The sequence below is a fragment of the Sturnus vulgaris genome, chromosome 24 (genome assembly GCF_052056855.1).
Source record: "Sturnus vulgaris isolate bStuVul1 chromosome 24, bStuVul1.hap1, whole genome shotgun sequence".
Taxonomy (NCBI): Eukaryota; Metazoa; Chordata; class Aves; order Passeriformes; family Sturnidae; genus Sturnus; species Sturnus vulgaris.
This window is the reverse complement of record NC_142266.1, coordinates 3,396,862-3,468,950: the sequence shown is the minus strand read 5'-3', so window position 1 is coordinate 3,468,950 and position 72,089 is coordinate 3,396,862. Positions and strand designations below refer to the sequence as shown.

General features: G+C 39.2%; 3 protein-coding genes across 4 annotated transcripts; all 3 read right to left on the bottom strand.

Annotated features, from left to right (window-relative positions):
- Window positions 1-47,871: 47,871 nt before the first annotated feature.
- On the bottom strand, window positions 47,872-59,006 carry RRAGC (Ras related GTP binding C). The gene is made up of 7 exons (XM_014881312.2): window positions 58,724-59,006; window positions 55,009-55,212; window positions 54,125-54,324; window positions 53,140-53,254; window positions 51,590-51,732; window positions 50,310-50,458; window positions 47,872-49,799 (listed from the first exon to the last, which is right to left on the bottom strand). Exons 1-7 carry the CDS (start codon window positions 58,988-58,990, stop codon window positions 49,648-49,650), a joined length of 1,230 nt encoding a protein of 409 aa, XP_014736798.1. The 5' UTR covers window positions 58,991-59,006; the 3' UTR covers window positions 47,872-49,647.
- A 2,626-nt stretch (window positions 59,007-61,632) lies between these two features.
- MYCBP (MYC binding protein) lies at window positions 61,633-67,270 on the bottom strand. Of its 2 annotated transcripts, XM_088178486.1 has the most exons (6): window positions 67,138-67,270; window positions 66,866-66,938; window positions 65,126-65,174; window positions 64,301-64,430; window positions 62,052-62,088; window positions 61,633-61,719 (listed from the first exon to the last, which is right to left on the bottom strand). In XM_088178486.1, exons 1-6 carry the CDS (start codon window positions 67,150-67,152, stop codon window positions 61,709-61,711), a joined length of 315 nt encoding a protein of 104 aa, XP_088034612.1. In that variant the 5' UTR covers window positions 67,153-67,270; the 3' UTR covers window positions 61,633-61,708. The 2 variants fall into 2 exon arrangements, with proteins under 2 accessions (XP_088034612.1, XP_014736817.1); XM_014881331.2 differs by lacking the exon at window positions 61,633-61,719 and having other exon boundaries at window positions 61,994-62,088; window positions 67,138-67,265.
- Window positions 67,271-68,659: 1,389 nt separating this feature from the next.
- Window positions 68,660-71,482, bottom strand: GJA9 (gap junction protein alpha 9). Its single transcript, XM_014881330.2, has one exon. The coding sequence runs from the start codon at window positions 71,480-71,482 to the stop codon at window positions 69,950-69,952; it is 1,533 nt and encodes a 510-aa protein (XP_014736816.2). The 3' UTR covers window positions 68,660-69,949.
- Window positions 71,483-72,089: the final 607 nt, after the last annotated feature.

The following is a 72,089-nucleotide window of genomic DNA, read 5'->3' as shown; positions in this document are numbered from 1 at the left end:
CATGAGTACATGCAGCCAATGTGTTCAGCTCTGATTCACATTCAAAGTGTCTAACAGTTACACATCTCCAGCTTCAATAAATTCAGCTGTGACAGTTCAGAAAAATTCAAAAGGCTGTGAAAAGCCAATGGCTGTCAGGAAGGAGGAACTCGAGACAGTGTTGCTTCAGCCAAGCCTTGTTTTGAAATACACAACATCAGCAGATAAGGATGGTTTAGCAGGGAAACCAGGTGACAATCTGGGATGGAGTTCAGTGTTTATATGTACAACCACATCCTATGTTCTCATCTGCACATCTAAGGATTTATTCTGTGTCTGAGTAGGCTGGCATGCCTTGGGAGACAATGAGAAACAATCATGGGAACAGTGGGGTATGGCAATAAATAACTTTTAGACATCTTGCCAAACAGTGAAATCCAGAACCCTGTTGAATTTTGTAAGCAAACAAAGTAGGGATTATTTATCTGTTAGATAAATAGTTTCCTCAAAGGGAGTAAAACCTCATAAAACCTTTATGTTTCATGTTCTTATTAGTGAAGAGGTAACAGTGAAGCAGATACTAAACCTTAAACCTAAAACAGCTCTGATGGACTTGGAAAAAACCCTGAAATTAGCTGATTCCACGTACTAAGCCTCTTTCCTCTCTACTGTACACAACAGCCCTGCTGCCAGTTGCCATTCCAACAAACGAAAGTTTCTCCAAAGAAGAGTAAAAATAATAAAACCTGGAGTTCAGGCGACTGCCTTGGTGCAGGCATAGGCAAATTAAACTGCACCAACATGACAGGGCTTATGTCAGCCTTGGCCTACATTGCACAGTTCCCCTGCTGAGACCTTGTGGCTGTCAAGTGCTCCTGATCATGCCCCAGTGATCCCAAAACTCTTCAGCTCAGTGGGTGAAACATCTGAGCTGCAGTCAGCAGATGTCTAGCACACAGTCAGCACAACGAGACAGCACCACATTGTTAGCAACAGCAACAGAACAATGGCAGCACAGAAGGCAGGGAGCACAACTCTGGGTTAGCACAACATTTTGTGCACAAAAAAAAAAACAAAAAACAAACCAGCAGGATCCTATGAAGACGTTTGACATTTTTACTATAGGCAGAAATGCTCATAACCAAGGAGCATTCCTAATGCAGGCTGCAGCAGGAACCCAAAATATTTTTGTACTCCAGAAAGAAAAAAAAAACAACAAAAAACCAAAATTTATCCCCAGTTGCATTATCAAGTAGATTAGTGTAGAGTTCTTGAGCTCACAGAACAAGAGACATTTTAGGGATTCATTATATGACTCTATTTCCAAGAAGAAAGCAAACAAGATCTTGCAATCCACACAAATTTCAGAGCAAACAAATAGTCCATCAGCCAAAAGCTAATTAACATCATTACCTCCAGCCTTCACTTAGTGTTCCCAATTTCTCCAGTATCTCCCCTGCTCTGCTTCTAGCCTGGTCTATCAGCAAATTAAAGAAAGGAAAAAGATCTGTCTGGTGGCTAAGGGGAGATTGGGATGGCCCAGAACACATCCTTTACAAATCACTTTGCTGATCCATAGGGCCACACAATAAGAAAGACTCACATGCTGCTGTGGCTCACCCTGATGCTTTGGGATCTTCTGTTCTGCCACTCAAAACCTCCCTTCAAAAAGTCCTTTTTGATTTTGGATGCACGTGGTGGATGACTTCTAAAATTTGCTTAATTCATGTACCACATCCCTGCAGTCAATACACTTTGAACTAAGGGGAAAATGTTTTACGGATTAAACACTGAAAATCACAAAGATCACAAGTTGTAAGGCAGCTTCCAGATCTCACTACATTTGCCAGGTCTATGGAATATTCTAAAATCTTCACACATCACACAGTAGAACACTCAGCAGTGTCCACTTTTTGGAACTTAAGCCATCATCTGTCTCAATCATCTCATTTTCTAAATGAACACCTTCACAGACAGCCACTATATTCTTTCTGATACTCCTGTGGTTTTCTTCTTGTTACTCTCCCCTAGTACTGCAATTCTATCTTTCATCTGTGTGCTCTAAATTACTCTGGCCTTCTCTCAGGGCATGTGCAGAAAAAAAAAACCTGTTGGAATTGGAGTTCTGCCAGATCTAAATTCATTGACACTTAAAGGAATTCACACTAACCTCAAATCACACTGAAAACAATCTCCAATGATGTCTTATTTTTCATTCTTTCTAAGAAGATGAATTTTTCTGGTTTATTGGGGGAATAAGGCAGACCTAGTTTTTTTTACAGATTGCTTCATGAATATTTCTTACTACATACTCCATGTCATTATTCTCCTGAGAATCAATTAGCCCAAATGTTATGACAGTTACAGAAAAAATTGCATTCTTAACTACAATCGATAGTGGTGTTTCTTTTCCCAAGAAATCTTCACAGAAATGCTGAAAACTTCAGACCTTAGGAAGAAGTGAAAGAAAATCTCTTTTATGAGAAAGAAATATTTGTGATGGGGAGAGTTTTCTAGAAGAAAACATAAGCCCTTTGCTTCTAGATGTACCCTTGAAAGTATTTTAAAGGAGTCCAGTTGAAAGCATAAGCAAGCAAAAAAAAGCAGAAAAAGAAGACACTGAGCAATCATTTTCCACGGAATGCAGCATCACAAATTCACCATGTCTCATACATTTCCAATGTGGAATTCCCTCTCAAGTCACAGGAAAAAGGCTGCCCAGGTTTAGCAGCAAAGTCACAGAGCACCAACAACACCTGATGTCAATGCTACTGACTATAGAAAAATACCTCTCAGGGAAAAAAAAAAAAATAGCTGTCAAGAAAAATTATTAGAGGTCAGTCCTGCAGCATATTTTGGACTGGAGTGAAATCAGATCTATCAGTTCCTGTGACCAGCACTATTTGTGTGTGTGTGAGGTTTGCATCACTTCCCATTCCTCTCCTTACACAACTTCACACTCTCCACTGCTGACAGGTGCTCTAAAAACCAGAGTAAACTGTTTGTTTTCCCAAAAACATTTGAGGGTTTTGCTCTGTTCATCTGCTGCTTTCTAAACTCTCAAATGAAAAATCTGGACAATGGAAGAGAGGGAAGTAGTGATTCAGAGGAAACTTCTGTTTCCAAGAATTATGAAAAGACAATGGATTTCACACTAAAGACAATTCCATAAAAGAAGATTGCCTGTCCCTTGCCACATTCCTTTTTTATCACTTGATTTTGATTGACTCTATGGTCACACTTAGAACCTTCATTTCATTTAACTTTAGTACTCAAAATTCACAGTAAAAATCTTTTTTTTTACTGTTTTACTGGACTTGCTTGCTTTTCTATCATGGCCTATGATGACTTCTGTCCCAGCAGCAATGAAAGAGTTACATTTTAAAAATGTGCAGCCCTATCACTATTCAGTGAACAAAACCAAAGAGCACCAACTTAGCTTGCACAACAGCAATGAAATCACTGTGCAGTTATAAAAAAAAAAATAGAGGTGATACAGTGTCTGTTATCTGTCTCTAATGCACAGTGACAAGCAAACACAAACATATTTTCAAGGATATTTTAAGCACTGCAAGGAAAATCTGTGTCTCCAGACAGATACAACTGCTCAACAACTAACATTTTATTAACCTCACCCACTGTAGCAATTAAGAGTTTCACAGCATTTATCACTTGTTAGTCTGGTATCACACAGGCCAGGAGACAAAGCACAAACCTAAAAATGAGGGGGAAAATTGTCCAAAGAATTGTTAAAAAAAAAACAAAACAAAAAAACACAGTTGGCAACAAGGTTAGGAAATTACTACAAGAGTGATTCACCTTCCCTTCACATCTGGATGATTTGGGTGCTCACTCACCCATTTTGGACACCCTTGCTACAACGTTTTTGCTCTACCATAATCATCAAAATCTCTTAATGCACCCCTGTTAACAATTTATAGAGCAAGAAACACACACAGACTTGTTTCATCCTCTTCCTCAGTTGGACAAGTGCTTAAAACACTGGCTGTGAGATACCTACCTGTTCCTTTTATTGCTTAAATATAACATTGAAGGTTATGCCCAAGTAAAATATTGAAGCAGAATAAAATTAGAACGGTAGAACAAAAAGTTATCTGTTGTTAAAAAGAGAAAGAACCTTCTCTGTTTTTTTCCCAGGCTTTTTCAGAGCTATGACAGCAACTGGTAGCCTGAAATTTTGTATTTCAGTCCATACACAATAATCAGATTTCCTTCCTAGGAAGAAATTTCACAAAGCAAAACTTCTGCCTTGTGGATGGTATCAGGGGCTGTTGTAAAGCCATTTTTTATGACACACAGCTGCATGCACAACGTGCAAAGCCCTGCCCTGTGCCATCACTGACTGCTGCAGCACAGTGCCAAAAGCAGCAGCATGAGAATGTGCAGGGCAGAATTCATGCCTGGAGACAAATTCAGCTGCCAAAAAAGCCAGAGTAATCAATCCCGTGCTGAATCAGACAAAAGGGTTCCATCACTGCTCACTGGAAAGAGAGAGGATAGAAATTCATCCATGAAAGGAAAGCATAAAAAGATTTGAAAATACTCTGGAAAAATCCAGTAACCAAGATTTCCATTTCCATTCATTTTCTGGAAATATAATTATATATCATGTACAATTTTAGTAAAATGAAGTCCCACTGAAGGTGCTACAAACCAAACTTTCATCACCATGAGCAAAAAGAATCTCCCAGCTCTGCTTTACTAATGTTATGACAAAATAAAAGTGCAAACAGATTTGTTGAAAAACAATTCAAGGGGTTCTCTAGAAGAACAGCAAAACCAAAAGTCCAGTTTAATTTCAAGTCTAGTGTCTTAAGAAATATCAATTTTTTTTTTGAGTCCTATTTGTAGAAGAAATAGTAAGGATATTTAACTAGATATTAAAAAAACCTTAGAAATATACCCCCAAACACTTTAGAATTCTGATGCCTAGTTTTCCTTAAAGCAATATCAGGCAGTACAATCCAACTCACCATAAAAATTTAGATGATTATAGATGATCTGGAAAGTGGAAACTAAGTATGAGGACTTCTCACTCTGATAGATGTCTCTCTACAAGTGGCAAAATACGAAAAAAAATTGTCAAGTTGTTCATTAGGTACCTTCAGGGAGCTGAAATTCCTTGGAAAAAGGAATGACAACTGAGTGGAAATGACAAAGTTACTGTTTCTTGTTGAAATTGAAGGGCAGTGAAGAAAGGAAATTCATGTAAGAGAATGAAAAATGCAAAAGGAAGCAAAACACCTACTACTGCCAGCTGATCTAAAAACCAAAACTGCAGAATTGGTCAATATTCTGGAAAAAAACCTTCAAATAATTTATTAAAATGATAAAAACAACATGAAACAGGAGCAGGCAATGAAGCTGATTTAGGAGGAGTTTAGGCTGGATTTCAGGAGATTTTCAGCCAACAGGGGTTTGGGCACTGGAACAGGCTCATCCCCAGGCACAGCTGAATTCAAGGAGCATTTGGACAATGCTCTCCTGGTGTGATATTTGGGTGTTCTGTGAAGGGCCACGAGTGGAACATGATGATCCTGATGGGTCTCTTCCTATTCAGTATAAACCATTCAATATGCCAAATCATTAAATACCAACATGTGTATAATATTTATTAAAAAGTGTGGAGAAATAGAATAAACACCTGAAGGAAAGAAACAGGCATAGCCAGAAAATTGAGAAAAAACCTCCTGAAATTATTTCTAATTTGGAAAAATTCCTGCATAAAATCAGTCTGGAAATGGCAACTAAGAAAATACAATATATACTCACAGTTTATCTAACCTGACCATTGAGTTCTGGGCTGCAAGGTGCAATTTTTTAAAACTTTTTTTTTCCCCCTGTTAAATATACCAAACCTAGCTCGTGTGACAGTGATACATTAGAACTGATAAATAAAAAGGAGAATGTAATGATCCATTCTTATCAGTGGCACCACAAATATCCTACCCAGATCAGAAAAGAAATGCATGGAAGTCACTGCAGTGGTGATGGCCACAGCCACTGCCAGACTTCAGGAAGTGTCTGTCACAACTCATCTATTTTGATGTCCATTATGAAACCCTCCTGGGGTTAAATAATACACAGATACAAGACAGTTTCACCTCCACTGGAAGGGTTTTAAAAATGAAATTAGACATGTTTTTGAGGCAAAATATTTTGCAGTTAACTCCCCAGGTCTGCACATATTCCTCCAGAATCTGTGGCCAAAGGAAGCTCCTCTAAACCATTTCCCATCACCTCCTCTGATCTGTCAGTTCCAATTGGGCTTTTCTTGCAGCACTACTTGTCCTGTACTGAGAGGATAACAAACAAACAACTTAACTCGTCCTCCTATGCTTATAACTGCACTCTAAAAACCAATATCTAGTGTTTAATCTACTTGCTTAAAAGTCAGAACTGTTTCAATGTTCATTATTCACATTTCAGACTACTGTACCTTACCTATTTCCAGCATTTGTTTAATACATACAATTATTTGGGCTAGAATTCATTTGTTTTATTTTTAAATAACCTTGCAGTTGACAGTGAAACAAATTGAATTCTTCTGAATGGAATTGTCCAATAACCTTTTCTCATCTGAGGGCATTTTTAGGAAGAAAACTGTATTCCAAATCAAATTAACCAAAAGCCTGGAAAAGCATCTTGGCTAGTTTGACATAAAAAGCAGAAAAGAAACCAAACAAAAAGTCCATGAGACCATGCAACCACTTTGCAAAAGTCTTGTCTAAAAAAGTCTCTATTGAATTCCCAGGACAAATTGTCCATAAACACTGGTGCAGGAAATTGTGAGGAAGAAATTATGATTTTGATCGTAATGATCACAAACTATGGATCCTTCTTTCAGACACTTTCTCTCCTATGGAATGCCAGGAAATGAGCAGACAGAAAATGACATAAGCATGAACAAAAGAATGGACAAGTTTCAGAAGAGCAAACCCATTAGCCTTTCACCCCAGCACTCACAAAGACCTTTAACATGAAGTGGATTTTTGAGTGGTCTCAGTTGCTTAAATCACAATTGAAAAATTCCTGGTCATGCCTTTTTTATTTTTCTATTTGATAAACACAGAAGTACATGATTTCAATGTTTTCCTTTCTATGCTGCCTCATATTTCTCCTCTACTGAAAATTCTTGGACACTGAGTTAGGGTTTACCAGAGATGAGCAATGCTAACCTGCTGCCAATAACAGCTCAGCACTATGAATTTCTGCAGCACTAACTGATAACAGAGTTACTTATTTTCAAAACCAAACAAGCATCAATTCCAAGAATCTACATATTTATTTTGGCAGTTGTTACTGCTCCTTACACTTCTCTAGCTCAACATGTTTCAGCTGGACCTAAAATCACTTTAAAGTGCTTATAGCATGGTGCTGGTTATATTGCACCCCAGCCACCTAACATGAATGAAAGAAAAGTATTTGATATTTCAGTGAAATGAGGGAAAATCTGATTTAAAAACCCCTCAGCTCTGGCAGTATGAAGAGGTAACACAGTTGAAACTACTCCAGTTTTACTCAATTATAGTATGATGCTCTACTCTCACTAGTAGCTGTGCCAGTGTATTTTGGAAGCATTGTAAATAATGCCCAGCTTTAGCCACGAAGAGGGGCAGCAGCCCAAATTTACAGCTCTGAGGAGCAGATCTGGGACCCCTAAATGGCACTGCCAAGTCCTTGCCTTGGCCACAAACAGGAGAGCAGGAGCTGTGGCTGCACTGAGGGATGCTCACAGGAACACTGGGAGTCACCCTGCTGCTCCTTGCCTGCCTGTCCTGGGAACCAGAATGAAACGGGCACCTAAATGTGTCCATTTCTAAATGAAACGGGCACCCAAAAGTTTCCATTTCTAAATGAAACGTTCTCCTAAATGTTTCCATTTCTAAATGAAACTTGCACCTAAATGTTTCCATTTCTGCAGCTATGCACAAACAGGTTTCAGCTTCTACTCCACTCTACCCAACTGGGAAATGTGTTTGATTAAAACCCTAAAGACTGGCTCCCTCTAGTGCAGATTGCCAGGAATCTGATTCTGTAAAATACAACACCAGGCTTCAATCGGTTTTCTTAAATTACACCTCCTCAGACACCAGACCTCTTGTTTGATATTTCAGTCGTTAACAATCCTGCACTGAAAGAAACACCTGTGGTCAGCTTCAGTGTTTAATGTAATAAACACAGATTATGTTCAATTAAAGCATTTTTATTTCTCAGTAGGGATTTGACGTCTAGAGTTCACTTGCAGCTAGAAAGCACATGACATTAAAATCGCAATAATACACAAAACTGCAGCAGCTAATGACTGTTAGCAGGCCACAGATACTCTTTGGTGCTCTTTTACATGACACAATCTGTGCCCCCAGGGGTTTTTCTGATCCTGTTCCAGCACTGGCAGCTCTGCATCCTGGAGAACCTTTGCCAGCTCAGCTGTCAAGAACTGAAGTTTGAGTGCTCTGCAAGAGATCTGAGCACAGCAGCTGGATTTTACCTGCACAAACTTCAACCAAGAGTTCAACAGGAACCACTCCTGTGCTTGCAGAGAGAGAGAAAAGCTTCGTTCAGACAGTTCTAGAACAGTACCACAAGAATTAACAGGAAACTGCTTTTCTCCAGGTATTGACAAGGTCAAATATCTATTTCTTCCACCCACAAAAGGCCTTGCCCTATATTCCCTTCCCTTACATTAGCTGCTGGTTTGAGTGGGTTTAGGTTTTGTTTTACATGCTTACCCTCCTCATCACCTGTGTCTTCCAAGGTAAAAAGCTTCAAGAATGAGAGTTTCTAGGCAGTCTGTGCTTTTTGCTCTGTCTCTATAGAAATTATACCCTGTAACAGATAACAAAGTGAAATATTTCTTCTTTCAGAAGAACTTTAATGTCATCAACACAAATTCTTCACAGAATAGTAAAGACTAACAGGAAATCTTATTTGCAATAAAATAAAAGTGTAATTTAGAGGGAAAAAAAGCTCAGAAGTGCCAATCCCAGCTGGGGAACTCTAACACACCATCCCCCAAGTTCTTTGCAGTAGGGGCAATGTTTGAAACACCCATCTCTCAGTTGTACTGTTAGACACAGGGCTTTTATTTTAGATTTCCAGTAACAGATCTGTCAGACTCTGCAAGATCTCCCTCTCCAGATTATCTTCAAACATATCTGAGTGAAAGGGCAAACAGAAATTTGAAAGAGATGATTGATTCCTTTGTGGGGGATAGAGTTACCCACTGAGACAGGAACATATATGAATTCTGATTTGCAATCATTTCCACTATTTATGAGGTCACAGGACATGCTCCTGCTGAGCTCAATTTAGCAAAAGCTTTAGCAAGATCTATGCAGAGGGTATTACAATCACACTGACTTGGTGATATCCAAACTGCAACAAATTCCTGACTCAAAACTATAAATAGACTGAAAGCTAAACATATTTCAGTCCATAGCCAGATTAAAAAGTTAAGATACAAATAGAAATTAAATAATGTCCTTAAAGGCATCATTAATTAGGAGTGAAAATAATGAAAGGATGCAGCTCATGCACTTAGGCAGGCATAATGAAGCCAACAAGAACTTCAGGTGGTCAGGAAATGCCTCAGCTTAAAGCAAACAAACAAAAATTCCACCAAACTGCAACAAAAAAACTTCACTCTCCTTTCTGTCACAGAAAAAAACTGAGGGCACTGAGGGCCATCCCACTGAATGACTGGCATGGGATTTGAATTTCAGACTCCTTTCTTCCTACCAGGATTGTCCAATGATCACTGCAATCAGGAGGAAGTCGATGGCTAAGAATACAGAATTTTCTGTAAGATGGTTTTCTCTTTAGATTATGCCTATCTAAACAAGCTAAAGCAAATATACACAAATATTTCATCCCCTTTTAATTCATCTTTTATTATCCTTTAACTGATGTTTTACGTAAATTAATAAATTATATGTTCTTCTTTCACCTTTACAGGTATTTCGAATTTGCTACTTCCTAACTTTAACAATGTAGTGTTTGGAATGAAAGATCTTTAATATGTTGTACATTCCTCTTTTTTCTTGTCTGGAAAACTTCCTTAGCTCTTCATATCCCAGACTTTGGCAGGAACTTGTCCATAGAAACAGCAACAGCAGTGGAAATGGAATCACAATAATTCACCCAGTTATATTGGCTTATTCTTTTCTTAAGTGTAGTCTTTGGTTTCACTACACCTCAGTGTATTTTATTGGTGTTTGCAATGTGCATTTTAACAGAACAGTGCAGGGTGCTGCAGACAAAGTTGAGAACAATATTCTTTTTCCTTCCTGGAAAACCAGCCTATAGGAAAAAATCAGATCCAGTAATTTAGTTTAGCCCTATGTATAAAATAACAGAAGTCGAGGTGCCTGCTCTGTTATTGTTTTTTTCTGATGTTTTTGACACCGATGTGCTGAGCTTTATGGCATTCACCATTTCAGCAGTGGTGAGTTCCCACTAGGTATAGTCACAGTACTCCTTAATATTTTCATTTTGATGTAATTTGCAGCCCCAGCTTTTTAAATATCCGCTCTGTAATAATGTTTAATTTCAGGGGTCACTCCGCTAAGGAGAATATTAAAGCCCATAAAACTCATTTCCAAAGCTCAAATATCAAACTGTGATCAGGTTAGGAGGGCAGCATCTGTGAATATTTCATCTTTTATCATGCTGATAATAAGGAGATGACAGAGGCACATTATTACAATGAGAGAATTGCTCATTTCAGCCCTGGCTGCTGGAAGCTGGGGTCTGCAGTGTGCATTACTCAATAAAATCAATTCTTATATGAAAAGCAAGTTTACTGAGCCACCACTGTGTATTATTTGATTGTAATGAATAATATATGGACCCAAGAGCTTGCTCATCTGGTAGGGAGAGGGAAAGGAAAAGGCTGGAGTTTGAAGGGGCATTTCAGTGTAGGCAATAATTTATCAAAATTGTACTTGATTGTTCAGAAACAATGTTATGGGACTGCAGTCTGTTAGACTCATAATTTTGAAAACAAATCTTAAAGTTCCACTAACACAATGAAGGATATTAGCCACCATTGAACAGTGTAAAACAATTTCTATCTTGCATTTGATTATTTATGCTCAGCAGATAATGACCAACTAAAATGACAGTTTAAGGTTTACACAATTTCTGCTGCAATTTCTTGTACTTTTCACTTTTTTTTTTTTTTTGGCTACATTTCACTTTAGTCTCTACTTAAAGAAGAAAAATTGGAAAAAAATCTATTTTATTTAATCCTTTGTAAGGTTGTAAACATCTCTATGTAAAAGTAATAACATCATACCTGTTTGGAGAGGGACACAGGAAAAAACGCTGACATTCTCTTATCTCATGGATCATATTATATTACTATTTTTGCTTAAACATTGATACCATTTGAAAACAGCTTACTAAGAACAGAAACATGGGTAATTTCACAGACCAGCATATATGTTTTGTCCAAATTTGGTAACTTTAGCTGCTGGTACTGTCTATCTCTCCTGAACCTGTTTTATTCAAACATTTGTTTCATGACTAAATGTCAGATTGGATCAGCTTCCTATTTTTTCAGCTCTGAATGTAAAATGAAATAAATAACTTCCCCCAAATATAGAAATACTGCAAAGAAATTTTTTTACAAATTATTAAATTATCAAATCCCAAGAAGTTTTATAGATATTTAAACATAAAACCCTCTATATATTCTCCATAATATTAAATACACATTTTCTGTTATTATGGGCATTTCCTGTTAGTTCTTCTTTCAACATAAAATATTACATTTAAAAACTACTTTACAGGTAATTTTTTTGTCTTACACACTTAAATTTTCCCATCATAGAAACCAAACCAACCTTTTACACCAGCGAGTGTCAGAAGTGCAGTATCTAATCTAGATTTACTAAAGCTGATAATTTATTTGGAAGCTTTTTTAGCAAAATATTCACAAGCTTCCTATTTAATCAACCCTTTTCCAGCTATTTTAAGTAAGACAAGATTTAAGTAAGATTTAAGTAAGATTTAAGTAAGATTTAAGTAATCTCCTGGATTCCCAGTTTGCAGAGTCTGCAGATATGACAGAGTTGGCTCTGCCCCAGTCACACATCGATCTCTGTGTCATGAAGTGCCAGTTAAGGATTGGATCTATGGAGAAAGGATTTTTCAGGAAATTTCATGTTCTCAGCAAATGTTAAAAGGCATTTTGTTACTGACTTCTTTCTTTTTTTAAAAAAACATCTCAGAACTAAACTTTTATATTCCCACTACAGGTGAGAATTGTTTTGAACTGCAGCTTTCAATCAGAGCCTTAGAGGAAAATAAATCTCAGTATAACCACTTATTTATTATTAGCAACAGTATTAAACAGTGCCATTTCTTTTAAGAATTCTGAGAACAAATGGCCACCATTATAAAAATAGGACTTAAAATTGTCATTATTACCATGCTGTGATAATGACCTATCATTTTGGCACTTGTAATCCAAGTTGTGTTCCCTCCAATCCCTTGCTGTAAAGCATATTTAACACATTTACATATAAATATTTATTCTGCCTGCCTTCATTTCTTTCCCTTTGTTTACACACTACCAAGTTCAGTAGCATTTAATGGGGGAGGTTCATTCAATTATTTATTTTTTTTTTTAATTCTAAGCTTTTAAAACTCTCTCCCTCTATTTTAATTTAGGGGTGCAGTTGAGGCAAACTGCAACAACATTCCCAAGTTCTCAGGAAGAGAATTAAGGAAATGATTGAATATGAGCATCAGGAATATCAGGAGGGTTACCAAAGTTCACACATAGACACTCCAATTCAATAAATGCAGACTAATAATCCTTGCAGAAACACAAAAAAAAACCCACTAAGGTTGCAGGGAACTCCAGGAGGACATCTCTCAAAACTTCTGCTTTGTGCAGAGTTAACTTGAAAGTTAAATTACACGGTCAAGCATTTTCCAGGATGATTTTGATGGAAATGCCACAGGTTCTCTGAGTGCTTAGCCACCAACTCTGCTAAAAGATTTCCCTCAGGTAAAATCAGAGCTTTTCCTTGCTGCAACTTCTGACCCTTGAACTTTTCCTATCAAGGATTCTCTGAGAAGAGCAGGGCTGAGGTGTTTTAAATTCTGCTCTCTTAGACTCTGTCATTTTATTTCAAAATAGAATGAACCAAGATCTGTAGCACCTCTTATCATCCCCCTATTACAAAGCAGCTCCAGCATAGACAATTTGTACGAAGGTTTCTGAAAGTTTGCTTTAATTAAATTTGTTTATTAAACTGACATTGAGTGCAGTTGATGATGGAACCTCATGCAAACTCACTCTGTGGTTGAGCCATGTGTGTGCACTGCCAATAAATTTCATTATTTTGGTCTCTTAGTTGTCAAGGAATTCTTAAACTTCTATAAAGGGATAAATTTTTCCTAACAGATGAGATTGAGGTAAACAGGAATAAACCTACATGATAATTCTTGTGGTTTACCTGAGAATGTATTTGATATCCTACAATTAAAATACAGGAAATACAGATCCCAACATACAATAAAAATATAGTAGGTATGCAGATTTCACTGAAAACTGTCAGCAGAAAAATAAGAAACATTTCCTTAAGGGAAAAAAAAAGTGGTTAAAAAATCACTTCATTCATATAGAAGATAAAAACAGTAACCTGATTTCTGTAATATAAAATCAAACCATTATAATAACCACCAGCTGCTTAGTGGATGTCCCAGATAAAAGAAAATTATTAGAAGGAATTGGAAAATACTTTTTCTTATAAGTGAGATGCTTGAATACTAATTTTTTTTAAGGGAAGCCATAGAGAGAACTACATGTCAAACATATCAGAAGGGATTAAAGCAGGCTTGTCACATTTCCAGCAATAGCACAGAAAACAACCACTAATCTGAATTTCTGTGACATTATTTGTCTGTTGATAGCACTAACAAGTGAAGATGAAAGAATAAAACTTATCCATGATATACAATCAGGGGAGCAAAACATTTTGTGAGTTAAACCAACACAGAGAGTAGGATCAAAACACTGTCCCCAAGGTGACAAGGCTTTTGAACATTGGAACAGAAACATTGCTCAGAGAGATGCATGTGCAAAGCAACTGAAAATAAACACCAAGGTACAACTTTAAAAGTAAATAAATAAACAAACCACATACATCCTGCACTGGCAGCAGCCCCCAACGAGCAGATTTCAGAGTTGAGAGTCTGGAATTTGTTGTTTGTTTTTAAAAGATCACAATATCCTAGAGGGGCTCTCCCTCTACCTTAAAACTCTTTAAAATGACATCATTTTATATTAGAATTTTGCATACATGACATTAAATCAATTATTAAGAAGGTCATTTCATAGCAATTAAATGTCCACCAGCAGGGAGAGTTATTTTTATCCAAACACATGTTAGAACAGCAATGTTTTCTTCCTATGCTGAAAACTTCCCTCAAAGTGCAGGTCCTGTAAACAAGGCATGAAAATAATTCCCAGAATTGCAGAGCCACAGGATCAGCCAGGTGGGAAGGGCCCACAGTGGCCCAGGCTCCCTGTTCAAGCAGGCTCGTCCTGGAGCACATTCCTTACATTTTACTCCTTTTCTTTGAATTCTCCCCTAAAACTGTGTGACCATAGTGACCCCTATTTATGATCAAAATGAAAAAACATTAAAAGTTTTAAAAAGGTAGCGTGACATTGGTTCAATTTCAAAAAACTTGACCTGCAAAATAGCTTAATTAGCCATTTGGAATTATATTCTGATTTTTACCTTTTATTACATTACAGAAGATTCATTATTAATACTCAAAGCAGCACTTACTAGAGAGTATATAACCTTAAATACTCCATTTAAAAGTTCTATTTCCATTTACAGAAGATATTAGTGTAGTCAGTAACTTTTAAAGGGCTTGTTAATGGGTCACTCTTTTCATTCATCATCAAAATAAAGTAATACTAAGAAGATGTTTTATTAATTTAAGTGAAGAAATGCACTTATTCAGCTGTAACAGCCCACTTGCAAGTGATATCTGCTCCTTAAAGTAAATTTCTGATATTCAATGGTTATAATGGTCTTACTAATGGAATAATAACTAGGTGAGTGTCATTAGCACAATTTGGATGACAGGATGCCCATCTGTCAAGGTTTAGGAATGGAATTCTCCAGTGTCATGCTCCCCATGCTCTGCTCACTCAGATCTCCCTCCCTCTCCTTGATGCCTTCGGATTTTAGATTTTATATTTCTCAAATCCTGTACTGCATTAGGGCATAGCTCTAAACTCCATATAAAGTGTAGTTAACTGTCCTCACATTGTGGTCAGACAAAACAATTCCTCCAAGAGATCCAAGGACACCCTACAGCCTCACACCCCAAAAAAGTATAAACCAAAGTGGAATGTGAGGGAGCAAACTGGGGGTATCTGACTTCATTACCTGAAGCTGTAATTGGAGAATTAACTCCTGATATGCAAATTGACCAAAATTACATCTGTCTGAAAAACTCATGGCCATTGTCCATCCTGGCTGTAGCCTCTGGAAAGCTTTTGGCTGCCCAGGGTGGATCTATTGAAGGCCTTTAATAAATCCCCACTTTATTCTCCTAACTCTGTCTGGCCTCTGCTCCAGGGAGCCACTCCAAGGCATCATCATCCTCCCTGCTGTGGTGGATTGGAGGCACCAAAGGCAGAGATCACAGGTTGAGAGAAGAACAATTTACTGGAAACAGCAATGAGATAAGAAAACAAACAGTAACAGCCACAGCATTGATAACAAAAGGGTGCAAGGGAGAGAGAGGGATCCATATGCACAATCCTCACCATGGAGCTCTGTGGGACACACATTGAGAAAGTAAGAAAATTACAGCCTGAAAAATATTCCAGGCTGGAGCTTCTCAGCTCTGTTCCCAGCCCATGAGCTGGTCCAGCTCAAGGCTAGGGAGAATTTCTCCCAGGGTGATAATTTGGTCGAAATAAAAAGGAATTAATAACAAAATCAAACACCTGTTGTGGTGTGTGCCCAGGCCCTGGCAATGGGGTGTGTTCTTTTTTGAACTAATCACTTTTTCTTTATTTTTGTAGTTGTGAGTCGTGCTATAAAACCAAGTGTGTTTCTGAATAAACTTGTTTCTATTTTCCTGTTATGAAAAACGACCACGTGGCTGTGCATCTTATTTCTGCTGCACTTAAAGGGTTAAAACCCCTTTCCAGGGCTACATTGCTCCACCAACCACTGCCATGCCAGCCCGAGTCAGAAGCCAGCCCTTCCCTCACTCCCAGGAAAGGACACGATGTGGTGCAGAAAAACCTGCAGGTCATGGCCATGCCTGCTCCTGGCTACTGCAAAAATGAGCCCTGTCCTGGACAGAACAACACCCACGACAAGGCACGAGTCACAACCTTTTAAAAAGTTCATGGCAAGTTACAGAGTGTGAATTCTTAAGTAAATCAAGAATCCCTTAAAAACCTGCTTGCAAGTACTCTTTAATTTAGATTGAAACACACAGAATTCATCTTACAGATGTGTGTGTGTGTGTGCACTTCCAATTGTGAAAATCTCAGTCTTTGACTTTTATACCAATTAGTCTTCATAGTATAAAATCACATTAATTTCTTAAAATGCATATATACTTTGCACTGTACTAAATAACCATACTTAAGTATCAAACCAAAGGAGCTCAGCTCGTTGCAGAGAGAAGGGCATGTCAGCCCTGGGTGGAAATAAAGACTTCACTTCTTAGACTCTGCAAAGAATAAAAGAGATCCGTGGACAGCCAAGGGAATTTCAGCATCCCAGCCCCTGCCTGTTTCCCACACGCTCCCACTGTGTGGAGTCCCAGGTGAGGAGCTGCAGTGACATCGACTCCAGGGTCCTCTGTACCCACCCGGGAGCACAGATGTGGGGTTTGGTCTCTGGTACAAAAGGTGAAGAGGGGCAAGAGTGATGGCTGCTAGAGAGCACTGAAAATTGGCTATCAGCATTAAGGGGAGTAGCAACTGTAAAACCTTGTTCAGAGCCCTAGAAAATTTGTTGTTGCAATTTTGCATTCTCACACATTTGCTAAAGCATGGGCCAAACCTTACCAATCCTTACAGAATAACAGTTTTCTTTCTGTTCACTTTCCTGTTCATTAATTTCACCTACACTGGCATTAGATAGTACAGTACAGAGAAAAGAGATGCAGATTAGAGTTACAGAGAGATAGCTTTTACCTCTGAAACAAAAATCTTCTGGGCCAGAAGAATTCATTCTGCACACATTAGAGACATGTCATTTTTGAAAGGGTGGGGACAGGTAAAGGATAAAAACAGAAACCCCAACCCAAACCAAATCAACAAAGAAAAAAAAAAACCCAGAACACCACAATGCTCACCTTGGATGCATTATTTGCATTTTTCCTAAGACATGGAAGCTGCTGTAGAATAGCTAAGTGCTATTATTCATTACAATTTTCTATTACACTGTGATAAATGGCACCCCCAGAGCTGCTCAGAGGATGCTCATTTTGGTCATTTAAGTAAGAGGTAATTGACCTTAAACAGGTTGTTTCATACAGCTCTACAGCACACCTAGACAGGCCTGTCCCTGCTGTTCTTGTTAGTGCTGGAATAATTAAATTTAAACTGAATGATGACTGTTCCATGCATGTAGCACACTGTATCTATTCATTGTATCTTGCAAAATAAAACCAAACTAATTCCACATGCTGTAGAGCTAGAATCTTTTTATTCTGTTTAGACAGTTGACCCCTTTATTAGTGTCAAGTTTAACAAAGGTTTTTGTTTAAAAGGCAACCATCACTCTCTAGTGACAATATTGGAGAAGACAATCTGCAGGCTGTACCAGTCAGTTCCCCATGTATCAAAAGAAGACTTCTACAATTATTTCATAATTTGGTAAATTATTTATGCACAAATGCATAACAATACTGTGTGTAGAGCACAAGGGTTTGGGCAAAAACCTGACAGGGGCAGGCTTGACTCCTCTTTAGGACTCTGGCCTCTCTTCCCTGCTGACACAGAATTACAGATGCTTAGAGCAGGTATAAGGACATTCTGCTCCAGTTCATTTCAATATAACAGATATTTAAGCCTATAAATAGTCTGAATACAATCAATGTAAGTCACTGTTTTTAAAGCCCAAGTTTAAATTGGAGAAGATAATCCATTGAGCAGGTGAAAGCATGACTTCACATTTTCAGTGAAAAATGAATGGAAGGTAAGAATAAAAAAAAAGTAAAGAAGAAAATTAATTCTCCTTTTAAACAAAGAAAGTGCTACATAACTTTCTTGAACCTGTTCCTAAAATTCTTAAAAACAAAAACTTAAAGAAGAAACATTTCATCAATGGTGACATTTAAATTCTTAATGTTGCTTTTCCACCCCAGGTAACAGAACTTTCCTCAAATTCAGGAATTTCTTATTGTTGTTCCTTTCAGAGTATCAGCATCATTATTTTGCAAATATGCAGAAGCATTTGCATTATACATGACCCATATAGTTTTGAAAATGAATGCATTTCATTAATGCATTTCTCACAATATTGAGAGCAAATCTCACACAGCTGAATTTTGCTTGATTGTACAACCACAAGAACACACTTTAAGCAGGTACAGGAGGGTTACAATTTCATTATGCATTAGCAGCAACCCAACAATATTTTCCAGTTTGTTTTGTTTAAAATCAAAAAGCCCAAAAGTGAAAACCCAGAGAGCAAATACCATATTAAATTCAGAATTCAGTGCTAAAGCACTACAGACTACCTGAAGCTAAAGACTTTACTCCAATATAAAGTTCAGACAAGACAAACAGATTGGGAAATAGCATTATGTATTGGTTTTCTGATGTGAGAGAAAGTTATATTTTTTTCAGATTTTGGCATTCAAATGCAAGTGCCAATAAGATTCAGCTCCAGGGCTACTGAAAGTGTTGCACAGTACCAGAAGTCCCTGTGCTGCTGAATGATGGATGAAAAAACCTCTTCTAATCACACTGGTCATCATAATGAAACCAGTACACAAAAGTTTTTCATTTGATCCTGTAGAACAAAAACTCTGGAGACAAGCAGGAGTAGCACACAATAGAAAAGGTGAAGGAAAACTCAACATTGTGAAAAGAAATTCAAGGTTCCTGTTGGCAAAACAGCTTTGTATAAACCAACTGCTCTCATGACAGTACAAAATCACCAATAAATGAGGATTTAAAAAATTGAACCAGTCATGTACGTGAACTATAAAAATCAAAGGGATCGTAAGTCAGCAATTTTTAATAGAAAAGTAAATGTACTTCTCCATAACAAAATAATCGCCCTTGCATTCCCCTGCCTATGACATTACCCTTTAAATGATGTCAGAATCAAACCACAGACCAGTTACAGAAGGATTTTACACCAACTTTGTCCATACTTATTTAAAACAAATATTTTGAATGGAAAGCAGTAGTGAATTAAATTCTAGCTTTCTAACATAAAGGGGTAATCCAACAGCCCAAACATATTCTGATGAGAATACATCAGAATTAAACTTCAACTACTTTTGAAAACAAAGTCTTTTAGATGCTAATGGCCATTGTTTTCTCACTTAGTAAGCAAAATTCTGTGCCACAAAAGGTTAGATGATTGCAAAGATTTAATTGAATGTCTAAAAGAAAGGAAAATGTTTCTTAAAAAAAGCTAAGATGTACCTCTTACCCCATTCCTACAGCAAAATGTCCTGTAACAATAGAGATGTGATTAGCTGAAATTAAAATGCTATTATGAGGGAATTAGGGCTTCAATATTTTTAGCAGCTTAAATATGCCTTCCATTTTTAAAGGACATCTGATAACAGATAATTACATTTCATCTTACAGAAACTGAGTTGTTTTCTTAAGGAGAAATACTTTTTTTCCCCATGAAGGTTAAAACACAGCCATCATTAGTAGCAGCAACAGGATTTAGGTGCCTACCTCAGCTTAGAGGATGCATATTAGCATATAAATAGCCATTGGTGGCTGCTTGATTCTACTTATTTTATGTTTCAATGTGGCACCAGAATGCACTTAGCAAGAAACACAGGGGGACATGAGCTATGTGCTCTGAGGAGGAGCTCTGTAACATGGTGGCTCTATAGAAGGGGCAGTTTTTGCTATTAAAAAATATCACCTGTTCTTATATTACCGAGTTTTGTGTTTACTATAGCATTTAAATACTGGAATTAATGAGTTCTACAGAGCAATATGACACTGTTAGAAGAAGGTGCACTGGTTTATGCAGCAGCTCTTTCCTGAGAATGTGAGAATATGTCAAGGTAATGTGTTTTCTATATGATAAATACAACTGTTTATTTATTTTATATTTACCTGAAATGTCTCTAAAATTTTTTCTGCCTTTTATACAATGGAAAAGCAACACCACTTTCATGCTATACATTTCCTCGTGGGAGGCAGGCAGGGAAGGAAGCCACGAGCATTCCCTGCCCTCTGTTTCAGACTGACCTTCACGATTTACCTCTTTAAAATGTTAATCATCACGAGTGACATTTCCTGTGCCGCTGGGCGGGCTGTAGCAGCAGAGGGAGGAATGCTCTGTGTGACAATTCTCCGCGGGGCCCAGGAGGGGTGACTGCAGCTCGAGCACAGGTGAGCACATGGCTCCTCCAGGGGAGAGGGCAAACACCTGAGGCATTCTTATGAGGATGAGGAGGGCCAGCAGCAAAACAAACCTGCTTGCTGCACACCAGAACTGCAGTAAATGTGTCGAGATGGACACGACTGGCACCATCCCCAGTGTTTTATTGCAAACTTCTCATGCCTTGCCTCTGCAGACTCCTCTGACTCCTTCCCTCATTAGCTGCTTCACACAGCACTGACCCCTTCTCTCCTCTCTGCAAGTTTCCTTCTTCCTTCTGCATGACTGGCTAACCCCAACCTGTCCCTTATGCGACCACCTAACCCTGTCTGTCCCTCACACGGCATCTTCTGACCTTATCTGTCCCTTGCATGACTGCAGGTCCCTTCCTCCTCACAGCACAGCCAGCAGCGCCCATCCCAAACCGCAGGAGACTCCATCCCAAACTGCAGCAGGCTCCATCCCAAACTGCAGCAGGCTCCATCCCAAACTGCAGGAGACTCCATCCCAAACTGCAGGAGACTCCATCCCAAACTGCAGCAGGCTCCATCCCAAACTGCAGCAGACTCCATCCCAAACTGCAGGAGACTCCATCCCAAACTGCAGGAGACTCCATCCCAAACTGCAGCAGGCTCCATCCCAAACTGCAGGAGACTCCATCCCAAACTGCAGCAGACTCCATCCCAAACTGCAGGAGACTCCATCCCAAACTGCAGCAGGCTCCATCCCAAACTGCAGCAGACTCCATCCCAAACTGCAGGAGGCTCCATCCCAAACCACAGCAGTCCCCATCCCAAACCACAGCAGTCCCCATCCCAAACTGCAGCAGGCTCTGGGTTTCAAGCTCCAATTACAACTTACTCCCATCTAGCTGCCCCCCTCTTTTATAACCCCATCCTCTTTGGGCAGGCAAGGCCGTTTCCCCTGCTCAGCCATCAGTGGAGCTGTAATTCACTGGGAAAGATCCTCCTGCCCTGACCTCACAAACCGTTCTCCCACACAGAACCTTTCCTGAACCACAGCAAGCAGCTGCTCCAGCAGCATCTTTCAACCTCTGCTGGCTCAGGATCTCAACACACAAGAGCACCAGGTGTGGAGGCAGCAGAAAACATTCATAAAGAAGAAAGTTTCCCTGCATGCTCAGAACAAGCTCCTTGGAAAACCAGAGCTTAGAGATAAGAAATGGCTGTGAAATGATGAATACAAAAGGAATTTAGCTTCCCCCCTTTGGTAGACCCTCTTATCTATCTTCAATATTAGTGGTTCATCCTCTTTTAGTATCCATAGGCCAGCTTTGAATGTAAAATCCCTCAGGGATTGGTTAGAAAGTAGAATTCCCTTGGTAATTGGTGCAAACTGTAAAACCCTCAAAAGAGATAAAAACCCCTGTAAAACAACAGCCGTGGGTATATGTAGACAGGATGCCTTCATAGAATAAACCATGGATTTGTGCCTCTCTGCATGTGCTGGTTTCTTTTCCCCGCTGGTCTGAGAGCTCACTGAGAGCCAAAATTCCATCTGGGCAAGGCTCAGGAATTTACTCCATCACTGAGGGCTGCAGGAGCAGCCTCAGGGATCCCAAAGGGACCCCAAAAACCCCAACCAGTGACACCAGGCAACCAGAGTGCAAACAGCTGGCTCCAGATGTGACCCCTCTGGAACCACCCAGCTCACAACTGGAACACTGCTCCTTCACAGTCACCCCAAGCAGGTAAGGGGAAGGTTTGACCTGTCTGTGGAGCTGCAGCAGGCAATTCCTTCCAGACACTTTCAGGGGAATTAAAGAATTACCCAGGAAATGTCATAATTGTGTATCAGCTTTAGCAGCTAACAGCATAAAATTTTCTAAAAACTAAAAATTTCAGGGTCCTCCTGTAATCACATGTAATTCAGGATGGAAGAGAGGCACTCTGTGATTCTGTGTTCTACAGACAACTGGCAATAGGACAAGAGGACACAGTCTTAAACTGAGCCTGGGGAGGTTTAAGCTGGACCTTAGGAAGAAGCTCGTCACAGAAAGGGTGGTTGGGCATTGAACAGGCTGCTCAGGGAGGTGGTGGAGTCACTGTCCCTGAGGTGTCAAAAGCAGGCTGGATGTGGTGCTCAGTGCCATGGTTTACTTGATAAGGGAGTGTCAGGTCACAGAGTGGACTCCACGATCTCAAAGGTCTTTTCCAACACTGTTTATTCTGTAATTCTGTGACTCCTGCTCTTCTGGATAAGATTCTGGCAGCACCTAAAACTCTCTTAGGGTCTGGCATTCAAGTAACTGAACCAACCCATTCATGTCTGTGGGTTTTATTCTGGAAAAAGGAATGATACAAAAACATCTTGCATGCTATCAGTGCATCCTGATATCTAACAAATCGATCATGTTCCAAAAGGTTTTTTGATATTAGAAAGCAGCCAATACTGTGGACAATGCTTTCATGGATGCCACTTCTGAATGTTCTGCCAATACTAAACCCTTCTAATGAAAGTTTAGAATCTTTGTTGCTCTCCAATCTTCCTTCTTCATTTTGGCCTTGGGCCAGCATCTTCATTCATTCAACGACAAAACTGTTATGTCCACAAGAGGCAAAGTAAAAAATAATTCCTGGCACCAAAAGTACCAATATTTGAAATGCTTGTTGAAGAAGTACAATAAGAGATTTTTGGATTTGGCTGATTTAAATAGTTATTAAAAATGTTAATGTTTAATTATAAACAAAGCATTGGAAGATATTAAATACAGTCCCATCACCTTTGGAATTGCCATCTCACTCTCAGTTAATCAAGCCTAAAGAAGGTCAAAGACCTCTATCTTCTAACAAACATAATTCTTGATTCATTGCATTAGTCAAAAATTTTAGATTGCAAAAATGTGATCTAACCCTACTATCCTATCTGCATCATTATAATTTTTAAATATGTTATTTCATCTCCATGACCTTTGCATTACAGTTTATACTGAATGAAGCAAGGCCAACACCTTGCAAATGAAACTGGAACCCTAACCAGGCTCTCTCTTCTTGATCAAAAGAGTTATTAAGCTGAAAAGAATTATTTTTCAAATTAGTAAAGTCTATTTCTATGGCTTTTAAGTCACTAAACCGGAAAAAAAATTACAGTAAAAGGGGAAAGATGGAAGGACCCTACAATATACAACTTAAAATAGCAGCTTAACACCCCAATATTCCAGGGGTTTAACAAACATACCAGAAATCTTATCTGCCAAACACCACAAGGCTTGTCTATTAAAAATAACAAAATGGTGATGGATTTTTCTACAAGAAGCTTTGTGAGCTCACTAAGAACTGATTAGTTTACCTGACATTAGAGACATCACTGCTTTTTCTCCACCTGCAAACTTTGAGCCTGCATCAACATAATAATGAGCAACAGCAGATCTGTGACTTCCCTTTAACAGCTGTACCCAAGAGTTTAAAGGATCAAATTAACTAAGCACCCAGAAACACAACAACAACGAGAAAACCAATATTAGATGTCATCTGGATTTCTGTTTCCCAGATAAAGAATATTTCTCATGTATAAATATTTTACCCTTTCCAAAAATCTGTAATGATTAATATCATAATTACTTTCATACAGTTTGTTTAAAAACATGCCTGGCAGGCAAACATTGGCTTAGTGATCAGAAGTGTGGAAGTCCCACAAGAACAAGGATGGAATGACAGAATTTACTGTATGACAATTCTCCCAAATGTTTCTAATGCAGAGCTTAACCTAACCATGAAGCTGATTTTGTAGCCAGAATTATGTTGGTTTCTGATCTGTCTGTAGCCACATCATTAGAGAAGGAAATGGAACTGGATGGGAACTGAACAAGGGCACAAGAATTCTTTTGCAAGGGAACACACCTTGACAGGTGTGCACATGATAGGTGAATTTTTTTCTGTGGCAGAGGAACTCAAGGAGGTGTAAACCTGCCTGAAATCATATTCCTCTTAGGTAAACTGTGCTTCTCCTTGTTGAAATGAGAATCTGCCCATTCATGGGAGAAGCTAACAGGAGAACTGTCTTTGATGTGGTTCATATTCATATTTATTTTCAATTGGAGCAGCTTTGTTGCAGGCCCTCTCCCTTTCATCTCACAGAAAAATCTAAAATGTCTGACCTGAAAAAATAGGGGATTTTAAGGACATTCCCAGTTCATCTGACTAGGTAAAAATAAATGGTTCTTCTTTTACTCTCATGTTGATCACTAAAAAATCTTAGTCTGAAAGAGAGCTTCGTTCATTTCCCTTCCAGAAACAGCTGAGAAACTACAGAGTTCACAAGTTATTCTATTATGCAGCCATGAACTTCTTGCAAACATAAGCATTTAAAGAAAATAAATCTCAGATCAGAAAAAATTGTATTGCGATGTGAAGAATTACCAAAAAATCCTCTCAAAATATTTATTTAAAAGATTAGAATATTTGCAGACTGCAGCTTCTGTCTGTAAAACCCTTTGATCCAGTCTCTAGACAGAAGCAAAAGCACTTACTGCTAAGATACTTCTGAATTCCTGAATTACCTTAGGCAAAACTTAATGACAGTCTCTGAACTATCTACTTTACTTCCAAATTTATTACATTAAATTGAACAAAACTTTAACCAGAATGGAAAACCCTTCTCTTCAGTGAAGATCTAACATAGTGCCTGTGAAAATGAAGACAAAGATTTTGTAAAAGCAGTGTGCACTAAGTTATCTTTAGAAACTGCAAGCATCTTCATAAAAAGTTAAACATATATAAGCAAAAGCAATAAGCTGGCAAATATTTGCACTAATGCATTTAAGTACATGCTTACATTCTTGTCGGGCTATTTAGTGTTGTAATCATTTTTATTCTCTTGATGCATTCTCATTGGTGAAAGAACAAGGAGTGAACATTGCCGTGTGATCACACCCTGTGGAAATCAAGTGAAAAATGGAAGGTGATTTCTGCCAGGGGCAGATCTGGCTGCAGAGCTGGAACCTCACCTGCAGAATTCTCATTTCTGAAACCCCACCTGCCTGAGTCGAGCATAGATACAACATTGGTTGGTACCTCAAGGTAGCAAAGAAAGACATATCCCCAAAATACTTAAATGATTTTCAAATTGGTACTTAGCATCTTGAAGAAATAAGATTAGAAATATCTTAATCACATACATGTTTTAGAAGGGCAAACTATGGTGACATTTGCCCACTTGTTAACTGCCTCTCAGTTTAAAGTGAGACTTTTGATATGCTCACTATTCCTGTGATTTTCCTTACCACAGGCTCATTTCCACTCTCCACATGAAATAACTCATTCAACTTAATTTGAGAAAACAGACCAAAGGCACAGACCAATATAAAGAATAACATTAAAATGTGCTTTAAAGGGACAAAATCAGAGGAGGAAAAAGTCTTGCAAGGAAAGAGTGAAAGTGTTGCTCAGCACATCCCATGCAGTCCAAAACATAAATCTTACAGCTATATTCTATATAGCCACCCACATGTAACTTGGGACTCCAAAATAATAATAATAATAATTTAGGTCTGAAATCAAGTCTACACAGAGTTAGGTAATTTAACACTGCTCTGACTGTGGAAGAAAAAATACCTGATCTTCTTCTTCCTGTTGGGAGGTAATTCAATATTGTATTACAAAAACAACCCAGAAACTTATTTCACATTCTGTTGACTGAGTGGATGGGAAATGTACTGCCGAGACAGACAAATCTCCTGAGTGCAAAAACATCTGTAATCATAATTAAACAATAAAGTGCTGGCAGCATCTGTTTCCTCATATCCCTGCAGGGCTTATGGGGAGTATTTGAGGTTATCTCATTGTACTGGCCAAAAGGGTTAATTACTGTACAATGAGAAGCAGAAAAAGTATCAGTGAGGGGAAAGTATCACTGAGGAAATGTGCATTACTGGATCAATGGCCATTAACTGAAGAACAGATTCACAGCAGGCTGTTAATGATGAGACAAAAATTACAGCTAGGTACATCTCCCTGGTAAGGTGATCTGCTCAGAAGTAATAATGACGAGGCAGCACACACTGGAATGGATGTGTAAACAAAAAAACAAAGAGGAGGAAAGAAAATTATGAAGATGGAAAAAAGATTCTCTCAGCTGATACTTACCCATTCCACTCAGTGTTTTAAGTACTGTGAGTCAAAGATAGCAGTGGGGGGAGCTTCTTTCTAATCACACTTTTAATAGATAAAGGGATTTTTTTCCCCCTTCTCTTTAAAAACTGTCTCTATAGAGGTTCTGTGTGGCAAAGCAGCCCATAAAACTTCAGGGGTTTTAAAGGGTCACGTTCACAGGGCCAGACACATGCATTCCATTACAACTGTTGAACTTATAAAAACGTGTCACTTTGAATTGTGAAGATGAAGTGTAACACGGTGAGATATGTTTAGTTTCCTAATGCCTTAAGAATATTTTGTTCACTGGATAGTTATCACACACTTATTTCTGCAAGGCATGCTTCCTCTTGTACGTGTCAGCTGAAACGACAGCAGCCCTGCTCAAAGACAGATGATGAATCTCCTGCTGTGCTGGCAAACAGACACTCAACAAGACCTGACTTTCAGTGCCAACAGGCATGGACAGTGAACTTTGCAAATGAAGCCTCAGACTGAGAGAATGTGTCCAAAAAGCCCAGAGCTGCAGTCTCGGAGCTGCAGTGTGTGCCCCTCAGCTCGATCAAAGCAGCTCTCTCTCTGCTGGCCCTGCTCTTTCTGGATCTTTTAATCAAATGGTGAGCCAAGGAAAGGTTTGAAATGGGGAAAGGTACACAGCTGGTCTATTGGCAGCCCAAAATAAAATATTCTGGAAAATCAACAGAGTTTAATAGAAGGGTAATGTGATTTTCCCCTTAAAATAAAACAGCAAATTTGCTTTCGTTTTGAAATATTATATCATTACATTGCATAAGAGTAATTTCGTACAGACTTTGTAGTTACTGAAATAACTTTGTATGCTGAACTTTATTTCACTATAGTAACCCAGAATTTTCAGGTTAATTTACCTAAATAATTACTTGGAAGGCAAGCAGGGAGACAATCCAAGACTACTTCCCAGAACAGGATGACAGTGATTGTGCACTTATATCTGCATTACTTAAAATAAAATTAGCCTGATGACTGACAAGACATTCTTAAAACAAAACTAAAGAACACCCCAGAAGCTAAAGCTAAAGGAAGTCCCTTTCAAATGCCAGCAGCCAATTCTCTCCTTCAGGTATGCACTTTCTTGATGTTTATGGTAATAAAAAAAAGCATTAATCTTTGGTGCTTTTGAACACTCACGTTGCATTAGGAAGAACTTTCTCACACATTTCTAATGGTATATGGCAAAAGATTGATTCCAAGAAAGCAAGCAGGAGAAAGCAGCACAGCATTTTGATTCTTCAAGGAAGATCTCTGTTATGCTTAGTAGTTTTAAGGAAATCTGAGTATTTTTAGTCAAAACCATTCAATAATCAATGTATAAAAGCATGCTAGGAATTTTTTTAGTCTGCAATTACTTGAAATTACTACCATTAAAAGGAAAAAAAAATACCCCAATGAATGTTTGTGTCCTATAGATACCTTAGAGCACAAAATCTGGAGAAACAGTATCAGAATCTGCTATTTACCACAGTGTAAAGCAAGAGCAAGTCAGAGGAATCCAGTGTAGATACTGAAGTGTAAACTGGTTAAAGTTTGGAAGTGAATGGAATCATATGAGAAGGGCAGAGGGAGAGCAATGATGGCATCTTTTAATAGTTTTATAGATTTATGAATGACAATAGTTCTCCATGCCCAGTGATTGCTTTCATCTGGTTTATTAACTGCAAGCAAATTTGGCAGAAGAATTAAGGTAAAAAGCTCTTTTCAATTTCACTTTTCAAAAAAACCCCACCAAATAAAACCCAGCAAAAAAAAAACAACCAAACCATGCCAAACCAAACGAATCAACCAAGCAAAATCCCCCCCAAACAAAACAGAAACGAGAAAAAACATCTCCCAAAAACCTAACAGATAAATAGAGGGGCAACATTCCATCTGTTTCCCTGTTGAAGTAAACTCTGAGGTGTAAATTCAGTAACTGATCATCCCTCAGCAGCAAATCTGCAGACGGTTTCTCTGGATTTGGATTTTTTCTGCCACTGCCATTGGAGTTTAATGATGTAAGAGCTGGGGCAGGCAGAGGAAGAGCTCAGGGCACTCAGACCTTGTTGGCACCATGAGAATGGAGGATATTTTCCTGCATGGTGACTTGATAAGAACTCAGCTGCTCCTGGATGTGATTCTTTTCCTCTAGGATTCAAATTAGAAGCAAACAACAAAAGGACAAACACACACACTGCCAATCAGACTTCTCAAAATGAAGAATTCTGTAAAACAGCAAGGCACCCTCTATGTTCTCACAGCCAAGTAACAAATCCAAGCTGATTTAAAAGCTAGTGCAAATCTTCATTTATACTGATTATAATCACACCACAAGAAAAGCACAGCAGAAAGAAAAGAAGAACAAGACAAGCAATAAATTATGATCTCTATGTTTTCACAAAAATTACTTTTTTTTTAAACCTTCACAGGCCGATGGGTTTTCTTTCATTTTTCCTTTTCTCTGGCAAACTGATTAGTCTGCTTTTCCTTGGCATATCACTACAAAACATGGTGTGTTTGCTGATTGAGATATTAGGAAATTAATACAAGTAAAACAAAAACAAACAAACAAACAAAAACACCAAAAAACCAACCAACCAAACCAAAACAAACCAAACAAACAAAAAAAAAACCTCACTAGAAGGTTTTTCTCTATTTGCTATTCAGAATAGTTGGATTGTTAGAATGCTGCCCTTAGGCTTAAATTCATTACTGAAAATGAAATAACATATTTTGCAGTTCCAGTTTGTGTCCATTTACACATTGATGTGCTGGTTTGGGGATTCCTGAGAACAGAATATGTTGTAAAAGACATCCAAGTCAAATATACCTGATGATTACATAACAAGGCTTTAAATAAAGGATGGTTCTTACTAGATATCACACTTCCTTTTTTACAGACAACCTATCAGGGGTTCTCAGCTCCAAGCTATGTGTTATTGATTGGGATTTATACCATTCTTCACCTTTCTTCAGGCTGACAAAGTCTATGCTTGGAAGAAAACAAACATTTCATCTCTCATAAAAGGTAAAGCAGGAGTTCAGGAACACAGCTGCTCCACAAGTTCTGGGATTTTGAAAGGAATTAATAGAATAGAGGCAATTAGAGTCTAATTGTTTTCCTTAAATGCCAGATAGAGTCAAGATGTGAAATACATGAACATTTTATAAACTTTTCAGTAAAAATGTTCACATCAAGCACAAATGTCCTCAAGCTTTGGTGTTAAAGAACCACACAGTAAAAACAGGCAGTGCATTCATTCTTCATTTTGTGAAGGGGAATGAAAAAAGGATAGCACAGATAGAACAGTGAGAGAAAAGGTTTATGAGAGGGAAACTGCAACCAATAAAATCAGATATAAACTAAAAGCCTTTCTTTGTCACAATTGGCATTTGGCAACACTGTAACCATACTTGAACACATTAATAACCCCACATGTATTTCATATAGAAGTTATTCTAAAATAGAGTTTGAAATGTTTCAATCCAGAGTAAATGAATGGTCACCAATGGGGTCACAGGGATTTTGGGAGCCTTTACTTGGAACATTGCAGGGTTGGGGTTCTTCCATATGGGACAGCTCCATTGAACCTTGGGTTGTATAGGGTTGTATAAATAAAATATAAATATTGAAATAGGGTTGTATTTCCTTCCTGGCCTGACAGGAGCAGCAGCAGAGATTTCAGCACCACAATACAGCCAGAGAACTGAAATAGAAGGATGGAAGCTGACCAAGCCTTCCTGCAGACAAACTCTGCCATGACTGAATCTGTTCTGATTCCCCCTTTGTCTATCACAATGAACAGCCTGTGCCTGAAGTTTATCTGATCACTTTTAAAACACCCACAGTAATCGACTGAATTTTTTAAAAGCCAGCAAACTCAAATTTAAGGCTTTGTATTTATTGCTATCAGCATAATGAGGGTTCTTAGGAAGAGTTCAAAGATGAAGCTTCTTTCAGTATTTTGCTCATTCTACATTTGATAGTTTTCTATGTAGCCAGGCAATAAGAAATGTACAGCTAGAGAAAATATAGAGAGGGGTTCAAAATGAAAAAGGAAACAGGAATAAAATTTTACATAGATCTCTTCTACTAAGTATACAGTATTTGATTAATGAAAGACCTCACCTTGGAGTTTCAGAAAGCAGTGCAAAAATAGCATCCTCAAAGAACTACTACAGCATCTGCAGGAATTTCTTGGAGAAGCAATTGTATTGTTTTCTGTGGTCTCATATGCTACAGGGAAGAAAGTGGGCAATTATGAATGGATCAGAGAATTTCTTTTTATGTGCATGGCAGGGTAAATCCTACTGCCTGTTAAATGGAAATACCTTGGCATCTAATGTGTCACAATTGCAATTTTATATAGGGTTTGGATAAACGTCTGCTTATACTAATGTAATTTAGAAGAAAATAAAACAGACAAAAAAAGAAATCCTAAAAGGAATTATACTCTTAAATCTTCCCAAACATTGAGGGTTCTTAGTGTTATGAAATGAGACCCACAAAAATTAATGTTATTGGCACCTACTTTCATAGAACAAATAAACTATAATTAGGTAAAGTGATGAAATGAGTATGTTAAGCATGCCACAATAAATTTTCTTACAGATATCAGCCTTTCAGAATGCAGGATCTACTTGGCTTGTCTTTGGTTTTTCTGGTATGATTTTACATTACAAATCATCGTTTTATGCATGGTGTTAAAAAAATTCCCACAGATTACTATCTCTGTCAAAACCAACCTATATTTCTACTATGATACTGCAAATCTGAAGGGATAATACAACAGATTTAAATTATAAAACATTTACAAATATTTTTCTGCATTTGAAAATGCAAAAAGTACAACGTTGTTACATGAACATTCAATATTTCAGTAGAGAGAGAAATAATGCAATATTTCTTCTTTCCTAACAGATTAGACAGATTTCCCTAACAGAATCTATTTCCTAACAGAAAGACAGATTAATTAGATAGAGATATGTCAGTATGCTGCTCTGCACTCCTTCACTCAGCTGCAGATAGGTGAAATCATCCCTGTGTATGGATCTCTACACTGGTAAAAAAAAAAAAACCCAAAAAACCCCCGCAGTTAAGAAAACGACTGGCTAATAATATATTTAAAACCCCACCTGACACGATAAATGAAAGAGAATAAATGTATACAGCTAGTGAAACTTGCAGGGAGCAGGGGAGAGACTGGAAGACTTTTGCTGACAGTGACTTCGCTGTCAGTGGCGTGTCTCTCTCGGAGGCAGCTGTCAGTCAGAGCGCATCCCTGTGTCCCGGAGGAGTTCATTGTGCCTGCAGACAGCCGTGGAATAGCTGCTCCTGGGCGTCACAGCGGCGCACGGAGCGGATCTGCCAATCATTGTCACTAATTATTAACTTCTGTCACTCACGGCAAGGCGAAGTCTCGCTGCCTGATCCTCTGCGGTTTGATGTGCCACTCCAGCTCGGGGCCGGGCCAGCTCAGCCGCTCACGCCGTGTCACACACGGGGCTCTGCGGGTCAGAGCTGCCGGCCCAGCCACGGCTCCGGCACCCCGGACACCCCCGCTCCAAATACAGCTTCATTCCTTCTCTGTGAGCACAGAAATAACGGGTTTGAGAAAGGAGGAAAATCATCTAAACACGCTCCGCTCCAAATGCAGCCCCGCTCGTTCTCTGTAAGCACAGAAATAACGGGTTTAAGTAAGGAGAAAGAAAATCGTCTAAATATAAGCTAAGTAATTCGGATTTTCACATGATAAGCTGCCCCCTGTAATTTACTAAAGTGTTGGTTTCCCTGTCTTGTAAGAGCCTGATGGAGAGATGGAGGCTTTCAGCCGGCTCCTAAAATGTCATTTATTGCACAGAGGAGTTGGGGGCCGTGGGTGAGCCCAGAGCTGCTGGCTGTGGCCAAGCTCTGTGTCCTGAACCCCAATTCTAATTCTGCTCACAGTGCATTATAAACTTTTCATTCCAGAGCATCCTAATACATGAAACCAATCAGCATCACACACAAAACCTTTTACATTTACACACATTCCATCCAAACTGCCCAAATTCCCACGTGCTGTCAGTGACTAGCCAATCAGCAGAGTTAGTAGCCACATGTTCAACTTTGGGACTTGCTCTGCAGTGGAAATTTCTGAGATCTTTTCTCTACTTGCCACATTGGCTTTCTTGTTTGCCTGTGAAAATGCTTTTGTTTGGTAAAAACATCTTTTGTTTGAGGTGGGTTTATCCTTTGCTCTAAGCCATAAAATTCCCTTGCACCTCACTTTGCTCTTTGCCTTCCAGTTACCCAGCCACACTGGCTCAGCAATTCTTTTCTTCAGTATCAAAACTCGCTTTCATTCCTACAGAACCTTCTGGATATCTGCAAAGCTCCTCCCTTAAATTCTCGTCCTTCCCAACATTATCTCAAGACTTACCCTTAAAAGAGTCACCTTCTTTTAATGGCAATAATTCACAAGCACTAATAAAGTTAAATGAGGTAGGACAGACAATAAGGATCACCCTCACTTTTTTTATTAGCCAAAAAAATCAGAAGAGATAATAAGCACTGATTTCTTATTGACCTTGTGTTTATCTGCTTTTTCTGTCTTGGAATCATGGGCACTTTAATAAAAGTTCAAAGCAACGACATTGGCCATACTCATTCATGGAGAAGGATCAATAACTGAAATATAGCACTGAAGGAAAAGCAAATTCTGTCTTTACACTTTCAACTCAGCACTCGATACAGCTCTAGGAATTCTACTTAGCCCAACCCAATGCAGTGTCCCAAGGATGATCAATAACATTTATTATACAGAATTTATGATATAAAAGAAATCATACTACTTACAGTACTTAAAATTCTGTAAATCAAAGGAGCTTCAGACACTTTCTATAAAAGTATGAGACTTCACAATTTTTCTTCAAGCACCTCTGTTTTGGGAAAAGTCTTATACGGAGTCTTTATATTGAAATAAACACTCTGCATCTTAAGTTCTTACTCTCCATTTTTTATTGTATTGGTGAAGTAATTTATAATTAAGACATTCACCCAGGCATAAAAAGTGGTGTGGATTTTTTTTAAAGTACCACTGCTATGTTCTATTTTATTGTATTCTAATACAAAACTGTAACAATATGGATATCAAAAAGGGATTGATACAAATACAAATATGAGGACACTTAGGGAAGCTCTCCAATTTAAGCTTCCATTGTAATTTTGTGGAAAAATGGATGAAGGCAATAACTGTGTGCATGTAAGAGCAGAGGAGACAAGAGGAAACTGTTCTGTTATTGCAGATTGCACCAATGAATCAAAACAAATGGAACACAAACAGATTTTCCTATTTAAGGGAACCAACAACATATTACAGATATAAGGTCACCATTAAATAGACTTGCAGAATCCAGTACTGTATGAAAAGACTTAGAGAATTCATTTCATCATCATGTGCAAGGATCATCATGGAAATAAAAGAAAATCACAAACATTCTGCAGGCTTTTGAAGAGACAGGACTCCATGGAATTGGACATGGGGTGAAAAAACACAAATGCCCTGCACTTTGTAAGAGTCCAGGTGATCCATTTTCAGTGAATTGTCCACAATCTCTTGGTACTTTTGAACATTTTCCTCCCCAGACAACCCAATTTAGCTGACTCAGGGCACATTTGAAAAGTTAATGGGTTAGAGAAAGCATGAATGGTTGAGATACAGTATTAGTGTGTCCCATTTCCAATTTACCTGTCCTGAAGCATCTTAAAATGTTAAACATAAAGATTTTAAAAATTCAAGTATCAGAATTGCAAGGATTTTGTTTTCATCTTAAATTCTATTAACTTTTTTACCCTTTTAGCCTGACTATACCTTAATAATTAGCTATGCCAGTTTATTTACCTTGCTTCAAATTAAAATAAAAAGTAACCAAGAAAGTTTAAATCTTAAAGACTTTTCCATACCAAAGGATACAGATATTAACCAGCCCCAGGTTCAGTGCTTCTCTCTCTTCCAACAAACAAACAAACAAACAAACAAACAATCAGCAAGCAAAAAACAAAAAATAGACTCATTTACATATTTACTTTTAAACTCTCATTGCTGCCTTGATGGGTCTCTTGAAGATCTTTCTCCACTTTTCTCAGAATATTTCCGACTCAAAACCAAATAAAATTTCAAATTGGCAAACAATACAATAACAAGGAAGAACTGAAAAGGGGAACCATCATTGGAAATGGCATAGCAAACTGATATTCCAAATTTATTTCCTCACACAAGTCCATTGAATAAAACAGACATTTCAGTGTCTCTAATTACAGGGACTTTTGATAATGTAGATTTTTCTTTGGAACATAGGAACAGAAAGAGACCACGAGACTGTTTCTCTTTCTTCCTGTTTAGACCCTGACCATCTGTTGTCATTACAGGTCAAAGAACATTTCATTTCCTCTCATTACCTTTGACAACAAGAATCACTAACAGAATTTTAGCTGAAGAAACTTTTATAAAATATTACAAATCAAATAAATTGCATCTGAACCTCTAAATGCACCACAGTGGAAAACACAATAGTTCTTTATTTTATCAGCTGTCTGGTCATATATAAATCATCTATAACTAAAACAGAAAGTATTGAGAGTGCTATTTATCCAGAGTTAGCAAAAGGAATTTTTTCACAGCTGAAAATGAAAAATCACTAATAAGCATTACAGTGTATTGCAGAGTTTAAACAATGTGATTAAGGAAACTTTTGCAATAATAAGGAGTGTATGTGATTCTATTTTACCTTGCTAAAAAAATTCCTCTGGGATTTCTTACTCTGTTATATAATAACCAAACTGGAATATTATGTTAAACAAGCCTCACATTCTACCTGTATTCAATATATATTTAAAACTAAGAAATAAAGTTCTTTCAACTTATTGACCTTCACTGAAGCATCCATATTTTCTTTCAAATTCTTTGCCCAAAGCAGAAAGTAGAGCAGAAGGAAAGTCTAAAAGCCCTAACTAATGCTTTGGTCACTTAGATATTTAAGACATGCACTGTAAATACATTTAAACCATGTTATACAAATCCATCTTTAAGAGATGAAACTAAAAATTTTTCAGAAAGAATGAGTAGAAATTTCATGGAAGGAATACAGTAAAGAGATGGTGGAAAATAAAGCATTTACCATTATCTCCTGCTGTGAGAAGCCAGTTCCAAAACAAAACCAAAAGGAACAAACAAATCCTGCAGTGTAATTCTTTATAAAAAAACCCCAAAAAATGAAAGAACAGCAGCACAGACAATAATTACATTGTCTGTACTGTTATCTTCATGTTTAGAGAATGAAAACCAATACAAACAGAAATCAGTTGAGATATGCCCAAGAAGAATGTGAAGGTAAGAGCAAAATTTGTCACTTCTGTTATGTGCTGTGGTCAGCAGTGATCACACTCCATAAAGTCACCAAAACATTTTCAAAATACAGAAATTAGATCAGAGGACTGTCACTGAAATGTAAGATCTGACAAGAGCTCACATCATTTAGAAAACTCCATACTGGATATTTTGTTCCTAAGTTTCACTGAATTACAGTTCCTGTGTATTTGCATTAAGCTTAATTTTCAAGCTGTATTTATGTTCCTTAAATAAGTTTACTTAGGGCACTATTGGAAAGTATTCACTGATGAACAAAATATTCCAAGAGCTGCTGGGGCTACCAATGTCATTTGAACCTGCAGCTCCACTACAAGCAGAGCAGAAAAAATTACTTCAAGTCTTTAAAGTCAAAATCCTCACGTTTAAAGTTTTCTATGAATGTCTTCAGTTTGTGTATTGAAATCTGCAAATCATTGGCAAGTATTCTGGCCTCACAGCTTGCAAATTATTATTTAGCACTCAGTAAATGCAGATACACAAATACTTTCTAGACAAGTACAGTGCTCTGGTAAGTTACCATTCTAAAGCACAGTACAATTTTCAAACAAAACCAAGGACAAACATGCAGAAATAATGTTTTCCAAACTCCAAGCAATTCAATGATTAACCAATACTATTTTAAATACTTAAAGTTCAAAATTGTATGCATCTAAATCAGCATTTGCAGTCCATGTGCTTCCATAGAGTTACAAAGCAATGATGCAAATTCACAGAAATTCATCCAAATCTAGCTCTTGCTCAGATTTTAAACCCAGCCAAAAGGAGGTGAAATTCACAGTTCTGTATAACTGTTATTTATGTCAAGTAGGTTGTCACAGGAGCATATGAGGGTGAAAGTTTATCCTACATTTCAAATTAATTTCAGCCAGACGAGGCAAATCAAAGTCTCTGACACTCCTTTACATCGTCTCTGGTTTAATCACATTTCAACCCCCAGTGCTGTTCTTCAAACCATTCCTGGACTCAATACATTTCAAATACAATCAATAGAGAAAATTAGGGAGGAAAAACATGTATCTGACCACTTGGTTTAGAAAACAATGAACTCAGTCTCAACAGTTTGTATTTCCAACCCAGACAACTAAAAATGGTGAGAACCCATAGTCATGGGTTCCCAGCATCAATAAGTTTTATTATTTTGGTCATGTACACAGGCATAAAGAACCACATGATCTTCTCTCAAATCTTCAGAAAAAAGGAAATACAGAACTCATTAAAGAACCATTTGGCAATAAATTTATAAGTGGGACCTATCACCCTAATTCCCAAATGCTCCACTCCATTGCCAGTCAGCTCTGAGTTCCCTAAATTTCCACTGACCAGGTTCCCAGTCCACTTGAATTCCTGCCTGAACCTTCTCCTTGCTATGTTCTGTAAAAAAAAAAAAAAAAAAAACAAAAAAAAACAAAAAAAAAAAAAAAAACAAAAAAAAAAAAAAAAAAAAAAAAAAAAAAAAACAACAAAACTAGACTGCCTCAGTTGCTAAATGAAATCAGACATCCAAATCCTTAACGAAGTAGAATCTTAAGCCCATCATTTTCTTTGGTATTTTCTCTTTGCTGTTTAAAGCAATTTGGTTAACAGGCTGCTGGGGAGCCCAGTTCTGGTCAGTGGGCATTTTCTTTCTATGGTACAATGAACAGGAGATATTTAAGATTGGACTCCCCATGTCAATGTGAAGAAATGCAAAGGCTTTCCAGTGTCATCACCGGGAAAAGGACAGAATATATATTGTGCCACAAAACATAAGATATGAGAACTACAATGCTGAAATAGCAGCCTACTGTGAACCCACATTTTTTGGCTTTCTCAGGCTTCAGTCTTCCCTTCCCTGAAGGCCTCCCATGCTTCCATTTAACACCAAATTTTGTTCTTTTTATAAACGGTTCCAAATACAGATAGCTAGCTAAGAAGGCACAACATGGTAAAGACCATAAAGAAACTGGAGCCCTATTCAAACTTGAAGAGGCTTTTAGATACCACAATAAAGAATCTGCAGCATTATTAAGTGACCAAGGATGAATACCTTCATCATTACAAAAGAAGAGTTGTGTGGCAGTCAAATTATGCAAAGATGCTGAAACAATCAGGAATACAAAATGAGCACAAGGTAGAACATTTTTAGAATTAGGCTAATATTATAATTCCTGTGCTGTCACTATAATGATGGAGAGCAGCACCAGAAGAATATTCATTCTAGTAATGCCTGTCCTAGGCTAATAGAAAAATATTATTCTAATGTTGAAGATTAACATCCTGCCCTGTCCAAATCAGAGAAATAATTTACAAAATAAAATGTCATCTTTGCAGCGGCTCCAGAGGGACATTTTCTTATTCCTCGGAGAACCGAAGCTGGTAAAAATGATAATAATTTTTATTATTGCAACAACAACAACAACAACAACACCAACATTTCATACTCAATAAGCAGGGATGCTCCGTGCTCTCACAGAAACGCACGGAGTGCTAATGTTTGATTCTGAATGTGTCTGTCAGGAAACAAACGCGAGCCTTCAGCAGCCCTGATTATTTTCGCAGTCCCTCGGAGGAGCTATCAGGCTCCCAGCGGGAACTCCTCCTGCCTGGCTGCTCCGAGCCTTTAGGCAAAGGATTCTAATAATGAGTCACAGTGCCGTGACTGAGGCCACACTTCTGCTCTGCTGAGCTGCGTGCTGAGAGGGGCTGCCTGCTCCCTCATTAGCATCTCGCAGAGCTTCTTTTATTATTTATTTTTATTTATTCTTTTGTATTCCCCGTTCCTTCCTCCAAACGCTTGGTGCATTGCAGTGAGGGTACGGGGGTGCTACCACCAGGACAGAAGCCATATGCTCGTTTGTAATAACCTTCTGGAGTGAGGGAGTCACACAACTTCACTCAGAGTATTATGTGGAAGAATAAGTTAAGAGACAATCTTCTAGCACGTCCTAATAAATAGATGTAGACACCCTCCTTCCAACAACAGAGGTTGCTTTTCTCTTTTGTTAATGGAATTACGCAGAATTTAAAATAAAACAAAGAAATATGACTCACTTATTCAGCTGCTAGGATAAAAACCAGATTTTTTATCCCCCTACCTATTTTCTTATGCACTGTTGGAACAGGAATTCCTTTAGAATTTGATGAATGTTGCTTAAACCAAAATGTGGTTGTATCAGTTACATCTCACACACGCACAGAGTGGTGCCAATTTTCCATTTATTAATCATCTGGCAGCTTCAACTCAACAAACACTATGGACAAAATTGACACCAGACTTTAAATATTTCATGCTATTATGCCACTCTAAAAATGTCCCACTATTTCAGGACATATCTGGATTGCATGCAGTGTCATGTAATTGTTCATTCTTCGTGTAACTAGAAGCATCTTGTTATTTTAATGTTCTTTACATAAGCTCTAGATTTACTTGAGTGCTAGCACACTTTCTAATTACTTTTCTAGAGAGGAAGCATGACCAAAAAAATGAAATATTTAGAATATGCACATATAGTTCTGATTGACTGAATCCCCAAGCAAAACCAGGAAATAAAGAAATTATTTTAGAGCAAACAGTAAATGGATAAGATGATTATCATATGAGGAATGTTGAAGTTGCCTTACAGATATGTCATTTACATGTTTAAAACTAAACAGAAAGAGGAGTTACCACCAATCTTCTACATACATATACATATATATGTATATATACACATATTTTATTATTCCAGTATCAGATATTAAAAAGGAAATTCAGTGAGAGTAAAAGGTGGGAACTTCAATAAAATTGCAGTAAACTTTTCTTATTTTATCAAGAGTTACACATAGTAGCTTCTGTCCAGGTTTAAAAGGAAGGAATAATGCAAAAGCTGGAAAAGATGTGATCAGCTTGGTATGTCTTCCCAAATCTGTGAGGGAATGTTGGTCTGAGAGGTGCACAGCTGGAACGGGAAATTCAGAGCTCCATTTAAATTTACACCATCCTTATGTTAAGTTTTGAGAAAAGGATTTGATCTCGCTTATCTCTTGGTATTTTGAACAAATATATCCTGCAAAAGGCACTATCAGAAAAAACAGAAAGAATGTAACACAGAGAAAAATGATTACCCAACTTTTGACTGAAGGACTTTGCTGCAGACACAGAAGTTTAAAATCACCTTTTTTTTGTGTTGAAAACTTTTTTTTCCCAAAAAAACCTCCCCCAACAACTCTCACATTCATTTAGTTTTGACTTATTTCGGGGATTGTCCTCTCTTCAAACGCTGCTGCTTTCACTGTCACTGCCCTGGTGACACATCGTTGTCACACAAATACAGCTGCTCAACGAATAGACCTTAAACTTTCTCCTGATCCTTGAATTTTCTGATTTATTTTCTTTTATAATAAACTGCTCAGGTTAGCAAGCATGTCTGCAAGTCAAAACAAATGCAGGTATTGAAGCTTTTTAATAATATTACCAAGCCATCTACTTCATTGGAAATACATTTAAATTAGATAGACTTGAAAATTCTATAAAAGCTAATAATTTAATAAAGTCAAATATAAACCTTGCGATATTTTTTTCTTAACCTCAAAAGACTCTTATTTGACTTTTGATTTTTTTAACTGAACTGACCAGCTCACTGTGTTTTCCAGCCTTGTTCATTCTATGATTTTGTGATTCTGTATTCAGGAGAGGCAGATCGGGGCAGTCACTTCCCAGCCAAAGTTAGGATCAGACTTTGCTAATTGTCACTTATGAAAACTGACATCATTCTTTGTGACAGCAGAAGGATGGTTCATAACCTTATGATCTCCCCTTCAGAAGCATTAAGTTATAAGGGAGTCTTTTCCAGAATGCAATTATTTTAATCAATGATAAATCAGGTAAGTTATCATCCCTTAACTTTAATAGCAATTAATTAGACAGTGCTGTCTAAACACCCTAAAATCAGTGCTGCAGTCAAAAGGAGAGCATTTCCTGTCCAGTGCCACACTGAGAAAATTCCATTTTCGGTAGTTCAGAAGCAGGAAAAAAATACATGTAAAGACATTTAGAAACAAAAGAAACACAGTGAAAGGTAAATGCCTTCATCAGTGTTAGAAGTTAGGATTCTTTCTTTTTGTCCCTTTCTTTCTCTCAAGGAATTTTCTCCCATTTGTTGCCTAAGAGATGGTGATGAGGATACTCAAAAGTGGCCAAGGTGAGGGGGGTGCAGGTGGCTACACCTGGGGAGTTTCTCCTGGGACGTGCAGACACCGGGAGATTTGGGCTGGAGGCTGCCTGGAAAGGCTGACCTGGAACAGAGACTGGACAGAGCAAAAGGGATAAAATCAGAATTAATTGACAGGATTCACCTTGGGCAGTGCAAGAGCCTGGCTGGGGCTGCACCCAAATCAAATCCACAATGGATCCTGGTCACGAGTTTTACACTTTTATCAGTTTTGGTTCATTTACACATTGGGGTCAATGATCCACCCACAGCCCCAGGCTATGGAGTCTCAGCCCCCCTGGCTTTCCCCTTTCCCTCGCTGCTGTTTCTGCTTTTTGGGTACCAGTTGTCCTTGATTCTCCAGCTCGAAAGGAATTGTTTTGTCACTCCCCTGTGAAGAGAACTCACCAACACCTGATATGAAGTTTCAGAGTTACACACTAAACAACAGAGATTCTGAAAAATACAAAAGCTCAAACCCAAGGCATCATCCCCACCCCTCCAAGAGCACAGAATTTCAAAGTTACAATAATCTGGAGGGAAGAGGGTCGTAGTTTCCATTCCAAGGGAGGTTCCTGACTTCCTTGGCAGACTCCTGTCTTTCAAACCAAGACAATCACAATTCAGAAAACCGGGCAGTGGATCCTTATGCCTCTCTGTGCTCAACTCACAGGAAATACCAGGCCCCATTCTAAGCTGATTTTTTACTTACAGGTAATGATGTCAGCTGAATAGCAAACAGAACTTGCTCCTTCCTGCATTAAGCACCTTATCTAACAAAATAAATGAAGGACTTCAAGAATCAAAATTTTTAGGTGTTTTTTTTTTAAAAAAAGGAAGAACTGAAAACCTCAGGAAGTTTTCGCTCTGCTCTGCTGATGGGTGATCCAAGATGTGGTTTTATTAAGCTGTTGTGTGGCAATTATATTATCATCTACATAAGGTTTCTTGTGCAAAAAATTAGCAGCTTTTTGATATAATGGAAAGTTTTTTAGGAAATCATTTCAATTCTCTGAAACAAGTTAGCACTTATCTACCTCCTGCCCAGAAGCAGGAGACAAATCAGCTGACAGTGGTTCACAGAATGTTTTCAATAATCACATTTCATAATTTTTGTTCACAAACGTTAAAGTACATTGCAAAAACACGAATGTGTAAAAACCCAGACTAATGAGATAAACTTTCTCCCTTACAGCTCTACCAGAGTCCTGTAATATTCTTTCAAAGAGAACAAGACAGCCATCTACAGGGCATGAAAGATAAATTATCTTCAGATCACAGGGGAGCACTGAATAACCAATTCACTCATTGCAAGCTCGAAAGAATGAAATGGATCCACACTCCTTTTATCCACCAGGTGGTTTAATATTACTTGGCATTTCAACATGAGTTAATCAATAACCCAGAACCCCAAAAGTGACAGTTTTTTTCCTTTTAGGATGATAACTTATACAGAAATTACGTGTTTTCCAAAGCAAAATGATTTTCACTATATGGCACAGACATCTAAAAAATTTAAAGCACTGATCCATAATTAGGGATAGACATGGCAGTTCTAATTCCTTACCCACAGTACTGGATTCATCATTTCCTGCACTCTGGTACAGAAGGAAACAGCAGGAAAAGGTGGCTGAAGTAGCAGCAGTTCCTTCCAGCACTATGTACAGCAGCATTTATCACCATACTGCCCAGCAGAGTTCACAACTCTGTTTGTGAACCTTCACAGGAAGAAAGAGAAGTGGGATTTCCAAGTAAAGCATCTTTGCAAGTAGTTATATCCTGATACATAAGAGAGTAGGATAAATATGAGGACTACAGCCCAGTGGGAAAGGATTCTGAATAATTCTTTCTGTTTTTTCCTGGCAGTGAGAAAGCTTAGTACAGCTCTGCTAGATTGGCTGCTTCAGAACAGATGTTATGGATGGAGAAAAATGTGCAGAAGGACCAAATGAGCAGTTCACAATTCTCAGAACTAAGTACAGAGAAAGCTATTTCTAGAGTTATGATTCAGATTAGGGAAAGGCTGTGGAACAAAACAAATCATTAATCAGCAATGCTTTCCTCTCTGTCTGGACCAATTTCCTTTCTGCTAATTTCATTTTTCTACTCTGCCAGAGATCTAAAGGTTCCCAATGTATCAAGCCCAGTGTGACACTGCAGGTGTCTCTCAGGCCTATTACAGGTACCCACCATTGGCTTTTGTTGTATAAATGCAGAATAAACACAGAGAAAATTCTCTCCCCTCCCTTGTCATTTATATGGAGTAAAGGTCTTGAGTTGCCACTCAGGAATTGGGGGATAGGGAAGTGCATGGGGTGTGGAGGAATATTTAATTCTACTGTCTGCTGGTTTAGGGAAAAGTCTACAGAAGGTTGTTCACACTGAGCTACTTCATCCCTGGATTTCTGGATGAACCTGAGACATTTCACACCATTCCTTAATGACACCAGCAAGAAAAAAGCTTTGAATTAAACCCAAAAGAGTCCTTTAGAAGATTCTTTACACTGGTCCTCTAATCATTACATCTTCCCTGGTTCTGCAAGAGTTTCAACTGGCTTTTTTCATCACTGATATAGTTGTAAAAAGTGAAACACCTCCTCCTTATAAAACCTTTAAATGTAATCGTTAATTTTTATTGGGAAGAAGTTAAACTCCCTCAGGAACCACAAGTTGGGGTTTGGATCTATCAGCCAGTGGCAGGTTGTTACAGAGTCACTCCTTCAGCAGACAGTCTGATAATGCACCTTGTACTTGGATGTCAAGACAAAGATAGATATTCCCCATTAATATTTTTTAATACATTCTTTCATTTTAAACTGTATTCTTCTAGGGGTTCCTCTGTTGTTCTGGTTTTAGTGTTGGGGTTTGGTTCCTTAATCTTTTATTAGTCTCTGAACAGTATTTAAGAAATAGTGTACCATGAACTGAAATGACAAGCTCAGACCAAGACACTGTCTCACAATAATTGTCTGTTTAACATTTAGATCATTCTGCAAAGGCATCAAAACCCATCTGCTCATCACTCAGTAGCTCCAAATTATAATATAACCTTTGCTCCACACAGTGTCATTTCTCAAGAGTCACAAACATCAGTATTTATATCAAAGAGTACATACAGCAAATATACCAAAGGGTTTCTTTTTTAAAAATCCACACAACAAAAACCAAACCCAAACCAACAGCAAACAGGAAAGGGGTGAAGGGGAGGAAAGACTGCACATCAGATCACATTCCAGGTCAAAAACTGTCTGCCCTAACACATGGCTGATCTTCAAATGAGATTTGAAACCCTGAGTGACTGCAGCAGCTCACAGGAAAACTCTGAGCAACCAGCTGGGAGATCCTGGGCACTAGAGGGGTTAAACCTGCAGCCTCACAGAATTTTTTAAGAGTGAATGTGTATATGGAGAAGTGAGATTTTCCCTTGCTTCCAATGGAAATCAAAATTATCAATCTCAAAACATTTGCAATTGATAGGCTTATAAATGCAAATATTTCCTCTTTGATTTCTCTTACAGATTTCAGATAAAGAATAATCACTTAGCAGCCTGAAAGACATCTGGGGGTGGTGGGATTAATGGTGGGAGAGCAGGATGGGCACAACATCAACAATAAAAACTTTATTGTAAAAATCAAAGTCAAGCAAGACGTGGACAGACTGGAATAGCTTCTCTTTCATTTGCCCCTAAGTGACATAAAACAAAGCAATTAACATCATTCTCTTTATGTCACAGGCTAAAAGGTTTAAAAATATTTTGTTAAGTAATTACAGATTTAATCATATATCATCAGACAGCAACTTTCATTTTCCACGAGACTCTTTCAGCCTCTTGTTCCCCAGCCTGTCACGTCCAGGGTTACCCTTCCCAGCTGCAAAATCCAACCCTTTGTTACAGTTCACACAGTTGGTGATTGCCCCAGCCTCTCTTTGTCAAGGTCTTGACATCTCCTCCAAATTTACTGTCATAAGCAAACTTCATCAGTATCCCTTGAAGTCCAGCTTCCAACTTGTTTATACAGACAATGCAAGAGATTTTTACCCAATGTAAACCTCAAAAAGCACCAGCATTCAGAAGAGGAACCTCCAGGGCTCCTTTTTTAAAAAATCTGTTTCTCCTGCCACCTGTTTGCACAATTGTCAGGGAGGAAAGGGGAAAGGGGAAAGGAAAGGGGAAAGGAAAGGAAAGGGGAAAGGAAAGGAAAGGGGAAAGGAAAGGGGAAAGGAAAGGGGAAAGGAAAGGAAAGGAAAGGAAAGGAAAGGAAAGGAAAGGAAAGGAAAGGAAAGGAAAGGAAAGGAAAGGAAAGGAAAGGAAAGGAAAGGAAATGCACAGCAGCAGGAGGCAGTGGAAAAGCATTTTTTAAAATCTTCTTGCAGACACGTCACCAGAGCGCCGTCTACCGCGAGCAGGGGACTCAAGCCCAAAACTGAAACGCAAAAGGAACGCAAAATCTTCCCTAAATGAGGAAACACCACGCACACAGAGGGCAGTGCGGCCGACATTCCCCAGCACGGTCACCACAGGGACAGACACCGCAGCCCCGGCTCCACCGGCACCGCCCCGGCCCCGGCCCCTCTGGCACCGGCACCGCCCCGGCCCCGGCTCCGACACCGGCACCGCCCCAGCCCCCGGCACCGACACCGGCCCGCCGGGCCCCAGAGCTGCCCCGGGTGTGTCACTCCGGGCCAGTGGCCACGGAGGGTCGCCGGTGCTGAGCCCGCCCCGAGCCTGCCCTGCCCTGCCCGGGGGCAGCAGAGACCCAGCCCCGCTCCTGTGCGGTGCCCACGGAGGCGTTCGGCAGCCGGGCTGAGCCGCTCCCTGCAGAGCAGCAGCGCCCCTGACATGCAGAACGCGAGATGCAGTGAGCTGGCTCTTGGCTTTTTGGCTCTGTGTTCCAGCCAAACGATGGGCGTATTTATAAGTACATATTATAGTAGTAAATTAAAATTAATGCTATATATAATGTTGGAAAACTTTGCTGAATTAATAGAGTTTCTTTTAGTGCTGCTGTTAACAAAACTTAGGAGTAGTAGTGTGATAAATATATTTTTTCTTGGACTATAACATGGTGATGTAAAAAGCTTTTGTTCATGTAACTAACTCAGAGAATGGTAAAAAGATAATCAGGAAACTCTTCACGTTCTTGGATTATCCTATGTGGATGAAGATCGGAGTGATGATCACCAGAACTCCAGGGAAAGAATTTACTGATCTTTGTTACCAGAGACAAGAAGGAGCCACAAGGAAAAAAAAATTTAAAAGTTAAAAATGTTGATTTACAGGTTGGGGAGGTGATTTTGATTCATGCATGAAGGTCTATGAATATGCAACAGGTCGATGCATTTAACGAAGTGTTTTCCGAGTTAAGGTGTGCTCTTGGCTGCATGCCAAGCACCCAGCCGTTGTAACCTTTTGCTTTATTGTCTCTTACTGTCTTTAATAAAACTTTTTTAAATTTATCGTTTTTTACAGACCTTCAGAACAGCAGAGAGATACCACCTTTGATTACTCTGCCCCCTCTCCCTCCATCCCTCTCCTGTGTACAGAATTGCCAACAGGAAATTCAGCCGGTCATCAGCAACGCCCCCGTGCCCAACAATGCCAAGATTGCCAATGGAAATCAGAATTATCAATCTCTCAAAACACTTGCAAATCATAGGCTTATAAATGCAAATGTTGCATATAAATGCAAAGGTACCTCGCAGGGGATTGCTTTATTCCTTCTCTCGGCAGACAGGTTACCATTCTGCCTGTGCCCTTCCCTGGCAGCACCGTTCTTCTCCTTAAAAAGCACACGTCCTCAGTTTGCAAAAAAAGATCCCACAACATCCATGCCACTACAGGTTCAGAGGACGAAAAAGGGGAGAAAAAAGGCAGAAAATTGAAAACCCAGTTGATGGTTTCCTCTACAAGTTCAGTGCTTTTATTGGAGATACTGTGATACTGCCTTCCCTTTTCTCTAGCAGCATCTCTCCCTGCAGCAGGTCAGCACAGGAAGGAGAGACAAGTTCCTGCACAAGGAAGAAAATAAGGCCTAATTCCTATCCTTCCTCCTCCCTGGCACCCTAAAAATTTCAGAAGCCAAAAACTGTCTCACTAAAGCAGCAGCAGGTTATTAACACTCTCCTTGTATAACACATCTGACTTCGTTCAGTAAACTAAAGAAATGCTGTACTCCTTACTAGAGACAAATGTAAATTTTAGAGATTGAAAACAGCATCAATTCAAGAAAAAAGTAAATGATGACCAAAAAACCTGCAACGAATCAAAACACAGAAAGCCACCACAACATGCACAGCAGAAGGCAGAATTTCAGAATAGTCTAAAGCTCTGTTAATGAAAAGGACAAGTCACTCAATCATTTGTGTGCCTTTACTGTCTAAAGTCATGGCCTGAAAATGAAGTATTCAGTTCTGAGTCAGCTTTTAATCAAGATGAAAGCTAAGGCTGACTAAACGGGAATGTGGTATTTAACTTTTTTTAAGTATACAATAAAAATAATATGGCTTTTAAGAGTTTGTTTAACCACATAGGCCTTTATAGTCTTTTGTTTATAAACACAAGCAGAAACAACAGTGTTACAGTTTGACGTTTTTTCATTTTATTAGCACAAAATCCTGTAGTGGGTGAAAGAAAACGTATGCATGTACTTAGAACATGGAAAACTCACTGCCCAAATGGGGATTCTTCCTTCCTGTTACTTTGCCAATTACTTCTCTTACCTTCAGAATTTGAATTGTGATAATGCTTGCAAACTACAAAACCCAATCTTAGGCGCCTGCAGCACTTCTTAAAGAAAGGTCTGCAGTTCCACTAGCAAAAAGGGGCTCAGCCTAGATTTAAGAGAACAGACCTAGGGCATTTGAATTCCAGTTTCCTGCTGTAAAAAAAAAAAAAAAAACCAAAACATTTACACAGTATGTGCATACACCCCAATGTTAATGCATGTATATTCATTTTTACATAGATCAATGGAAGTTCATTCTATAAGCACAGAAGCAGTCCCATGGTTATTTCTGACCACATAAATACACCAGTTGCAGAGATCACTTCAATTAGTTCTTCTTGCAGAAACTTTTATGGTGGGACTTGTATAGTTGGTCCAATGGCTTTGCAACACCTAGGGGACAGGTAAAAGGAGGCAAGGTCTTTATGGGCCAGTGGCTGGGCTTCCTGCACAGCAAGGCTGGTGTAAAGAATGACATCTGCAGTACTAATACCAATAAATTAAAGAATTCACATATACTGCCCATAGTATGAAAGTCAGCAGAATTCACAAAATCAGAAAAATCACTATTCTAGTCAGATTGCACAGCGACAAACAAGGTGTTTGTCATAGTACAGAATCAATGTACTTTCAAAGTCCAGTACTATTAGTGAATTATGGCACAGTGAACTTAATTGCCATGCACAGATAACACCCTCAGACGTTTTGCTAGGAATTGTCTTGATTATCAGTCAGAGTCAGAGAAAGATCCACCATCAAAAGTCAGTAACTTTGTAATTTCTTTGCTTGGGAATAGCTGAAAGTGGCTGCTTTATTCCAACAGATGGCAGACATTTCAGTTTAGTTAGCCATGCAGTTGTTTCATGAATAGGATTAATCACACAGATTTATGACATCCATGTTTTTGCAAAAGAGAGCAGGTAGTTTATTTCTGATTTTAATACTTCCCTTCTATCAAAGAGGACATATCAAGAAGTGTGGTCTGAAAGCAAAGTATCACTATCCCTTAAAATGAAGCTCCAGGTCAGTTCTCAAAACAAACACGTCATCACTAGAACAGAGCTCTCTATCTTGCATCCACTTAACAAGCACAGAATTCATGAGAACTATGAGCACACCAGCAAGAACAAGAACTACTGAATGGAATGATTTGTGAGACCAGCCTCAGCAAGCAAAAAGCCTGAGTTTCACAAGCCTTAATAACACTAATTCTGCTTTTGCATGACAGGAGGTAATCTTAAGCAAAAGAGGATATTCTACAGATTAATTTTAAAAAAAACTTTTAAAAGTTAAGCGACTGTTCAGTGTTCCACACAAAACCCAACTCAATCGTTTTTAAGTTTTGACCAGGCAATCAGTCAGACACAGACTGTTAAAAGAGGACTCCAAACTGAAAACCTACTGCATTTGCAATACAGCTGATGTCAAACTGGCATTTCTAACTCCACTGGCCTCAAAGTATTTTCACAGTAGTTTCAGTTGCCCAACATGAGTTACAATGTGCTGTTCCACAGTTGGGACCACTCTTCTCTGAAACATACTTCAGGCTTTCAGACTACTCTTCTCTTGTTCCACAAAACTTTGGAGTGAAGAGCTGACAAGTCTACCCAAGGTCTTTAGCTTTCCTCTAGACTGCATTCCTAGGTGTGCCATTGTGAGTCACTGCTTTCATATTTGAGGTGCTTGATTGATGGTTGCAGATCCTGTGGGAGGCAACACCTACTTCAAAAACTTCATGAATGGCTTTGCGGAAGCAATGAAAATTGTAGTCTATCAAACCTGTCAAGGAGAGGAAAAACTGTGTTCAGATTGGTACATTTATGTAAACAGAGCTTCAAAATCAATATTAAATTTAGCCAATAGGTATTTTGCTACTTATTCGGTATAAACTCGGACTCAGAAGATTTAACAAAATTTTATTGATGCTAGTATTTATTTGGACTGTCTCGGTTTTTTGAAAAGAAAGGTGTATATTCATGATCAAACTGTAGGTAAGGGGACCATTCCTCCATCCTACTGACTCCACTAGAACAGATGGTAGAGACAGCTCATGTTAGCTACACAAGCCATTTTGGCAGGAGGACAGTGATTAAAGTATTGACAATTTTAAAAATACAAAATACAACCTCATTCTATCTCCAAGAAATTAAAAAAAAAAAAATCCTCCCATAAGAAACTATACAAATTTGCTCACACAAAAAATCAAGGTGACTTGCAAAGTCATATTAATATTTTACAGCTGATAAAAAATATTAGATAAAAGCTGTTCAATGGCAGGAGAGCTCTTACCTTTGCGCTCAAAACTCTCTTCTCTAAGGATGCAAACTAATGCCAAAAACTTTGTTACTTCCTTTAAGTACAGGACTGTTGTGTTATTGAGCTTGATAATTGCCATTGACTCTTTATCATAAGCACTTCCAGTGCCATCTTCTTTTAACCTAAAAAAGAACAAGTTAACCTAAGGCATAATCTAATAGGCATGCATATGTAACTTCCAAGACAAATAGCTGTTAAATGCAGTTAGAGTATTACTCATACTGAACTAAGCAAATGGAGAACCTGCAATGCAGGTCTTAATACTATCAGTGAGTAAGACCATAATCAGACCTGAAGTTTCTCAGGAAAGCCAGATCTAAACAGAGCAGAGGCCTCCATTAGATATGTTTATCACAAATGAGCAGTTTAAAGCAAGCACCAGTGTGCACTCCTTTGATGCCAATGGAGTGACATCTCAGTGAAATTACTTTTGGTGAATTAAAACAAAGGCTTCCTTCGTGAGGCTGGGCCAGAGGATGCAACATGGAGCAGGACACTTTTTGGTCTTAAGCCAAACCAGCCTGCATTTACAAGAAAAGATGAGGATGCTGTTTCCCATCTCCAAGTTTTTAGTGTTAGTTAAATTACTACAGAAACAAATGATGTATAACAAGTTACTTGTAAGCACTCCTGAAAAAAACCCCAAACCAAACAGTTACACAACCCTGGATCAACCCATCAGGAGACAGACCATTAAATGCTGTGGTATTTTTTTGGTAGCACTGCATTTTCCAGGCTACAATCACGAATCTAAGATAAGTTACCATTTCTTCAGAACCACTTCAGAAATCCAGTGGGAAGTATAATTCTGCTGTAAATTGTGAGATATTAGCATTATATGCATCCCTCATAGAAAGTCAGCAGGGGACAAACTGACCTCGCCAATGTTATTTTGTTCAGACTGCAGCAAGTCTCAAAATGTCTCTGCAAATTACATTTATTGCATGCTACTGACCCCAATTATTTGCAGGTATTTATGTACTTGCATCCACCATGCCAAAAAAGACACAGCAGCATTCAGATTATACATGAAACATGATTTCTACAAATGTCAGATATCTGTCTAGGGCCATGAGTGGAGCATAAATGCTGCCAAATCATTTGGATTTATTTTAGTTACTCACAGAACCAATGTGCTCTAAGGACCAATTGATAGCATTTTGCTGCATGACAAAGCCAGCACCAATTGCACAGATTGCAACCTATTCTACGCCTTCTGAGGAATTTTTTTCCTAAGAGTATTCATCACTTACCCATATATACAGGAAACATCTATCACTACATCAATCATGTCACAGCACAACTCATATGACTGCATGTCCACAGGGGAACTGTCTGTTGCAATGTAGATTTTGCTGACTACATCGAAGAGAAAAGCTTTTTCAATGCCTGAATTCTTCAGAAAGAGAAAGAAATTGGATGAATTTTTAAAATAACTGCATTTTTAAAATCTCAAGTAGAATTCAGTAGCAGAAAGTGATTCAAATATAAGGAATTTAGAGCAAATACTTTATAAATACAATACCCTTGTCATAGTATGTATCAACATCATATAGCTGACAAAAATAAAACTGAGGACTTTGTTACCATTCTTTTTAGTTTATTATTTAACTAATCACTACTAAGGTAACATTTCACTATGCTTCCAGAATCCATATTCAGCAATTTACCTCTTCTGTATTTCAATTAACTCCAGAAGAGCCATAATTCACACCCACCTAAGGGACTGGGCTCAGAGATGAGAGATTTCATTGTAGTATGCTGATTCTTCAATTTTATGCTTGCAGTATCTTGGCAGTTCAGATTCTGCATGAAGCATTTGCCATGCAGTTTAACACAGAGAGCAGCTATGTCAGCTTCTGAACTTAAAAATCCATGAAAAGTAGCACATTATGAGTATGGAAAAGCACAGTGCCATTTGTAACTGAGCACTTTGGTAAAGTGCACGTGCTTGTACAAAGTTCAGAAACCTTCTATGGTTCAATTTACTGCATTTACACTAGTGGCAAAGCTTCTTGTCATTTTATGCACCAGAAGCATTCCTTATCTTTTCCAAGCTAGTCTGAATACCTAGGACAGTGTCCAGAGAATATCCAGACAATCTTTCTGGCATCAGGATCACACTCCACATCCTCATGGCACTGGGCAAGGTCATCGTGGCCTTCATCCACTGGGCCAGGTTATCACAAACAATCCTCTACCAAACAAGCTTTATATGGTATCATGGGGGGCAAGTCTAAGTGCACAGCTCCTCCTGGATGGAAATGGGTTTTTCTTTGCTGTCCACATATCTGCAACGGCCTCACAGATGACTTAAATGAGATTGTCTTTTCTCTAGAGTGATATTTTATTTGATTAAAAGTATAGGGCAGCAAGCTTCTATGACACTAATTCCATAAGAAATGCAAACACTGAAAGAATAAGGGCAAAAGTCTCACAGGCCAAATGAAAGACAGTTAAGTCCAAGGCCAAGTTCACATTATCAAAAAGTCTCTTCTCAATACAGCTACATTAGACTAGTAAGTGCCTTGGGAAATCATCAGGATACCCTGCTGGCAGGAAACTCCTATCAGCTGTTATAACCAGGCAAACTACACTTTGTCAAATTTAGAGAAACCCCACAAAGCACACATCAGTACAGTTTAGCTGTGGTAAAGAGCTTTTAATATAGAAAAGCAGGTCAGCAGAGTACACCTACATGAGCACCACCCAAATCTCTCAAGGGCAGATCTATCTTTCTCAGAATGATTTTGTTTTACCCTTCTACATATTTCATCCAAAGTTGTGTTAGATGAACACTTACTGATATGAAGATATTAAGTAGATTTTCCAGGGTTGGCAGTTGTGGAATGAGCTTCTGTACCACTTTACTGAAGGCTTCAAATATTGAATGATCATAGATACTGGTCAAATAAAAGCTGAGATGAAGAGGAAAGGCAAAGGAAGAAAAAAGAAAAAAAAAATATTCAAAAGTATTTCAGAATTGCAACAGAAATTAAAGTTATATTAAAGTTATGTTTTATAACATTCAGGCCTGCTATTTTTGCCTGGGATGCCTTTATTTGTCCAGATAAACATGTCTGGACATTGCACACAAAATCTAAGTTTTGAGCAGCTGGAGTACACATGAAGCAGATTTTCCCCATCCTTGAGGGATGGGAGATCAAAGATAAAAATTTGAACATTATTAGAACACAGCCCCCAGAATGCTTATCACAAAGGTGTAAAAATGCTTAATCAGATTTCTTTCAGTCCCATTCCTGGCCTTCCACTATTTTCACATTAATATCAAAAGATACTGGCTCCACAAAAATTAAAGGAACAACAAAACTAGAGAAATGATAGGTTGTTTTAAAGGTGTCTGTAGAAGATACCTTAAAAGTGAGCCAAATCTCAAGTAACAAACTAAGATTTTAGAACCAATCACAGTAATAACAGGAAAAAGTCAGTATAAGTCAGGACTAGAAGGCAGAGAGGTTCCCCTCTCATTCCCTGCCCCTCCAGCCCACGTGTACAAAGTTGTTACAAATCTGTTACATTCAACTATCCCTGAGCATGGATAAATCTGCTGATTAAAATCTGATACAGTAGCCTGCCTCTTTTTTAGTCAGCCTAACAGCTGAGGCTTGGCCATAAACTCAGCAGTGGATCTTACTAACACAAATTGGTTCAATATTAAGAAATTACCCAGACCTTGCTCCAGTTGTTCAGTATTACATCTGAAAGTTTTTCATCTGTATGCATATCAGCAGCAGTGTGAATCACATATGCCAGAGTCTTTAACTCACCTAAGGTGAAGTTTTTCAAGCCCAGCATCTGTAAGGTCATCATTAGCCCTCTGATGAATATCCCTCTGAGTTTCTATTTTATGGTCATCTGATAAACCATCAACTTTATGAATAAAAACTTCAAAGTTCATTTCTGGGTTGACCTTGTAGGCTTTTGAAACTGTAATGTGAAGTCTTGTTAAAGCTTCCATGTAGTCATCCTGTAAATCAGTTTTGGCAGGAATGAATGACAAAGTTTCTGCCTGACAACTATTCCATTCTATACAAATACAAAATATTTCAGCACAAGAACTTCACTTCTGTAACTAAATAGAAGATTTGGAGAAGAGAATACCTTGATGTGTCATAAACCCAAGCAGCTTAGATTCTTTATGTCAATTAAGTTTCATTAGCTATTCAAAGCTCAGCTACACAAAACCAGACTTGAGAGCAAAAGGGGGGGTTACACTTCAGCTGCAGCACAAGGCAGCAGTGATCTCCAAGATGGTCCCAATAACCCAGGAACCTCCCTTGGTGCAATTCTTAGCTTCATTAGAAGCTACCAGATACCAACAGTACCAATACTAGAAACTGAGGTCAGATGTATGCTGTTATTAATTGAACTCCAGAGCAGAAGAAAGGGATAATTCAGACCATCTAGCCAAGCAGGTTCTTGCTATTATTGCAGAACATGTGAGTTCAGAGTACAAGCCCTTTCCACTCTCCCCACCATGTCCAGTCACTTCACCAAAATAAAACCACACACCACAAGTCAGATTGCCAATGCATCTCTCCATACACAGCAGAGGCCTTCTGAACTTATCTAAAAATATAAACTATTGGCCTCTCGATCATTCCTTTCACACAAAAAGCAAAAATAAAACTTCATTGTAATTTGTATTTACCTGGGCATCAATAACATATATTAGAGCACCCGTTCCTCTGAAGATCATCTCATAATCAAATGTTGGATCAAAAAAGTCCATCTGTCCAGGAAAATCCCATATTTGGAAGTTCACAAACGAACTGTTGGAAATATCATCCTTGTAGATTTTGTTGGTACTTTCCAAGAACAGAGTCTCATTGGGAGACATTTTGTGAAACACCACCTGTTAAAAGAACACAAATAATATTCTTTTACCTTATAGATAAATAGATTTTACCTTAGTAGAAGAAATTGGTGAAAGATTTGTGACTGGAATTCTACAAATAGGTTTATCCATTCTAAAATGTCTATGTACATGTACATGTTCTAAATGCACAGCTGCCTTTTGGTAAATAGACAGCCTCGTGCATCAGCTAAGGAAATTACCTACCCCCTGAAAGAACCAAGCAACTGAATGCAGTTAAAATTTCACAAGTCCAAATAACACTACTGGCTGCAGACACAGACATCCAAGTTACTCTTTCTTTCCCTGCAAGGCTAGCACAGTGTTTTCAAATTCTGTTATATTCAGATCTGCTATAAAGCTGGTTAATTAAATAACTGCAAGCTTTTAAGAACCCTTCCCTTCCAGTTTTAGAAATTCCTAAAGGAAATTTTGCTCTTAGTCTGGTGTCAAGTGTTAAAACACAATATAATCAGATGGCTCCTGAATTACAATAGAAGTGTACAAAAAGAACGTCTCAGTTTCAGAGACCCAATTTGCTAGGTAGTTTGCCATCTATTAACAATTCCTTCGGAGTAGAAAATCACAGAATGGGTAAGGCTGGAAGGGAGAACAGTGGGGTCATCTGACCCAAGCTCCCTGCCCAAGCAGGGTCATCCCAGAGCAGATGACACAGGATTGAATCCAGACAGTTCTTGAGTAACTCCAGTGAGGGAGACTCCACACCCACTCTGGACAGCCTGTTCCAGGGCTCAGGCATCCACACAGTAAATCAGTAATTCCTCATATGTAGGTGGAACTTCCTGTGAAAGTTCACTAAAGAAAGGATGAAGGATTTCACACTAGTTGGTAAAAACAGTTTAGCAGCAGGATGACAAACATATTTGTTGTTAAAACTCAAAAAAGCCCCACTGGGATTTTACCCTTCCTTGTACAGAAGCAGCAAAAGCAGCCTGAAGCAAAAGCAGTCAGTGCCAACAGAGAACGTGGTGCTACTGCAACTCAACTAGACAGCATGAAAGTTACTCCAAATAATGCAGTCACACACTAGGACTGCAAAAAACAAAGAAGTTTCATAGGCAGCACTTGGTAAACCTAAAAACTTCACAATAGGGACTGCAAACTTGGTCATTTCAGTTTTTTCAAATGTTTCATACACTTACAGAAGTCATCCATTAGAGACCTGATGCAACAAACTGTCAAAAAATACTGCAAGACAAACAGCTCCACACACAGAACAGTTTAGTGAGGTTTGAAGTAATACTTCAGCCTAGATTTTTAAGGCCAAAGGAAAGAATTTCTTTCCTTGGTACAAATATCTTAGCAGGCCAGGGTCTAAATGAGGTTTTAAACAGCAGGACATTTGTATGGAGAAGTAAGGACAGCTCTAGATACACAGCAGCTGTACTGCAGCCTTCCAGATCTGAAGCATAGTTTTAAAGTATTCTGTACTCAACATTTCTTCTGGAACTCAGCATCTTCCACAAAAGCAGGACAGAATTAGTAAATTCAGTTTAAAGCTGCTAAGTCTCTGGTAAGCAACACTGTCACCTCCTATTCCTTTATAGCCAAAATAACGCATTTCATCAGATTGATGTTCTCCAACTGAACTCTTTCCAGTTTCCTATTACATCAGTAGAGTACAGCAAGTCCAGTTATGCAAGTCTGCACAAAAAAATTTGTTTATGAACTGAAGCAATCACCACATTCCCAAAATCTACCTACAATTTGCCAGTGAATAGTCATAAGTTACACGAGTATGGAAAACCCAACTGACCAAAAGAGAAAAAAAGTCCCGTGGGTTTCTCTTTTGTGAGAGACCTCCTGTCAATACTGCTCTCAGCAGAAGCATGAAATGATTTAGTAATTCATGTTTTTCACATAAATTTCTAGAGAATCACAAAGCCAATGCTTTCCCCAATACAGTGTTTATCTTGCATGTACCCCTATTTTCTGACAAGGGGACCAACAGCCAGTGCCCAGACAGAAGGGTTGGGTCTGGTTATGACCATTTTTGAACTAGAGAGATTCAAGAGCAGGAACACTGTTAATAAGAAATTTCTTGATATTACAGTTTGCTCAGGCAGCATCATAATGAGCTCCTAGGCTTCTAATTCCTAAGTAAGATTGGTAACTGATTGGCAAAAGATAAATTCTGTCCTCTTACTGCATATTCAACATGACACTATTCCCTTCCTATACAACTACTGGACTAGGCCCTCAAAGAATTGAAAACTACCAATCCTGGCCATAAAATAAATCCAAAAGCCACATCTCTAAAGACCTGTAATGTCTTAAAAAAATCTATCTGCAATCTGGAGTTCTTGTCTTCCTCCAGCTTTTAGGGTTCCATTTTTTCCAAATGTGGATACAATAAGATCTCTAATAAGAGTCTATAACGAATACCATTCACATGACTAAAAGAATTAGAAAAAGGCTTTCAGTGAAAGCAGTACATTTGCACATACAGTGGGAGCATTTGACCTAAATAATGGGGAATAACTGATAAGGCTAAAAAGCAACAACAGTCCAGTCTGCCACTGTATTTCAGCATAGCACAATGGAAAAGATTTCTCACTATCAGTCTGAAATCAGAACTCATTGAACTGCAGTCTATCAGAACTCGTTTACTGCAGTCTATGGATTACCAAGCAGTCTGCACAAGATTGCTTAAAAAAGCAGATGCATACCTGCTATCCTGCAATGTCCAAAAAGGCTTCTCTGCACAAAACCTTTATAGAAATCCCTGCAGGTTCTCACACTTGCTTCTGAAACAAATTTGAGGCCCTTAAGTCTAGAGCTGAGACTCACGCATTTCACTAGTAGTATCTCCCCATAAAAATATCACCTGAAAAGTTCACAAGAGGGACTGCAAACATAAAATTCAACTGAGAAAAAAGATTGTTCTGAGCACTACAATTCTACTGAGCTACGTGGCAAATAAAAAGTCAGGTTTGTCTTATTTTTATTAAGAAACACTAATGACTTCACAAAGCTACCAACAAACCTAAGGCACCAGAAATGTTGCGCTTCCTCCTTGACAAGTCTCGTTTACTCCGTCTAGCCAACTAAAGGAAACCAGAGGCTTTCTGCTCACACAAAAGCAGAAGTCTCTTTCAAAGCATCAAAGCGCAGAACAACAGCTCAAGTCTTCTTCCAAGTGGAAGCACTACCTAAATACCACACACCTGTACCATGTAAGAAAACACCTCAGTATATACAATATATTTCACATCACTACCTTCACTTTTTACTTTTGAAGCCTTAAAAGCGAAGAAATACAAAGGCTACAACCTATGCTACACAACCTTCCTCTCTAGGGCAGATGATCAGAGTCCATTCTGGAAAGTAAACGTCTTTAAGGAGGAGGCTCCCGTCGCTCGAACTTCGCCACATGGGCCCACAATAAAGAGCAGAAATGGCCCGAACAGCAGCACAGCAGGGAGAACCAGCTCGGCGCCGGAGAGGCAGCGCGGCAGGCAGGGGCGGGGAGCCGCCGGCTGCCCCTCACCTTCTGGATGGAAGATTTCCCGCTGCGCCGCAGCCCCATGAGCAGAATCCGCGGCTTGGAGTCCGCCCCGCCCGCGCCGCCGCCAGGCCCGCCCGCGCCGCCCCCGGGCCCACCGGGCCCTGGGCCTCCCTCCAGCTCCGCCTCTTCCTCCTCCTCCCCGTAGCCGAAGTCCTTGGGGAACGAGTCCGCAGCCCCAAAGCTCCCCCCAACCAAGGCCGGCTCCTCAGCTGCGCCTGGCGCGCCCGCCCCGCCGAACTGCAGCGCCATGTCCGCCCGAGCCCGCCGCCCGCCAGCCGCCAGCGCCCGGCCCGGGGGCCTCCTCCTCCTTCGGCCCGGCCCGGCCCAGCCCGGCGCTGATTGGCCGCGCTCAGGCTGCGGCGCCGCTGATTGGCCGCGCGGGCGGCGAGGCAGGAAGGCTCCGCTCCGCCGGCCCCGGTCACCTGACGGCGCCGCCGCACGGCAGCGATCCGGGCAGCGCCGCCCCGACACAACGGCCTTTTCTACGGCAAAATAACACTCCCGTCGCTTTAACTTAATTTAAACCGAGCGCTCTAACAGCTGGAACTAATTTTAGTATAGATTCAATGCTCATTATTCCAAAAATAGTCAGCTAATTCCTCAGGAAATCAAAACTTACCAGTTGTTTGCAGTCTCTAAAGTAATAACTTGGTGTTTTAAAAATTAATAATTATCTAATTTTATAAATAAATATCTATCATTTAAAATATTATTAATATTATTATTAATTGTTATATCGAAATTATGTTTAACTGTATGTTTCTAATATTACGAAGTTTATTGTTAAAAGTCCATTTCTTCTAATAATTTAAAACAAAGTTTGCTTCTATTCATACAAGTAAATTCCAACGAAAAACTAAAACCTTATCAAGTACAAAAAAAAAAAAAAAAAACCACTAACCACTCCATCAGTAGAAAACGAGCACACAAACGTAAATTGTCAAATTTCTACTTAGACCTAACATCTCGTGCTTTACCTACAAAAAAATTGTATACTTAAGGTTTTGGGTTTTTTTAAAGAGGGGGAATCAGCAGCATTATAGAATTTTATTATGTAATAGTTTAAGTAAAATATGGGTTTTAATTTTATGTTATGCTTTTGCTTCTTTGCTTTGTTTACTATTAGTAGTACAAATTTGCCAATTAACCAACTTAAAAATGCTTAAGTAACTTTAGTTAATGTGTTAAGTTTAAATGTCATGTCTGTCCAACACAACCCCAATAAAACTCTTTTCCATTTGTTTAGCTATCCCTGCAGTTACATTGTTAATGTTAGTTGTAATTTGTATTGTTATTTGTATTGTTATAGTGCTAATGCAATTTTGTGTGTGCTTTGCCATAATAGCCACTTGCTACTAAATACAGTAAGTTAAATTTTACTTGAATAACCAGGTGGAAGGAGCAAGGCTATCCAAAACCCTCCTGAAATACTCAAAGACAAAACTGGATTGGCCTCTGTGTTTGCCACCAAAAAACTTTTTAGCTCGGCTGCTGGCTGCACGTCCCGCCCCTCCCGTTTCCTTTAAGGCGCCGTGGCAGGGGAGCTTTCACCCAGCGGTACCTGGAGAAGCAATAATCTTCATTAAACAGCCATTCATTTTCTTCTAGCAGCCCTGGGGCAAGCAGGCACTGAGCTGAAGTTTCAGCAAATATTTGTCATTTCATCACAATCCTAATTTAAGGTTTGCCATATCCAAGTGCTTTCAGAGGGAAGCAAATACAGCAATGAAACTGTAAATGTGCATCGTTTCCCTGGCACCAGACAGCTCCAGTCAGGAGCCCGTGGGATGGCTTGGACCAACACCTTTACCTGCCTCAACCAACACCTTTACCTGCCTCAACCAACACCTTTACCTGCCTCAACCAACACCTTTACCTGCCTCGCTGCTTCTTTAGCGACATGCCAGTGACATTACTCAGAAACACGTTCAGCTGTACCCTACCTCTCCCACAGCATTACTCTCTCCCTGCTTCCACATGGTGCAACTTAATGTTTAATGTTCTAGCTCACATTCAAGAGAGCTTCCTTCTGTCCTTTGTTCCAGAGATTGGGGAAATTTTTTTTTGCCTGTCTTGTTCGGTTTGTTGCTTCAGGGCTTTTTTTTTCCTCCCTAATTAGTGTTTCAAGTCTGTGAAGCATTATTTTCCCCTCATTTTACCTCTCTTCTGGTCTGTTCAGGTCAATAGATTACAACAGCAAGGTAAGAAATTATTACTTTCATTAGCCCTTGACTACAATGACTAACAAAAGTTATGATCAATCCTACTACATTTGCAAGATAGTTTAACTTCCTTACTTTTAGGATGGATTTTAAAGATTAACAGCCAATACATAAGACAACTACTGCATTTCATTTCCCCCTTCATTTTTCCTGTCATCAGCTGCCTTAAAAGTACCTAGTTTTAGGATAGGAAACAAATGCAGCTCTTTAAAGTATTACTTTTTTTTTTAATAAATGGTCTACTTTGCATTTCAGGAAAGTCATGAAACCAATTTAGGGAAAGGGGAGAGGGAACATAGGCCAAATTAACAATCAAAAAAATCACACCACATCCCACCCCACTTGGATTTTATTTTCCCTGTTAAATGAATCAGAAAGCAGAACTCTCCACACTGTAGTCTTGCATGTGCCACTCTAATTGCACAGGACTTTGATCACAAGTAAGAATTTTGTATTATGTTCAGAACTACACAGGCAGTATCTGGATTGACTCTCCAAAGCCCAGTTTCTGAGATGGGAGCAGGGACATGAACTGCATGGGAAGAGGTACCCCTCATGCAAATTTAAGTCTAAGTTCAGCAGGTACTGCATTCCACATTGTGCTATATCCATCACCTGCTCATTTCATGCCCTTCTGAGTGGGGGTTACCCTATCAGCTTCAGTAGGAGTCTCACCTCAGTGCTGAGCACAAACATAGAAAGTAATTCGAAGGTCCTGATTTAATTTACAGTTGGTCCATCAGTGTCATGTCACTCCTTTCAGTTAAAAGAAAACAGAGACAGATCAGCAATTCAACAGGACCATTGACCATGATGTGAAAATTACATGAAGTTGGCAAGGACAGTTACCTCAAAGTCAATCATAATTGTCATCTTTTCTCAAACACAGAAAGCAGGAACAGTAGCCAGTACGCTTAAGTCAGCAGTTGCCATGGCATCTGCATGCTCATGGTAATGAATTCTTTCTTTAAGATGAAGTAACAAAGTAGACAATACAGAGTTCACACACACACACATACAAAAGACCACATTTCTCAGGAAGCCCTTTATTAAGTCAAGGCAATAAAGGAAAAACTATTGTTATTCACCATGCTTCTCATCTTGAGGTTGTTCATACTGAGCCAGCTGTGGATTTAAAGAAAGGAATTTAGTTAGTCAAAATATTTCATGTTACACTCTATATTAAAAAGTGAAAGAAAATGTATGGTCTGGATTTGTTCCATTTACTTTGTCCATTTTAACTCACTCATCCTTATGCAAGTCCATTTTTATAATAAAGTACTTTAATAAAGTAGCCCTTCTCCCAAAACATCCATTTCTCACACTTTATAACCATGCAGCCTAACAAGGTGGCTTTTAAAATGCACTTTGAAGCACTTGCCCTTAACTTTTCCCTGTTTCTTATTCTAGCAGTCTTTAAGTACCCTCATCTTAAATAGCAGTTGGTAGTGATTAGGGTCCTAAGAGCTTTCACTGAAACATTCTCATTGCAATAGCATCCAAGCTAACATTTCTTGTTATCATTCCAGCTTCCATTATGCTTTTGGAGAGTACAGCCTAGGCACTAAACACTTAAATATGACCTTTACTTGTAAAGTTACTACCAAAGAAAGAAACCAAGTTGTTCACTTGACCTCAGTGAAATTAAACGTAAATTCAAGCTTCAAAAACAGTTCAAGAATTAGGGCCATGTCTCTGAAATATGCTGGTTCAGTTTATTCATTTAATATTCCTCCCCTCTGCAAACTGCAGAGTGGGTTAAAAGAAATACATAAAGTACATAAAAATAAATTTAAAAGCATAAATAAAAATTTAAAATATTGATAAACACAAAATATAAAATATCCACGTGTTCCTACCAGCAACAGTAAATTGCAACAATCACTCTGCTGCTAACAAGAACCACTAAAATAGTATTATTTTATTGTTGTAGATTTTACTGCAACAGATGACTAGTATACAACCCAAAGTCAGTTATCCACTAAGGACCTCACTGTTGACATCCTGTCCTCCTCCCAACACACACACGAATATCTGACATTCCTGTGATTAATGCAACAGTAGTTACCAATACATGCACAGATAAAGTCATGTATTTTATGTTAGAGGACTGCTACAAGAAAACTGCAGTGTTCTCCCTGTGTGAACTCCTATAATATGTTAGAATGATGGGCATTACATTGTAGTGGAAAAAACAACACTCTAATACTGGAAAATATGTAAAGAAGGAATTATTATTTAAAGAATGAAGAACGCAAAAGCACCAATGAACCCATGATTCCAAAAGGCTCACTTTCCTGCAACAAGTTTTGACTTCTTGAAAAGACTTCTTTAAACAAAGACCCAGGTTACTCTCATCTAGTTATTTACTATCAGCTGCATTTTTAAGTCTGCTAAAACAAGTGGCTGGTCTATTGCTACTCTGCCTAGAATTCTTTGCCATATTTCCTAGTAAGAAATAACAAATGTAGCTGAGGACTCGTAATGGGTAACAGGGAAGAAGGAGAATTACTAGGACAGCAAGATGGACAAGAAAGACAAAGGATAACGCCCAAAAATCCTTTCTGACAGAACTAAAGGGACATGGTTGTCTCCTCTCCCAGTAAAAGCTCAGGGGTATTCCCATATAACAGCCACCATCCTCTTTCACAAATGCCTGGAAACCTGTAATGGCACATAAGCTACTGCCTATTAAGCAGCTCATGGGTTTCCTTCTCCGGTTGTTAGAAAGCTGTTCACACCTCAGAGCTCTCTCAGCCAGCCTGCAGACCCATTAAAGAATGGCCCATTCCTAGCTAAGTGTCCCAGCACTTCACATTCTCTGTTATACCAGGATTGTTTCAGGTAAAAAGCACAAATGCTTGTTCCACGCAGGTCTAAGTGCCCGTGTAAGAGCCTGCCATGTGGAAGTCGGTGCCAAGTGACACAAAGTAATACATAATATTCCTCCTTCAATCTGCCTTTTGAAAGGCTTCATAATGGATACATTACCTCACTTGTTTTTCAAAACTGTCCCGACAGCATGATCTACATAATATCAGACAACTTAAACACATTCACACCAGACTCAATACAACATATTAGACATAATACACTTTCCCTAAATAAATAAAAACCCGAGTTTAGCAGTATTTTATGCTATATTCTATACGTGTTCCATGAAAAATAATAATCTTTACTACAATGAATTCTATCAGCATTTCTCAGTCATGAGGCTAAACAATGCAACATTTATCATTTACTCTAATGGAAGAAAGTTATCGCTATTCTAAGTAATTAAAATATTTTTCTTGTTGTGTAACATGGAACTATAGAGTAACACCAAGTAGACTTTTACCTTGTTTTTCAGTTTTATATTTTCTTCCAGCACAGCTTCATATTTTTCTTTCATCTCTGCCACTTCCAAGCGAAGTGCCTCTATTTCTGGATTCTCAGGAGCTGAAGCTCCCAGATGATGCTTCAAAAAACTGATATTTAGATGTTAAGTATTTCTTCAGTTATATAACTACATTTTAGTTTTAACACCTGTGTTGAAGTTGAACACCGCAGTACACATGGCCAAAAATTGCACTAAACCATTAAGATTACTACAGGAAAAAAGTTACCAAAATAAGAGAGCTTTTTCAAATTCATAGCTATAGTCTTTAAAAACAAACAAAAATAAGGTATCAGTACAAATTCTTACGTTACTACCCCCTTATTTTCTTTGCTCAATTGCAGACGTTTTGAAGAATTAAAAGAAATAACAAAAAAAAATTAAAGCAATATCCAAAAATAGAGGCTCCTTAAAACCAGCAAGAAACAAAATATGCTAGTTCCCCCCTTCTTTGTGTTTGAAAGGAACAAAAAACAACAGAAAAAGGAAGTGTGAAGAAGCAAACTTCAGTACCCATTGCCACTGCAGGTACTCAAATTAATGCTGCAGGTCTACAACACTGAAATGGCCTATAACCTAACCATCACTGCTCCATACTGAAACACCCAGTTTTCTTGCATCCTGTCAGACTCTAAGCTTGTGAAAATGCAAATATTAGGTAAAGTGCATTGATAAAAGTCATGTTCTCAATGCAAGGCTTCGAAATGAGCCTATCCAGTTCACCCATGAGTGAGAAAGATATGCATGAAGTCTCAATAAATAAGTCACAGCAAAGAAAAAGGATACTCCAGTGCACTATCTGGTTTCTCTGGCTCTTCATATAAGGCTACCAACACTGCAAATAGAAAACATTTAACAATTGCAAGAAGTTCATCCAACTCTAAGTTTTTAAAACGCATACAAGTTGCATTTTTCCATTTAATAATATTTTCACCTGCATACTTTGACATAAGCAATAGGTCTGCTGTATCAGAGGGGACAGAGCACTCCACCTAGTAACAGCTGAAGAGTTTTCTTGATCCCTAACCCCACCGAATCTTTGGCTATTCCAGCAAAGAACACAAAATGGCCCGAAAAATGCTTACGTATGCCACATGTACCCTAGTACTAGCTTTTATCAGTAAGAACTGAAATTCTAACTATATTGTTCATAAAACTTCTACTTAAGCTACCCCTTTGAACCACAAGACACCAGCACTTTTGGAACTTCCAGTATAAAAGAACATTTCCGTTGAGCATCGACAGTTACAAAACTAAATAGCCACTAAATGGCTAAGTGACACTGATAATCTTTATGGGTGGAGGCTCTCATGGCCAAAACCACCATACAAAAGCAGCAATACCCCCACAATTTAAATAAAATTAGCCATACCCATTACAACATAAGTGGAGACTGTCACATGAATACCCACCAAGTACCCAAACATAACCACTCGCTGCTCCCCAGAAGTGCCACTTTCAGATGTATGAGCTACACAGCCAAAATGGTTTTAAGCTAAGTACCTCCTGAGTTAAAAGCAAAATTAGGCTGCCTCACTGCTTAGAAGACTTGTTTTGCTATTCCATAGGATGGTACTGCGACTGAAAAATCAAATAGTACTCACACACCAGGCCAAGAGTCTTAGTGTAGCAGCTATTTGCTTGACATCCTAGATCTGCTGCTCCCTCTTTAAACCGCATAGTTCAATATTAACAGAATATTATTTTTTTAACATTAACTGAAATATTAACATATTTTTGCCACATACTATTGGAAGGTTTTAAAAAATATTGTAGAAGGATTTCAAAGATACCAAGTCACATGGGTCAAGTTTAGCACCATTATTTTCTTCAGTTTGATATGGAGAGTCATTAGACCAGAACTTAGTTTCATTCATTTTAGAAAGAGCACTAAGCTCCATCCAAGAAAGAGTATTAAATAATTAAAGTCTCTTTAAGATAACATTTGCTGTTATTTCATCTCAAGCACTGCTTCCTCTGCGGAGCTCTGCCAGAATAACAGTCCCCAGAACATAAGGAAAAAAACACCCATTGAAAGAAAAGAAATTAAGCATAAGCACGCATTGAAAGAACCGCTTTGGCCCAAGAGAAGTCTCCAACACCCCAGGTACGGGGAAAGGCCCCGCCTTGCCGTTCCGCACGCACCTCCGACAATCTAACCTCCACCGCGCCGAAGGTGCGGGCAGCGAACGGTTCGCAGCTCCCGGGGCCCGCTCGCAGGGCCCGCTGCGCTCTCCCGGCGTGCACCGCCTCGCCGCGCACCTCCGGCTCCATTTCCAGGCCACGCCGCGCCAAGTTTTCCAGGCGAGTTCTTCTGCCGGCCGCCTCGCCGGACTGAGGAGAAAAAGCGATCGGCGAGGCGAGGCGGGAAGCCAACGGAGAGCGGCCAGGCAGCTCGAGGGACGGCCGCGACACTGCCGTGCAAGGCGGCAGCGGGACACCCTGAGAGGAACGGCACCCGCCCGTAACGCCCCCGAGGAGCGCCCGCCGGCCCAACGGGCGGCACGACGCGAGCCGGACACTTACCCTTGGTGAGCATGTCCAGCACTCCCGACTTCTCCAAGTACTGGCGGAACTGCTCCCGCTTGGAGTCCGCGGCCTGAGGGAGGACGCCCACACGGTCAGATCGGCGGCGCGCCCCGCCTCGACTGCGGAGGCGGCCCTTTGGCCGAGGCCGGTCCCGCTCTCCGCCGCGGAGGCGGCACGAAGGGCCGAGCCGGTGTCGGTCGGCGGCCCGCCGCTCCGGGCAGCCGGCACGGAGAGCGGCACCGCGCCCACGCCGGCACGTTCCCCCCTACCTTGTAGTGCGCCATCTAACCCGCACGGCGCCTGCCCCGGCCGCGCGCCTGCGCCCTGCGCTTTAACGGCGCGAGCGCTTCCCCGCCGTTACCACAGCGACGGCGCCGCGGCAACGTCCGGGGCCGGGCCCCGCGCGCCGCCCTCGCTCCCCTCAGCGCGGCCTCGCCCTGCCCAGCGCGGCCTCGCCCCCTCAGGGCGGGCTCGCTCCCCTCAGGGCGGCCTCGCCCTCCTCAGGGCGGGCTCGCTCCCCTCAGCTCAGCCTCGCCCCGCCCAGCGCGCCCTCGCTCCCCTCCGCGCGGGCTCGCTCCCCTCAGGGCGGTCTGGCCGTACCCGGCGCGGTCTCGCCGTCCTGCTCGCTGCATAAGGGGAATCCGAGGCTGGCGGTGTGTCCCCCCGCCTTCCTTGCGCGGCTCTGGCTCTCGTCCCGCTCTGCCCTGCTCTCCTCACCGGGGACGGTACCTGGGCTCATCTCAGCCTGTGAGGGCTGTGCTGGCCGGGGGAGCTGCCCGCGGAGAAGGCGAGATGTGGCAGCAGCAATGGTCCGGAGCGGAGCAGGGCCCCGCCGTGGACGGGGACCCGCCGTGGACGGGGACCCGCCGTGAACGGGACCCGCCGTGAACGGGACCCGCCGTGAACGGGACCCGGCCGTGGACGGGGACCCGCCGTGAACGGGGCGGAGCCGTGAACGGGACCCGCCGTGGACGGGACCCGCCGTGGACGGGGCTCTCCGAGCCGCGGGTGCCCCGGTGTTCGGGCGTAGCGGAGAGCTGTCGTGCTGGCCGCTCGAGTTTTTTCTGGTTTCCATAGTAAGCCTTCTGGTTTGTGAAATTCAAAGTGTTTGATTAATAAATTTTATCTGACTGAAATCACAGGAGAAAGTCGCCGTAAGCAGCAGCTGAACAGGTGCCTACCCAGGAGGCTCGCAAGAGTGATGGTGAAAACCTCGCATCGAAAGGAAAGTCTTTTGCTTTAGGCTGTGTTTAAAAAAACAGAAGCAGTTATATCTGTTTATTTTTCTGAAACGCTGACAAATAAAATATATTTATTATAGAAATCAAAAAAATAATAATAAAAAAGACACCAAATGATCTCGCACATATGATGTTAGGAAATTTTCACACTTCTCCGTGCTCTTCTGCAATGTTTATATTTTTCAGTAGTTAGCCTTCATTTGGCAAGGTGCTGTGATGAAACAGAATGTTTGACTCATGTCCAGACAAAAAAAGTAAATAAAATTCCTCTTGCAGCAGCAGAAAAATTCTTTTTTAACTTGTCTTGAACAGCAAAAACACAAATGTCTTATCCCATACATGAACATCTAAATGCTAATTTTCTATTTAGACAAGAGGAACAGAGTGCATTACTAGGGGTTTTATTATGGAGAGATTAAATGCAAAACAAGCATTAGTAGTTAGTGCCCACAGGAACTTATACACCAAGAAATGCAAGAATCAAAGCCACAGCAGCAGCATTAACTTGCCTAAGTCACACTATACATTTTATACATTCCAGTATATTGCACAATCTTAAATTTTACAGTGTAAACACAAAAATACTAATGCATTCCAGCTGTGACCACCTCACCAAGTATTTACAGTGTTTCAGTGCTGTGCAACTCAAATAAATTTATTTCATCCATAGAAAGCCTGATTACAAATGTACCATAGTATTTTGTTCATCTTTGCCTCCTTTAGTATTTCAAGATGTTTCATGGAACTTCCTTTACACCATATGGACATGACCAGCAAGTGGATGAATGTCCTGATGTTTTGTTATATCCATGAAAAGCACAAACACAAATGCTCCTACTAAACAGGTAGAAGCTTTGTTTGATTTTAAAGTATATCAGAATCAGGGCAGAGACAAACAGAAAAGGAGTACTTTTACTGTTTGATAAACCTTTTATATGTCTTCTAACACTAACTGAAATCAGGAAGGTACTACCATATTTGCTTTTTTTTGTTGTTCTCTGTTTTTAATTGTGGGGTTTTTTTCTGTTTTCCATAGTAAGCCTTCTGAATTCAAAATGTCTGATCAGTAAATTTCAGTAACTTGCTTTCTGATTTTGCTATCTAATTAGTGTTATGAAAAATTTCAAAAGTAAAGCTCACAGCAAGTCTGTAATTCATGACGTTTTAAAAATGTAGTGGTGCATTGAATTCAGATAATATGCTATGAGAAATTCACTATTTTTCTGCTGAGGAAGTCAATGGTGATACACTGAAAAAAAAGTGTACCATGGAGTTAAAGAATGAGTGATCTGTTTTTGATGTTTTTTCTCTTTGTATTTACCACAGTTTGAACAGTGGAATAAGTTTGATGTTCTGCTTTTGCTCAGCTATCAAATATCTCTTTGAATTCTCAGACCTATTAAGCAGAAACATGTTTACCAATTAGTTCTTCTGAGAGCACCGGTGCCATCTTTAGCCTAATTTGATTTATTGGTCTTTGTAAAAAATATCATTAGACTGTAAATTTTGTCTTCTACTTTTATTCAGTGTAAATAGCATCAGCTGTGATTTTATGCCTGACTTTTTCCTAATATGTAGATTAAGAGGATGTATGTTTTCCTTTTTAGCTGGAGTGTAGAAGTTTATACACTGAGGTCTATGCCACATTTTCATTACAAAGGAAGTAAAGAGACTGCTTAAAATTACTTAGTTACTATTCAAAGGGTTACACAATTTTTCTATCTATGTGAACAGCTGGTTAAAATTGAATTATTTAGCTACACTTAACACATAGGTCCAGATTATGTCTCTGTTCAGGAGTTATCCCAGCATTGGTTAGTGCAGCTACAGGGTTAACTCACTATATTTGAAGATCAGTGGGGGCACGCCTACTGCTGGCATTACTTCTCAGTGACTGTTGCCTAGATGGAGAGAAAAGCTTAGGACTATTCCAGTTTCTGCTTTGTGTAGATTCTGAGCTCACCACCCCCACAGAATCAGAAGTGTCTGGTCGGCTGGAATTTTTTACATCAGCACTGTAAGGAATTTGGGCTTTGTTTCCACTGAAATTGCTTTGTCTTCTGTCACTGTTCTTCGGAAGAGAATTTGTTGGTGCTCCTGTGTTCTCAACCATTGCCTGTTGTCTAAAACCGGCACTAGGAAAAGTTGTACCAGGTTGCAATGAAGTTTGAGATGGCATCTCAGCAAAGCTGCTCAAGTAAAAGTTTGACGCTGTATCTGCATTCTGAGTAACAACAAGAAAATGTTTCTTTTCAGCCTCTTCTTGCTCATCATGCACCTCAGTCCAAAGCTCGCTAAGAAAGCCTTCATTATTATTTGTGCTTGCATTTTGAGTCTGGTTGTCTAAAGCGTTTGTAGCTGGCCTCTTCTTTGGAGATTTACTTTCCTGATTGCAATGGGTGTAATTGCTGCTGCTTTCTGTATGGTTATTTTGCACAGACTGAAACATAGAAGGAGAATTTAAAACTGGGTAGAGCATAGTGTCAGTTTGCTTTTCTATCAAAAAGGTATGACTGCTAAGAGCACAAGGAAGTGTTTTCTGAGGGGTGGTGGATATTTCCAAAGAAGAGTGTGGTATCACGGAGTATTTCTTAGATTTGTTTATGTAGAAATTGTCAGAGTCATCCTTGTTTTTATTCTGCTCACAGAGTCCCATTTTAATTTTTCGGAATCCTAAGTGAATAATTTCGAGAATATTCAAAAGCAATGATACAGTCGCTATTGATTGCATGAACAATATAAACACTGTCTTTTCTGTTGGTCTAGATACAAAGCAGTCAACTGTGTTTGGACACGGCTCTCTCTGACATTTATAAAGGGGGTCTAAGTGAAAACCATAAAGAAGATACTGCCCAATCATAAAGCCAACTTCCACTGCAGATCTGGTGAAAATATGTATGACATAAGTGCAGAGCAAAGAGCCTCTCAGGGGTGCTTTATTTAGCTTTCTCTGATCCAATTGCCGGAGTTCTCTCTCCAGTCTTTTACGATTTTCAGTCATTTCTAATTCAGTGCTTTCAAGTTCCACCCTTACCTGAGCTTTCTTTTGTTGCCTCTCTTTTTCCAAGGCTCTTAGTCTGTATAAGGCATGACCCATATACACCAAGGAAGGAGAAGACACAAATATAACTTGCAAGACCCAGTATCTTATGAGAGAGATGGGAAAGGCCTCATCATAGCACACATTTCTGCAACCAGGCTGCTCAGTATTGCATATAAATTCTGATTGTTCATCATTCCAAACATCCTCGGTTGCCACTCCGAGGACAAGCATTCGAAATATGAAGAGGATCGTTAGCCAAATCTTTCCAATAATAGTGGAATGAATGTGGACCTCCTCTAAAATGCCTCCAAGGAAATTCCAGTCTCCCATGGTTATTCTGCCATATTAACACTAAAATGTATGAGAGAAAAAAGTATCAAACATTGTAAAAGTTGCATTCCTTCCTTAATGTATTATGAAAAAAAAACAACACTGGGAGGGAAAATTCTCGTATCTCACATTGTAACCATGGGAACTTGACCAACTGCTCGTTGATAATTAGATATTGTTTGCTTATATCTATGAGATGGAGAATTGCATCATCTGCCTGTATCTATTTTATTATTAACATCCTGATAAGCACATCACTATGAGATACTAAAGACCCTCAGTCTGCATCAGATCAGTGGAAACTAGAGTGCCTGACTTGTAGCAGGATTTTAAGAGCATTATGTGATCCATTTGAACCATCATCCAATAACAATGTGAGAGCAGTACGTTTATATTTATATTTATATTTATATTTATATTTATATTTATATCTACATAAATTATATATATTCATATACATTTTTATTTCTTTATATAAATATATTTTTATATTACATTTAGGACACTTATAAAGGTACAGGAATATTTGCTTGTCCTCTTTTTTGGATGTTCCAAGCCCCATGTCACAGCTGTAATTATGGCAGTCCAATTACTGTTTCACAGAGAA

Bases quoted from the DNA above. Each gene is read 5' to 3' on its own strand.
- MYCBP (XM_088178486.1), bottom strand. The intron at 64,431-65,125 runs GTATCCTTTTTC...TCTAAATATCAG, and splicing joins AAACCAGATAGTGCACTGGA to TTTTTTGAAGCATCATCTGG. The intron at 62,089-64,300 runs GTAAAAGTCTAC...TTAAATCCACAG, and splicing joins ATATAAAACTGAAAAACAAG to CTGGCTCAGTATGAACAACC.
- GJA9 (XM_014881330.2), bottom strand. From the start codon at position 71,482: ATGGGAGACTGGAATTTCCTTGGAGGCATTTTAGAGGAGGTCCACATT.
- RRAGC (XM_014881312.2), bottom strand. From the start codon at position 58,990: ATGGCGCTGCAGTTCGGCGGGGCGGGCGCGCCAGGCGCAGCTGAGGAG. The intron at 51,733-53,139 runs GTAAGTGTTCAT...CTCTTTCTGAAG, and splicing joins TACTTAATATCTTCATATCA to AATTCAGGCATTGAAAAAGC. The intron at 49,800-50,309 runs GTAAGAGCTCTC...TCTCCTTGACAG, and splicing joins AGAGAGTTTTGAGCGCAAAG to GTTTGATAGACTACAATTTT.